Source organism: Pezoporus flaviventris, unplaced genomic scaffold, assembly GCF_033815535.1.
Source record: "Pezoporus flaviventris isolate CSIRO_AGI_PZ_B2104156 unplaced genomic scaffold, CSIRO_AGI_Pfla_v1 ptg000056l, whole genome shotgun sequence".
Lineage (NCBI taxonomy): Eukaryota > Metazoa > Chordata > Aves > Psittaciformes > Psittacidae > Pezoporus > Pezoporus flaviventris.
In genome coordinates this window covers 394,458-457,248 of record NW_026892604.1, presented here as the reverse complement: position 1 = coordinate 457,248, position 62,791 = coordinate 394,458, and the positions used below count along the sequence as shown (strand labels likewise).

General features: G+C 54.8%; 1 protein-coding gene across 1 annotated transcript; it reads left to right on the top strand.

Annotated features, from left to right (window-relative positions):
• Window positions 1-16,445: 16,445 nt before the first annotated feature.
• On the top strand, window positions 16,446-60,383 carry LOC133277468 (hydrocephalus-inducing protein-like). Its single transcript, XM_061469309.1, has 38 exons — window positions 16,446-16,458; window positions 17,265-17,466; window positions 18,236-18,407; window positions 21,656-21,755; window positions 22,858-22,976; window positions 23,345-23,568; window positions 25,007-25,074; window positions 26,457-26,692; window positions 27,276-27,376; window positions 28,534-28,669; window positions 29,130-29,294; window positions 31,866-32,018; window positions 34,793-35,031; window positions 36,564-36,804; window positions 37,887-38,030; window positions 39,673-39,816; window positions 40,599-40,912; window positions 42,945-42,984; window positions 46,302-46,511; window positions 47,398-47,535; window positions 48,369-48,546; window positions 49,020-49,150; window positions 49,864-49,997; window positions 50,880-51,016; window positions 51,837-51,964; window positions 52,052-52,243; window positions 52,642-52,791; window positions 53,529-53,756; window positions 53,919-54,029; window positions 54,195-54,353; window positions 54,920-55,200; window positions 55,551-55,770; window positions 56,521-56,733; window positions 57,460-57,623; window positions 57,923-58,073; window positions 58,322-58,552; window positions 59,164-59,388; window positions 59,855-60,383. Exons 1-38 carry the CDS (start codon window positions 16,446-16,448, stop codon window positions 60,311-60,313), a joined length of 6,651 nt encoding a protein of 2,216 aa, XP_061325293.1. The 3' UTR covers window positions 60,314-60,383.
• The last annotated feature ends 2,408 nt before the right edge of the window (window positions 60,384-62,791 follow it).

Here is a 62,791-nt window from a genome sequence, read left to right as displayed (position 1 = left end):
GAACGTGTTTAACTTTGGGGAGATCGTCTGATGACTCCCACCTTCGCTGAGGCTGCCAGGTTTTGGCAAATGTGGTTTGGGGTGAAAGCTGATGAAGTGTCTCAGTATAAGTCGGTTGTGATGTGCCCGAGAGTCGTGCAAACTTGAGGTCAGTTTAGTTTTGCAGCCCTGCTGTTGCAGGTTTCCAGTGAAGGACAGATATGTAGGCCCGGTGATTAGCTGTGAGCGACATGATTTTTCTGAAACCAGAAGTTTTTTTGGAGCCAGCGTAACATTTTGAAATCAGTTGCCTGAGGCTTGGATGAATTGGGTACTCCTCTGAGTGAAAATGCTGTGGGGATTTTGTTCTGAGTTGCATTAAAGCTGAGAGATGTGCTGCTTGTTTTCACTGATTTTGTGCCATGTTTAGAGTCGTTTGGCTGTGCTAAGGTTGAGGACGACCGTGACTGTGTGGTAACTGTAAAGGGAGATGAAAGTTTTACGTGATTCCGGGAAGCAGGGAATGTCCATGCTAGGAGAGATTTCACATTGCTGGACACATCCCTGCACAGTCCGTTTGTGCGGAGGCGTTAGGCCGGGGACACGCAAAGTCTCTTTCACCTGAATTTTGGCGTGGTTCTGTGCTTGATCCTGCCGATGACCCATGTGGTGTGCTTTGAGGAGTGAAAGGGAGAGGAAAGAAGCATTCTAAAGCATGTAGAAATGTGGCAGTATTCCTGTCGGCTGCAAGCGCTGCTGGGGAAGCAGATGCTGGTTGCCTTTTCTCTTCTAGACGAATGACTTTCACTGGCAAGACAACTGCTGTGCTGTGAAGCTGCCAGATGGACCTGTAGGTAGACTTGGGGCAGCGGGGATGTCATGGGGGGAATTTGGGAAGGCAGAGGGAGCCCATGGTGGCAGCAGGGACCGAGCAGGGCTTTGGAGGGATGTGGCGGGAGGTGCTTGTGTTGCTTCTCTCTTCAGGAGCAGCTGTTTCAGGCTTACCTGGATGATGACGGTAACGAGAGAGGGGTTTTGTTGGGCCTACGTCCCCAGGAGGGGTGCACTATGCCTGCCCTTTGTTTTCACTTTGTGCCTGGTGTTTCTAGGCCTTGAAATTGTGCTGTGGGCTCAAATGGACAGTGAAGTCAAGGAGGACGAGCGCAGGATCAGTTCTCAGGGAGACAGGAGGTGTGTAAGTTGTGGTGTCTCGTAGCTTTTGTGGGAGACAAAGAAGCCTGGTGGGCCAGGAAGAGCAGGACTAAGGATTGGCATTTCTAGAGGATTCTGTGCCTTCAGAGCTCTCTGTAGATGTCAGCCAGTTTGTCTGCTGCCGTGCAAGTGCTGCTCGCTGGGGAGGAGAAATCCTTCTCTGCCAAGTGGATGCTCCTCCCCAGCTGCATTTCAGCTCCCTTTGCCAGGGAGGCTGGAGAAAGGGCTGCCCTGATGCGGCTGATTTTCCTTGCCCTGTTCTGGTTTTCTTCATCAATAGAGGGCGCTGAAGACACCAGCTGGATGCTCGGTGCCCTTCCACGTCCCTCTTGAAGGTGTTTAGGTGGGTGACCGAGGCAGGAGGCAGCAGCTGTAACCTGACTGCAGATGTGATGGGCATCGAAGCCCACAGCAGATCTGGACTGTGAAACCTTGTGTCCCCCGTGGGACAAGACCTTGCTTGTAGGCAGTTGCTGGAGAAAAGCTGATGTGTCATAAAGGTAGACGTTAGTTTTCCTGCGCATTATCGTCTGTTCTGCCCGCCAAGCTGAGGTGCTTTTCTGTCTGCCTTCAGGACTGCTGCAGGCACCTGTTTTAAAGACATGTTGGTCCAGGCAGCGTGCTGAAAGGTAAGTTAAGGTTTGTCAGCCATGCTTGTTGCTCCCAGTGAGTTAGTCTGGTAAAAGATACCGTTTTCTGCTACGAAAGCTCATTGCGTATGTTGTTTGAGGTGTTAGAGAGGCTGATTACAGAGAGAGGGGGTAGATCAGGCTCTCCGTAGTACCCACAGCACTGTGTTGGGTGCGAGTTGTTTGCCAGCCCTTGTGACTCTGCTGCTCCCAAGCAGGTAGGGCTGGCCTTGCCTCACAGGTAGGAAAGTTGGTTCCCTGTGAGATCAACCCCCTTGCCTGGTGCCTGGCAGAGCTGTAATTAGACAAGCGCAAATTTGTCACCTGCTGTGTCACCCTTGGTCCATCCACCTCCCCTGCTCTTGGAGTCCCTGTGCTGCTTTGTAAGGGAGAGTTTTGCAGGGCTGCCCTGGGGACAGGAATGAAGCAAAGGCCCACCCCCACAGGAAGGGTGGTGGCTCTGTGAAGCTTCTCTTATGTTCTTGGGATTAGGACATCACCTGGGTGTGCTGAGGCTTCCTGGAATGCTGGAATACCCGAGCTACAGGCTGGGAGCTGGGAGCGTGAGATTCCTGCAGGCCCTGCTGGGGATCTCAGCTCCCATACAGGGACTTTGCTCCAGGGTTTGCTGGTGCTGGGAGGCAGAGGCATGCTGGAAAGAAAGGCTTTGGGCATCGTGGCTCTTTGGGCCAGCACAAGCACCCCTTGCTGTTTGCAGGGACGGGAGGCTTCCAGACAGTCCTCATGTGTCGTCTTTCCTGATGGCAGACAGGAAAGGACTGTCCTTTCCTGACAAAAGGAGCTCTTCTTGACCAAGATTTCGTCTGCTCCTGCTGTCTGTTGCCCACCTGAAATCCTCCTTGTCTCCCGATGGCCTTGTTGTCCTTCCAAGAGCAGCCAGTTGTGCTCCTGCTGCAGTGGGGAGAGGGATGGAGTCAGGATGGGCCAGTGGCTGGCAGCCTCCGGCTTCCTTTTCCGTTTCCATCCATCCCCTCTCTTCCCTTTTAATGAGAAGACTTCCCAGTGTGAGAGGAAGTCACCAATGGGGTACTGGGGTCCTTGCTTTCATCCTTGGCAGGGAGAGGCTGCTCAAATGAAACCTGCACCCCCTTGAGCTGCTCCTGTAACAGACCTTGTAATGGGAAACAAAACCCCTGCAGTGAGGCTGACGGCTCCAGATCGAGTGGGTCTGTCCTGCAGCTCTGAGCCTTGAAAGTCAGAGATGCTTGTGTCGATGGTCACAGTTGCCAAGGTGGCTGCTCCTGACCCACTGGGTGCCTGTCTTTTCATCTTTTTATCCTCTTTCTTTGGTTTGTTTGTTTGTGTGGTTTTGGGTGTGGCTGCTGTCTTGTCTTCTAAAATCAAAGCCCTGGCTCGGGTTGCAGCCCAGGAGAGCCTCTGCAGGGCTGTTCTTTGACAAAACTCCCAGTCTTTTTGGCAAAAGACTTTCAGGTACAAATGCAGTCAAAGAGCTGGCTAAGCAAAAGGCAATGCAGTGGTCCCTTCTTCAGCGAGCAGCGATTGCTTTGGGGTTTGGCTTGAGTTGAGAGGGTTGTGGCTGTTGCATGGTTGTAATGGGCCTGTGAAGGCACCTGCCTGGAGCAGGTAAAGCCACATTCAGCTTTGCTTTTATTTCTTGGTGCCTGCTTCAGTTTGGAAGCTCCTTGCACAGCAGGGCTGGTGCCTGCAGCCTGCCCAGCAGCTCTCAGCACAGCGTGTGTGCTGCAGGGAGCTGCCCTAGCTGCCTGGGAGCAGCAAGAGATAGGCCTGTCCCTGCAGTGCTTCACAAGTGAGAAATAAGGCAAGCTGCTCCTTTCACAGCTTCTGAAGAGCCTGTGGGGCTTGGTAGCTGCTGGGCTTGTGCCCAGTGCTCCTGTGGGCTCAGGTTGAAAGGCCCGTCATGGGCTGGGCTTGTCCCCTCCCTGTGTCTCCTGGTCTGATCTTTCTCTCCCTTGCTTCCAATCACAGAAGCACATGCTGGTGTTTGAAGGTGCCTCGCAGCAGAAGTGGTAGCCCTGCTGTGGATGAGCAGCTTGCTGTGAAGGCAGGAGCCAAGGAGAGCAGTCCTGCTGCAAATGGAGCTGCCAGGGGATGTCTGAAGCTGCAAATGCCAAGCAAGCTGTGATGGAGCAGGTAAAGGCCGTGCTTGCTGTTTTTTCTCTTGGTCAGGAGAAGGTGGAGGGAAGGAGCGCCTGTGGCACTTAGTGTGGCCCTTGGAGCTGACCATGGGAGGATCTTGCTGGGCTGTAGGTGCTGCTGCTCAGGCTCTGAAGGAAGCTCTGTATCTCGGGAGGAGGAGAGGAGGACCCTGTACTCCCTAGCCTGTAGTGTCCTGTGGTGCTGGGTGGCATGGAGAAGGCCCTGGCAGGAGGGGGAGAAGAGCTGGGTGTGAGGGAAGAGAGGCTGAGCCCTGCTCTGCCTGTGTGACTTTGACTAAGCCCTGGTCCTGCAGTGTGGGGGTACTGAAGGATGTTTCTGTCCTCAGTATCGTGGTGACTTAGATGGTTTTTAGCTGCCAGTGGAGACACGAGGCCAAGGCAGTTAGGGTGAAGGCAGTGTCAGCCCCAGGAGCGACTGTCGAACCATTCTGTAAGTGCAGAGTTCTCAGTGCCCCTGACATCTGTCCCCTTTCTTGTTTAAAGTGAGACGTGGTACCTTGCGGAATTGGGCCTGAACCTCCGTCCCGAATGCACCCATCTTTGTGTGCACTGTCTGCTGGCAGTCACAGCCTCGGCTGCTGCCCTGCTCGTGTCAGAGATTCCCCCCGAACTGGGAGTAACTTCTTGAATGTTCTGAAATTTACACAAAGGGTTGCAGCTGCTGGGTTAAATGGTTTCCTAGTGTGAAGGGAAAAGAAAACCTTGGGTTGGCTATTAGGGGAAATTCCTTCCCAGAAAGGGCTGTCAAGCCCTGAACAGGCTGCCCAAGGCTGTGGTGGAGTCACCATCCCTGGGGGCATTCAAATGACCCGTAGATGCGGTGCTCCAGGGTTTAGTGGTGGACTTGGCAGTGCTGGGTGCGAAGGAGCTGGTGTTCGGGGGAGCCTGAGCTGGGATGGGGGGCAGTGAGTGAGCGGCTGCATGGGTCTGACTTAGCGTCTGGCCTTAAAGCACAACACTGGGTTAGACTTGCTCGTAAGGGTCTTTTCCAAGCTAAATGACTCTTTGAGTCTCTGAAATGACATCCAGGTGCCAGGACAAAAGAGGTTAAAAGGGAGCTGCAAAGTCAGGATCCGGAGAGCAGACGCCGGGAGAGGCAGGTGGGAAGGGACAGTAGTAGTGTAAGGACTGAAGGCAGGAGGCGCAGTTGTGAATGGTGGCATGTGGAGCGGGGGAGCCTCCAGCAGAGCCTTGAAGGGAGCTTGGGCTGTCTCAGTGTCGGCTGGCAGTTGAAGGTTATCAAAGAAATAGCAGGAAGCTCTACTACTGGTCTCCTGTTCATTATCTCAGCTGTGGTAGAGCTTTTGTCACAGGTTTCCTTTCCTTAGAGAGCTTCTGTCTTGGTGCCTTCAGCACACAAGGGTGCCACACCTGAGGTGTCTTTGCCTGAGCTCTCCAGTTTCCACCTGGATTCGTGGCTGGACACGTTCATGCGGGACATGTTTTGGAGTGTTTCCAGAGGCTGGCTGCCTGGAGAGCCAGTTAGCACTCGGGGCTCCTATCCTCCCTGAGTGGGTTGTAAAGCCCCAGCTGGTGCGTGTTGGTTTCAAACTGAGGGCTCCACGTTCCCCGCCAAGCCGATGTGAGGATTTGCTTTGCGTGTGGCCGAGAGTCTCACGGATAGCTTTTGTTTCCGGCAAACGCTGTGCGGCAAACGTGTGAAGCTCCTGGCAGCTGAGATGCCCCGGGAAGTTGGGTGGCCTTGGCTGGTGCGTGTGCCCGTGTGCGCAGGCTTAATGGGTCCAAAGTCATCGATGGGTGCTCAGCAGGGCCAGCGAAGTCGGAATGAAATCGTTGCTTTGTAGTTAGTGTGGAGGCTTTTTTCTTTCCTCCTGAAGCAGAGAAATGATTGTCTCCTCTGCAGTGTATAAACCAAGTGATCTGACGCTGACGGAGCGTGAAGAAATGCTGCTGTGAGGTGCACTTGAATCCTGCTGCAGGCCTTCACTGCGGGGAGACCTTGAAGGCGTAGGGGGGCGCTGCAGGGATCTGCGAGGCTGTAACTTTAGCAAGGCCCTGCAGTGGCCGTGGAAGCAAGCCAGCAGAGGAGAGACAAGGTGGCCGAGAGTGATAGCGAGAGAGCTGGAGGCAGGAAGCACGGTCCCCACTCCAGGCTGGAGCTGGAGAAATGCCAGAGCCACAAGTGGTGGCGGCCTTGGTGTGGAAGCGGTGCGGGGGGGTGAGCACCTTCTTGACAGGGCGTGTGGAGCTCGCCTGTTGTGACGTAGAGGGGAGCTGCTGCTGTTAAATGCGAGCAGCAGCCGTGGCGCAGTCAGAGCAGGAGTTGCTCAGCCGCTGAGACAGGAGCAGGCTTGAGCTACTGTGAGGCTCTGAGCTCTGCTTCCTCGAGGCGCTGGTGAAAGCCTGCCCTAGGTGGCAAAGGCAGAGCATTGAGGAGAGGGGCTGGGCAGCCCAGGTCCACGCCCTGTCCTTTGCTGCCCAGGTTCCCCTGGCTGTTGGCAGCCCAGCAGCAGTTATCTTCTGTGCTGGTGGGCAACAGCCACCCCGAGGCGTCCCTGGGCAGCTCCTGTCCCTCCAGCTGCCCACAGCTGCCGAGCAGCGCGAGGGCATTCAGGAGCCAAGGCTGGGCCCTGCCCGGAGGAATCCTCCAGGAGAAGCGTGAATCACCCGTCCTCAGGTAGCGTCTGGCCCTGGGCAGCAGGGAGGAGGCGGCTCCGTTGGCAGCAGGGATGGGGCAGTTGTGTGATAGCCGGCAGGATTTAAATGTCCCTGGGCTAAGAGCAGGGCTGGGCAAGTAGAAGGGCTTGGAGGGGCTCTGCAATTGCCGTGCAGCTTGCAGTGATGGTAGAGACTTGGAGCTAGGCTGTAGGTCCTGCAGCAAAGGGAGCCTTGGCTGTCTGAGGTGGGGAGCAGGGAGCCACGGCAGGGGGCGGGGGGGGCTGGAGGGGTGCTGTGTCCTGGTTGCTGCTTTGTCCTGCCCCTGCACGGAGATGTGCCCCGTTGCTCCGTTGTGCTCCTTTCCTGCTCCTCTGGGAGGTTGGTCCCTGCGGGCTCTGCGGCTGTGGAAGAGCCTTGCTCCAGGGCTCGGGGGGAAGCTGCTGGGCTGGCTGGGATGTGGAGGTTGGAAGCCCTCTGGAAATAAGCGTTGTGGGGGTGACGACAGGTTTCCTTTCAAGTGAAGTGAAATCACAGTTTGGAGAATTGGAACGAATGAGCCCGTTACTCTCAAGACCCGGTAAGAAACCACTCAAATCCAGATCAATGTTGGATCATCCCCGTTAGGTTTCTCCCCTGAAAAGGAGTTATTTCCACCTCTAAATCCCAGCTCTTGCTGCAGCAGGGCCTCCTGTCCATAGGGCGGTGCAGAGCTCTGGTGTTTCTTGCAAGAACAAAAGGGAACGGTAGCCTTGTTTCCTGAAGCTGGGAAGGGCCCAGCACCACAAACACGTGCAGTGCTGTAGCTGCCTTGGGAGTAAAGGAATGAGGTGATTGCATTGCCTTGCAGAGCGTGGGGAACAGTCGAGGGGCAGGGAATGGCCATCTTTGCCTAGATGCTGTCTTGCTGTGTGTGCGCAGTAAGTGCACGCAAGAGAGGTGATGTGGAACACAGGGAAGCGGGAGGGAATATCATCCTGGATTTTACTTAGATTTGAGCTAATTGCTCATGTGCCTTTGATGGTTTCCTGCTTTTTTCCTGCTGTGACAGCCTGGAATGCCTGTAGGAAGCCTCGAGTTTGGGTGTTAAGAAGCGGAAATGAGGGCGTCCTTTGACACAGAGAAATGCTCTTGGGCAGTGGGGTGATTTGATGCCTGGAAGGAGGCGTTTTTTGCCAGATAACCTTTGTACCTTCAAGCAGGCAAAGTAGCCTTGAGAAACTCTAGTTCTTAATCAGGGTCTTGAGCTGTGTGCTGCGTTAGTTAGAAACAGGAGCAGGCTCCTTGCAGAAAGGGTGAGAAGTGCCAGCAGCCCCTGGAGTGTCTCTGTGGCTGGTGGGAGTGCCCCCAGAGCAAAAGGCTGTTTTGGCTCAGGGGCTGTTTGTTGTGGGGTTTTCCGTCTATGACTGGAGCCTAAATACGGTCTAATGATGAGTGAGGGTGGGGAGGCCCCGTGTTCTCTGCTTAGGAAGGATGCCAGAGGCTGGAGACACAGCTGAGTCCTTTGGGTGTGCGAGGAATGGCGAGGCCCTGGCACAGGTTGCCCAGAGAAGCTGTGGCTGCCCCATCCCTGGCAACGTTCAAGAGCAGGTTGGACACAGGGGCTTGGAGCAAGCTGGTCTAGTGGAAGGTGTCCCTGCCCGTGGCAGGGGGTTGGAACTGGGTGAGTTTTAAGGGCCCTTCCCTAAGGTTGCGGGGTTCCACGGGTCCAGGGTTTTAAGGTTCTGGGGTTGTGGATTGTCCAACTGTTGCTTCTTCCAGGTGACCTCTGCGACATGGCCAGTGGCAAGACCCCGCGGCCCCTGAGGTCCTCCAGAAGGGCGGATGGATTCCAGAGCAGAGTGGTAGCATCTCGTAATCCAAAGGTGGTCAGAGAGGCAGAAGAGTCTCTCAGCAGCAAGCAGAGGCTGGCCAGCCCTCGGGAGATGAGGCGGCGCCGGCCTCTCCAGCTTCGGGACGTGGGTGACGTCTCCCATCAAAAGGTAGCCTTTCCCTGCCCTTTTCCTTGCTGTTTGATGTGACATTTGAAGAGGGCACGTGCTTGGGGCAGGCTTGCCTCCAGCTCACCCGAGCAGCTTGGTGATTAGGTCCTGTTGTCATTTCCAACTGGTGGTGGTGGAGTTCTTTCTGCTGGGGGAAAAGCAAACCGTGTTTCTCCAGTGAGCCATTGAAGTCCTTATCTGCACGAAGCCAGTGGAAGCTCTCCTGCAGTTGGTGGGTTTTGCTGGAGTTGAGCTACCGTCGCTAAAGCATGCTAGTGGGGGAGGGCTGGGGCAGGAGACAAGGGCAGGAGCTGCTGTTCCTCATCCTGCTCTTCAAACAGCCACCTCTTGCTTTGGTGTAGTCAAGTGCCCCGTGCATGGGGTGACAGGACTCCCTCAATGGTGGCAGTAGTGGCCTTTGAAGGCTGAGGGCCTGTGGCAATTACTTAAGCCGTAACAAACCCAATTGCATTAATGCTTTGGTTTGTAAGAAGGCGTGGAACCCTTCCAGGGTGTTTGAGTTTTCAGTCTGCTGGCTACCCAGGGGAATCGCCCTGGGCAGAGGAGAGTGGATGCGCTTTACCTGGCTCAGTGCTCTCCTAGATGGATGTTTAAAGCTGCTTTTCTTGCAGGACTGCTCATTCTAACACACAGTCCAGGTGGGTGCATGACTGAGGTAGGCTGTTGAGCAGAAAGTTGCCAGCAAGAGACCTGTATCACATCAGTTAAGGGTTGCCCCAGACAGCGCACGAGGTGGGAACACGTAAGACGGGCGCCCAAATGACTGGCAGTGCTACAGCTACTGGCCTCAGCCTGACCGTGGAGAAGCAGGAGACCTGCCTGTGTCTCTCGAGTGGCAGCAGTGCAGCTGGGAGAGGGGAGAGCAAGCAGGGAGGAATTATCTGCAAGTAATGCCTCTGCTGGGTCAGCGTTTGGTCTTTGTGTGTATTTTTTCAGAGCTGCTTCTGCAGCAGTATTAAATAAACCAGCAGTAATAGAATACAGAGAAGCATCAACTTCAAGCTCACGGGGAAAGGGGATACGAATTACAGTCTAGCTCCAGTTGCCCAGTAATGCTGGGGAAAGAGCTGAACTTCATCCCCATCCAGCATTCACCTCATTTGTCTGTTTCCCGACTGCCCTGTTACTTTCTTGTTGGCCTTTCCTCCCTGGTACTGGTGTCTTGCAACTGGTTTCTGGGCTCTACATCAAAAAAAAGATACTTGGGATGCGTGGGACTCAGTCTTGCTGCGTCAGGGGGAAGTTCACCCGCAAATTGTTTCCTGTGGAGGCCCATGGAAACTCGTGGGTTTTGCTTGCTCCCCGAGTGCTCGTGGCTGTTCCAGGAAGTGTCTGGAGCTGAGTGAGCACCTTAGCAGAGGGCTCTGCTGGAGGTGAGCGCTGCTTTTCCTTTTGGAGAAGGCAACGTGGAGAAACAGCCTCCAAAAGAGCTTCTTAGCTTGAGGCTGCTCAAGCTGGTCCAGAAAGCTTTGCTCAGCTGAGAGCAGAGGTGGGTGAGCTGCCATCTCCTAGTGTGAGCTGGGCAGATGTACTCGCCAAGAGATTGTATTTACCGGAGATCAGTGTGGGATCTTCATTCGTCGATGTTTCTGCCAGCAGCTGAAGCTCTCTCTGCTCTGTCTTGCGTCTGCAGTTGTCAGCAGTTGACGTGGACCAGAGGTTGTTCCAGCCTTTCCCATCCGAGGTGGTGTTTGAGAACTACGTTCCCCAGCAGTTCTACATAGCGGCGCTAGCTCTGAGGAACACGGACAGGGTAAGTGCTGGGCTGTGGAGGTTGAGCACTGGGCTGGAGGAGGAGAGCAGTGGAATTCACACGGTGTGCAGCAGAGCAAGTTACCTGCTGCAGCACATCGCATGCAGAATCCAGTGTCTCACCAGCGTTATTCTGCAAATGGGGGAAATGTTCCCGTGCTGGGGGTTCTGCCGCTGGTTTTGGCCGTGCACTGGTGGTATCTAAGCCAAAGGAGTTTTTTGAGCCAGCGTGCTTGCCCTTGAAAGCCCTGCTCTGATGGGAATGTCGAGGGCTGTGCAGTTCTTGCCTGCTGTCATGCTTTACCTCGAGTGCGCAGCGTATCCCGCTGGCTCCTTGGTTAATGTTGGTTTCTGGCAGGGCATGTTTCCCTCTCTCAGCCTGTTCAGCCACGTGTGTGCAGCTCCCTGTCACAGCACAGGGGTTGAGTCTTCTCCACTTTGTGCTGGAGTAAGTTGTAACTGCTGGCATTAGCACTCCAGGCCGGGTGTTTCAGAAGAGCAGTGGAAAGAGGCTGGCTTAGCAGGAGCAGTTAAAGGGGAGGACTTGAGGTGCCACTTGAGGCTCCTGCTAAGCTTAGCTCAGTTCTGCTCAGGTGTTTCTAAGGCAGCGTGGCTGTGCGTTCTCTTTGGAGAATCCCAGCACGGGCAGGGTAATGTGCTCCAGAAGGTCTCCAACTTGAGCTGGAAAGATTGTGATCCTTTGGAGATGTCCTGAGAAACTTGAGCAGGGAAAAGTTGAGAAATGTCAGCAATTTTGTTCTGCTCTGCTGTAAAGGGGGAAATGGAGAGCTTTTGAATTTCAGTTGGGGAAACATTTGCTCCAGAGAGGCATGTGCCAAGAGCAAGCTGATGGGAAAAGACAGGAGGGAGGAAAGGGGCTGAGTTGAGTGTCCTGTCCCGGAGCACTTTCTTCCACACAGGGATTCTCTCGGTACGTAACAGGAAGTGTGCTGGAAGCAGAGAAAGGTCAGAAACAGGCGTAATTCAAGCTCCTGTTGCGTAAGAAAGAGCAAGATGTGTGCGTGAGAGGAGGGCACGGGGGAGGTGGAAGTGTGCAGGTGAATTAACCCCCTCCTCAAATCCCCCTGTTGGGAGAAACAAAGAGGGGGACAAAAGGAGTGACACTGTCAGGGCTTAATGTAGGGGGAGGAAGAGCAAGAGAAGTCAAAGTTATCTCCTGAGAGAACAGGTTTTACAGGGACGTGGTGGAGCATGGAAGACCCTTTGGCAAGAAAGGATGAAGGTATGGTCGCTCAGTTACCCCCAGAGAGTTGTGTATCGTTCCTGGTATAGCTTGGGAATACTGGGAAGTTGCAGCGTGGCTACCTATGCCCAAGGGACACCAGTGGTGTGTTTCACAGTGACTTTGGGCAATCTTTGCTGTAGGTGTAGCCTTTGCTTATTAAAATGGGCCTCAGTTTCTCTTTTCCTACTGCTCTGCTTCATTCCCACTGTGTCTTTTGGCTTCAGCTGCTCCCTCATCCATGCAGCACCGCAGAATGTTTGCCTTTGCCAAGTAGCAGCGAAGAGGCAAGCAGTGAATTTGCTCTATTCGTGCTTCCCAAGTGGAAAACAACATCTGCACTGATGTTGGTGCCATTCCCAATAAAACGTAATAGGCGGGTACAGCTGCAGCTTGGGATTTCTATGCCCTGTGAAGGGGAGGCAGTGTGTGAACTGTTGATTTTAGCCCAAATGTATTAGTTGTGAAGCTAGTACGACCTCAGGCATTGGACGGCCCTGGTGTAAAAGGAAGATCAGCTCTAAGGAAAAGCCTTGTCATCTTTAAATGCGCAAAGCTAGAGATGATAATGCCAAGAGAGCGTATCATGTTCTAATTTTGCTGGGTTTTGGTCATGTCCTGGAGAAAAGGACCATTGCGCTCTGTCTCAGGAGTTCCCCAGACTCCTCTGAGTCCTACTGATGTATCCTGCCTGGTGCTGAGGTTGTCTGCTCCCTAGAACTGCAGCTAGCAGCAAAGTGTAGGAGAGGCAAAGTGTAATGGAGCCCAGTAGGTGCTCTGTAATCACTCCAGTACGGAAGTGCTTCGCTCTCTGCTCAGTGCTCTTGCCTACTTGCTGTGGAATTGCTTTCCTGTCTTCAGGCTGCTCCTCCCCACCCTCAAGAGGTGCCCTGGGTGGCTCCTGCTGAAGATCTTTGCCACCTGGGCTCACGTGCCAAGGGATTTGGCGACCGGAACGTGTGGCTGCAGTGGGAAATGGGCTCCTGGAGCTGTCTGCCCCAGGGCATTGCTGGGAGCAAAGGGTGTTTAGAGCGTCCAGGGCTGCCTTGGCCATGGGTTATGAGGCTTGGGTCGGGGGTGCAGAATGAGCCTCCCTTTTTTCCAAGCCTCGTGTGTTCATCAGTGGAGCTGCCTGTCATTCAAAGTCTCCTTGTTATACTTTATGAGCTGGGATTGGGTGCTGGGGGGTTGCTGCCTGTGTGCTAGAGAATGCCTGTTTGCTGTCCCCGTGCCTGTGGTATCGCAGAGGACAGACACTTGCAGCAGGATGCCTGCAGGAAAGGCTGGCTCTGAGGAGGGATACCCAGAAATGTGGCTCTCCTGCACTGGCAGAGGCCTGGCTGCAGTCCCCAGGCAGCAAGAGCCTCCAGAGAGCTCAGGGTGGCTTTCGGTGATGAAGCCACCACAGTGTGAGGCAGTGCTGGCCACCTATCTCAAAGCAGAAAGTGCCTTTGAGGACCATCATTGGTAGGCACGGCCTGTGGGGGTTCATACAGGCACGTTAGTTCTCATCTCTGCACCAGCCTTTCCTTTTGTTATGGATCTCCCTTGCTGCTTTGCAGCCCCCTTTAAATTCTCTTTGCCATCTGCTTCCTCCTGGGGATGGTTGCTCTTGAGGTAAGCTTTTATTCTCAGGAAGGCCAGAGTGTTTGTGGTCTCCTTCTCTTGCTGGTCCACCCCCATGAGTAGCACCGCAGCTTGACCGCCGCACTCCACGCTGGTGTGTCAGAAGTGACTTCCTTCCCGCCCCCTCCCCCCCCCCCCCCGTATAACCCACGCTGGGTTGCCTTCAGATAATACATTCCGCCTCCAGAGGCATGATTGCACGGGTGTGTGCAGGCAGAAGCAGGCATGTTCTCTGGGCTTGTTGAATGACTTGAGGTACTGCATCTCCTTCCTGCTTCCTTCACAGCAGGGCATGTTGTTCCTACGGCCTCTGTCCTGCAGCTATGTAGCTAAGCAGAAGGGATTCAAGTCCACCCTTGTGCGTTACGCAGAGCTAAAAGTGTTTTGGAAAGGTGGTAAGGAAGGATGGCACGTGGCCCGTCCTGGTCCCTTCTCATGTTTCCACAAGCGACAAAATCATAGTTCTGTGTCTTTCCTGCAGGTTCCTCGTCTGCTGAACGTCATCCTGGGGAACTCTCCTTACTTCGAGTTGATCAGCCCGAGTGATGAGGACTATAAGGTAGCACCGGGCATGTCTTCAACCTACCGCATCCTTTTCAGACCTGATGAGAACAAGGTGAGACTGAAGGTCTCGAGAGATGGCGCCTTGAGGGGAAGGGGAACCTGCAGGGCTGGATTCCAAAGCAGGCATCTGGTGTGTGTTTTGAAGAACTGGTGCTGGGTTCAGTAGGGTTGCACTGGATCTAGACGTGGGGGAGACTCTTTCCTGGTGGTGAAGGTTGTGCTCCCGTAGGCTGGAGGCTCTTGCCAGTTTCAGGCTGTTTTCTCCTTCCGTGGTGGAATATCTAAGGTAATGTCTGTTGGCTTCAGGGCCGAGAGTCTGCTGTCTGTGCATGGCCTTTTACTCATCTTCTGTTTGCTGCTTAAATGTAGTTGAATACTCTGTGCAATCCTCAAGCAGCATGCCTATAGAAAACTAAAGAGGACCTGCCCCATGGTCCCTGGCTGCCCCTGCTTGTGCAATAATGTGTCATGAAAGGCCATGAAGGTAAAAAGTGCGAGTGCATTATGGAATGCTACTGCGAGAGTCCCAGAAAGCAGCAGCTCTTCTTCTGCCATGGGCATGGTGCTAAAGGCACTGTGCTGAGATTGTTTCTTTCCCTGCAGGATTATTTCGACGAGCTTATCATCATCACAGAGAGGGAGAAGTTCTTTGTGCCTATCCGAGCCATAGGTGCCCGAGCCAGCCTGGACTTCCCTGAGCAGCTGAACTTCTCCAACTGTCCAGTCAGGTTCAGCACCCAGAAAACTCTGCTGGTGCGCAACGTGGGGAATCGGGAGGCTTGCTACAGCATCACCACTCTGAGGTAAAGGAGCTCATGTCTTGTGCAGACGCTGTTGCGTGGTCATGGAGTTGTAAACAGTGAGAAAAAGGAGGCAGAGTATCTGAGGTGCTGGACATGGGCAGGATCCGTGGGGTTTGCCATTGCTTAGAGTGTTTTGAGAAAGCTCTGCAAGCAAGTTTTACAGTGCAGTGGTGTCTCCAAGGCAGCATCTTGCAGGTCTGATGCTGTTAGATTGGAAGAGCCAAGGTAGGAAGGCAGCTTGACTGCTGAAGAAGGTGCTGCGTGGCAGAGGAGAGCTCGAGGGGCTCAGGTCACGGAGGCCAAACGCAGCATCAAGAAATGGGCGAGCAATGAGCTGGTGAGAGGCACTGAAGAGTTCATCAGCAGCTGTGTCTACATTAGCAAGCAGAGATCATAGATGAAAGCAATTGCTGTGGAGGCCCTGGCAATACGAGTGTGTGGTGCGGGGACTTTGTTTTCCCGTGGGCTTGGTCTGATGCCTGGGACCAAATATGCCTAAGCAGAAGGAGCTCTGAAGTGGAGAGGAGCAGGCAGTGCCTTCAGAACTGGACTACAGCCCAAACCAGAAAGCTAGGGAGGGTGCAGGTGAAAGATACTCCAAGACCTGCTATTTGCAATGCACTTGCCAACTACTCGCTTGGGTGCTAGAGCGTGTGTCGAGAGCTCCTTGACAAGGGTTTTAGGAGTTCCCCAACTTCAGCAATGAACTATTTCAGTCCCGATTTGCAATAAAGAAATGGGAAGCATTACAGAAGTTTGAAGTGAACTCCACAAAAAAGTGGAATTCTGAGTAACTGGATTGCACGTGTGCAGAGGTGGAGAGCTGAGAACTGAGAACTGGGTGCAGAGTATGGGGGCCTGAGGTCATGTTATGCCCCGGGATCTTCTGAGGTCTGGTTCTCTTCAGCAGGGAGAGTCACCCGCTCTGTTTCTGATCCTGGATGTTCTGGTTTTGTTGTACCGACGGTGGTTTGCTTGCTCCTTGCTTGCACAAGTGAGCTGAAGTGAGGTGGACTGCAAAATTAACGGAGGGCCCAGATCTCCCGTACAGTCCTGATCTCTCTCTTTGCCTTGCAGCCCGTTCTCTGTGGATCCCTCCATTGGGACTCTTGGCGTTGGAGAAGCGATGCAAGTCACGGTGGAATTTCACCCGCCAAAGACCGGTGTTTATTCCAGTCCCATGATAGTTCATTATGACACAGGTAAGTGCGTGGTGCACCCTCTGTGTGTCCTTCCAAACAGAGCGGTGTCTGCACTGTCTGTCATCATCTGATGGCTTCATTGTCCGTTGAATCCCTTCTGCAAGGCTCCTTCACACTGGGTAGAGCAAAGCTTCCATGCTGGCTGCCAGATATTCCTGGGCTGGACTATTTCAGCCTGTAACAAGGCCGGCAGATCTTCCTAAGCACGGTGCACAGGGGGCGACGGTGAATATTCTGAGTGCTCCATTGCAGAAGGGTGCATAGCAAGGAGCCTGATTGAAAAGGAGATGGCTTTTAACGTGCAGGAGAGCTGTCTGAAGAGCCTGCAACCTGTCCCGTAGAGCTCTCCTGACTGGTCATTGCTTTTCATCCCGATCTGTTGTGTTACAGTTCCTGGCAAGGCCTTTGAGGTAGAGACCCTCTTCTTGTGATGTGCCGCGTGGGTGCAGTGGGTGCTGTGCTGAGAGCTGGGCCATGCTGAGGACTTGTGACCGTGAGGAGCAGTAACTGTGGCAGCGGTAGCCATTAGGGTGCTCTGAGCTTTGCTGTAGCCTGGGAATGATTCTGTAGAAACCCCCATGTTAGCAGCAGTTATTTAATGGTGGGGTTTATGAACAAGCTGCTGCTAGGGCTGGAGTCAGTAATGTGAGGGGGGTAATGATGTCTGAAGGTAGGTTGTGAAGACCACCTTGGAGAAACACTTTGAAATGGCTGTGCTGCTGTGCGTGTTGCTCTGGTGCTGGAAGTCTCCAGCTTTCCAGAGGACACTTACCCTAGTGAAGGGACTCACTTCTCCAGTGGTGAAGTGGTAACAGCAGCACGTTTGACAAGGAAGGACGTGCTGGCAGTGGTGAGGCACTCGGCTGTGAGAGTAGCAGGAGCAAAAGAAGGAGTTGGCAGGTGGATCTGAGGGCCCAGTAGCACCCTTTTAAGTGCAGAGCTCAGCACAGAAGCTGCTCTGTGCTTTCCATTGTTCCTTCTTCCCTTCTCCATTTCATTTCAAATGCTCCCGCTCGGATTCTGAGATGAGAGCTCTGCCCAATCTTTCAGGACCAGGAGATGAGGATGAGACGACACGGGGGCATCTCCTGCCTGCAGGAGAGCGTGGGCAAGGGTTGACTGAGGTGAGGGTCCTCAGCGTCACTGAGTGACTTGGATGTAGAATTCCCTGTGAGCTGAGTGGGATGGCGGCCCAAAGGCAGCTGGGCAGAAGTGAAAAGTCTCACTGTAAATGCTGTCACCTTGGGGATAAACCTCCACGAACACCCCCCCAGAATAAGGTGCCTAAGGTGGTGCTAGGACATCCTCATGCTGTACCGTGTGCAGCTGTCAGGATATGATGTATGTCCAGGTGCGGGGAACTGCTGATGCAGCTCAAAGCTGCAGCTCTTTCTTCCGTTGCCTGCAGATTGCTCTGTTCCTTGTACTTCCATCAGCGAGTGAGATGAGCTGAGTCTTGCCTTTGCTTTGTTCCAGGTGAAGATGTTCACAAAAGCCTTTGTGGAAGAGCTGTAAATGTCAACATCAGGCTTGACAAGAGCTCCTTGACGGTTGAGAAGACTTCCGTCACGCTGTCAAACCAAAGATGCGTGGTCATCCACAATCAGAGTGCCATCACGGCTCACTTCCAGTGGAAGCGTTCTGTTGATCAGGAAGAGGAGGAGCGGCAGAAGCTGAGGTTTGTTTGAGAGATTCACCTCAGAAAGATAGATGCCCCAGGGGAAAACTAACGCACAGCCTCAGAGGGCTGTTGGGGCTTTTGAACGGATTAGGGCCCATGAAGCCATGCACAGCGTGGAGCTTAACCCTTGCCATTCCAGTGCCACCCGTGCTACAGCTGAGGATGATGTTCTGGGGAGAGAAGGTTGATTGCAATCCCTGGATTGCCTCAGAGGGCAAATTCACATTTGGGAGCCGCAGACTATTGAGTTCAGAGCTCCGTGCACTACGGAGGGTCCGTGAGGCTGAGGAAGGTGTCGGCACTCGGTACCTGGGACTGCACTGAGCAGTAGCACTGAAGAGCTGCAGGTGGCACAACTATTGTGATAGTCAAGCGGTTTCTTCTTTGATAAGCTGGCAGGCTCCTTTTGCAGTCACACGCAGGGTAGAGTGCTTAGTTGGCCCAGAAGGTGGAGGCCGACCTGCTGTAGGCTGGGGAATTGCCTTTCAGTGTCCTGGTTTGTGGCCCCTCCTCCCAGTGCAGGAGGCTTTTTCTTGAGGGCTGCCAGCTTTAAGAAACCTCTTGTTAGCTTGTCAGTGAGGAGTAAAAGGCCCTGCTGTGCTGGGAACGAGGGGAATAATGGGATCCATGTGGGAGCCCCTGTCTCAGGGCAGCCCCATGCAGAGCTGCTGCTCTTCCTCCCCAGGTGCTTTGCTGCTCATGCACAGGCTCTGCAAATGTGCTGCTTCTTCAGTTATCTGTTTGGCTCGTCTCTCCCATGGCACAGGCTGCAGAGGCAGGAAGAGGACAAGCTGGTTGATGTTCCTAAGGAGCACGGGGTGGTGCGCCCTCTCGGAGAACAGCCTTCCCTTCCCATCTGCACCTCCCAGAACCAGGGGACAGAGGTGCAGGGAGACTCCGTGCCTTTCTGCAATGATATTTTCACCATTGTGCCCATGGTGAGTGATGGCTGAGAACCTCCCTTCCTGCTCCTCCTCCTTGTCATCTCTGAATGAGGTCCGTTGGCAGATCCCACGTCAGCTGCTTGATGTGCCAAGAGAGGAGACCTCAGGTTTCTGGTGAGGCTGGGGGCGCTTGTTGCAAAAAGCCTTTCTGAACAGCAGCAAGAGCCGCCCCCAGGCTGGGCTCTGCTGCAAGGGCTGTGAATTAAGGGCACTTTGTGAGTGTCTTCACAGTGGCCAGAGGTTATCAGTTATTCTCTGTAAGGACACGTTTCCACGTAGCGCATGGGGCTGAAGAAAGGACACTGGTGCACTGTTGGTTCACATACTGACCTGCAGAATGAAATGGTCCCCTGTGGAAAGGAGCCCCCATTGAGCCCAGGTTTAATCACGGGAACAGCAATCCCTTCCTAAAACCTGGATGTATACCACATCTGAGTCTCCCTTCCAGTGTCGTCTGTGAGCCTGGACACGAGGCTCTCAGATTTAAACAGGCTTTTTGAGTTCTACTGCAGATAGGTAGAGAAAAGTGCTCCCTTACCTGGTGATGCAAGCAAAACGCCCATGTCCTTCAATCAGCCAGAGCCGTCGTTCTGAATAGTTGCATGGTCTGGGATGAAGAATGCCTGCTGTCTGAGCAGTGCAACATCCCTTCTCATCTTGGAGTAAAGCCTGGAATAATCCCAACCTCTTCTTTCTTTTACAGTGGGTGAAACTAGTTTATTTGTTTTATTTTGTTTTCCGAGGAAGGGGCTGCTGTTCTCTTCTCGGTTGCTCCTGCAACCCATGTAAGGCTGAGAGCCACCAGTGTGTCAGAGCAGCAAGGATATCGGGGAGAGTGGGAGCTGCTGAGCTGAGCATTCAGAGCATCCTGTGGTGTGTCAGAGCTGGTTCTGGAGTGTGCCCCAGGGCTCCTGCTTCATTACGGTCACTATGTCTCCACAATGAGCTTCACCTGCTCTTGAGCTCCTGAGGTGCATTAAGGGGAGCTCTGGAATTCTGGCCGAGTCCTGTCCACATCAAGATGTGATGATGTAGCGACATGAAGCCCCAAGCTGGGAGTGGAAACCTTTCCTAAATGGCCGTGTTTCTGTGACACAGTTTGCTCTAGGGCTGAATCAAAGCAGGCTCCTACACGAGTCTCTCCCCTGCTGTCTTGTGCAGTGTTATGACATCCTTTTATGCAGCAGTTCTTTTTCCTGGGGAGTAGCAGGCACGTGAAGAACCTCTTCAACAGCCTATTGGAATTTCCCGAGAGAAATAACGTTCTGCTTTTATAGCCTGCCATAGAGCAGGAATGAAGGGAGAAGTGACGAAGGGTTTCCCATCATAGTTCTGTCTTTAAAGAATGGGGTTTGGCCATGGACTAGTAGGATAAATAGGATAATAATAATAGTAGGATAAAGTGATGATTTCTCCTGGCCTTCCGTCATTGGAGTCAAACGCTCTGGCTTACAGCTTCACTGCCAATGCAGGGAACATCTCTGTGGATGGACTGCCAGAAGTTTCCACCCCGATACGCTGAATCCCGCTGGATGGTGATTTCCTGTCAGGAGCTCAAGAGACCTGAGCCTGTTAACTGCTGGGCCGGTTCTCTTGGGAGCGAGGATACGAATGCAAGGCTCCAGTAGGGGTGCTGTATTAGCATTGTTCCTGAGAGCTGTGCTGATCCCTGGAAAAGGAGAGGCCTTAATGCTAGTCCATAAGCTTGTTCCTCAGGTGCCTTAGAGGAGTTTCATCTGCTGTGCCTTGGGACCCAGCAGCACCTTGGATGTATGGAGATGTGTCCCTTGTGAGGATCGTGATGCATGAGTGGATGGCTTCCTGGTGCTTGGCGGATGGCAAGACATCATCCCTGGCAAGGGGGTTTGTGTGCTTCACCCTCCTCTGATTAGCTTGTAAAGGAAGAAATGGCACGTGCCCAAAGCTCAAAGCTGCCTCCTGCACTAGTTAACGAGTGCGTACAGAATGATCCCAGCAATCGGTGTGGTCTTGGTATGGAGCAAATCATGCCCCTAGGGACTTGACCACTCTGAGAAACTCCTTTAGAGTCCTCACTGTTTGAGATGCACCTTTGCGGTGTTCTCCAGGTTCTTGCTGAAACTGTACTTTTTGGTGCAGTGGCAGCTCACCGTCGTGATGTTGAGTTTGAGTTATGTGGGGCTAGGATCAAATGCAGAGTCAGACAGATGCCTTGAGGCACTGAGCCAGCTCCAGTTGCCCTGGCAAGAGGAACGGGGAGGCAGGAAAGGGAGGAGGCCGGGAGAGCAAGGGCTTTGTGTCACGGGCAGTGTCTCCTGCCCCACACGGAGAGTTTCTCTAGGTTTTGAGAAGATTGCAAGTGACTTTCTTCTTTCAGACTTTTCCAGTTACTGGTCGGTTGGTGTTTGAAAGGGTTCTTCTCTACCTGTCCTTCGCCGTGTTCTCCTGACTCAGAGCAGGTTGTGCATTGGGGATTTTTTTACAGCTGGAGGCCAATAACTTCCCATGCTCTAGCTCTTTAATTTTTGTGGGGGCTGTCCTCTAAGCTGTAAGTGCTGTGTCAGTGGGAAGAACCGTAGCTAGTGAATATTTATGCTGCAGGAGTGCTGGAGGCTCCACTCAGTTCAAGGCCGTTCTGGGCAAATTCCTGAGAATACCCAACGGCAGAGCAGAATCAAAGCCTGGCTGTGCTGCTAGAAAAGCGACTCTGTTCTTTTTATCTGCTTCTGTAAACTAAATATTTAATTCTTGTAGGGCAGTATTACAGTTGCCAGAGGTGTAGCTACTTAGGTCAGCTGTCTTTGTAATGCTAAGGGCTGAAGGGCTGTAAGAGGTGCCTTTGCTTAAACCAGTTGCAGGAAGCGAGAGCCTATAGAAACCAGGGATGCCTCCTGAAATGTGTGACAAGGCTTCCTGGGACTGAGCACCAGTGCCAGGATCCTCTGGGAGAGCAGCGGAGAGAGAAGACCCTGAGGAAGCAGCAGACAGTTGCAGAAAGTGGTAGCGTGGCCCAGACTTAAATCCCTGAGCAAGAGCTCAATCTCTTCTGAGGGTAACAAAATGCCCCTTGCGGGTGCCAGTAAAGGCGAGGGACTTTGGAAGGTGTTTCTACAGCTGCTTGCAAGCTCTCCTATAAATTCTGTTGACAAGTGTCGCTTGCTCCTTGCTCTTTGCTGGTGCTCTAAAGAAAGGCTTACAGGGCTGTAGTGGAAACAAGAATGTGATGTTTGAAGATAAATGGTTTGCTGTCACTTCTGTTTCAGGAGGGAGATATCTTGCCAAATTCTTCACTTGAAATCAGCGTGATCTTTAAGCCCAAAGAAGCCGGAGTCTACCAAGAGACAGTCTACTGTGACATCTCAGGTACAGCTCCTTCCTCCTGCTCCTGTTGCCACAGAGGAGATACAAACACTCTTCCAGCCCACTCGGATCTCATGTAGTTCTGGAGGGCTCAAGAGAGCAGTGCTGGCACATGCCGCTGTCCCTGTGGTTCCTGGTGGTCTCCTGTCCGAGAGCAGGGCTCTGGCTTCCTGATGCCAGAAGAGACAAAGCAGTGAAGGAATAAGCTTTCCTGCCATGGGTTTGGCAGCATTTGCAACACAGCTTTAGTGAAGGAGCACCAGGCCCCTGTAGACCATTTACGTCCAAGATGAGTCTTTGTTGCGTGGCTCTCTCCTCCTCCTCGTGCTGCTCGCTTTGTGTGCAGAGTAGAATGGGATGGCAGTGAGACCTCATCCAAAGTTTGAGCCAGGATTCAGGCACCTTAGGCTGCTTCAGTGGCTGAGAGCAGCTTTCAGCCTGAAGATCTTGTGCTCTGTCATCTGTAGCAAATTTAAGGGAAAGGACCCACCTTGGAGTTTGGCTGTAAGCGTCGAGGTCTCGCTTGCCTTTGCACCGAGGGATGTGTACGTTAGCAGTACGGGTATGGCTTATGTGATCTGCTCAATGAGGAGGCTGGTTTTCCACGACTGGAGAGAGACCCTTCATCGGGGACTGGAGAGATAAGACAAGGGGGGTGGTGGGTTCGAGCTTAAACAGGGGAGATTTAGTTTTGATATACAGAAGGAATTCTTTCCTGTGAGAGTGGTGAGGCGCTGGAACAGGCTGGCCAAGGAAGTTGCTCCATCCGTGGCAATGTTCAAGTTCAGGCTGGTCGGGACTTGGAGCAACCTGGTCTAGTGGAAGGTGTCCCTGTCCATGGCAAGGAATTGGAAGTGGATGATCTTGAGGTCCTTTCTAACGCAAAGCAGTCTGTGTTTCTCTGAGACACCAGCCCAGGCCGTTGGTTAGAAAGGAGAACCCAGCCCCAAGCCGTATCTCCTGAGGGATGAGATGGGTCCCCTATCTTCTCCTGGAGGACGTAGAGCTGGTTCCATGCAGCCCAGGGACCGGCAGCAGCACTGAGACAAGCTGGGAACTGCCGGGTAGCAGAGGGAATTGCACTCACAGAGATTTCCCTCCACAGGCTGTGAGAGCAGGCTGCCCCTGTGCATCAGCGGGGAAGGCGTCGGGCCCCAGGTGGAACTCAGCTGTGAGCAGCTGAGCATCGGGGAGGTGTCTGTGGGCTCAAGCCACAGCTACAGGGTGAGCAGGACGGGTCGCAGGGCATGGGGTGGATGCGGATGGCTCCTGGGCAGCAGTGAGCCTCATGGAGCTGTGGGATGGGTCTGAATGAACTTGGTGGTGCTGAGCAGGTCCTTGGCACTGCAGGGCAAGTGGACTGCTCTGTGTCAGGGGAATAAGCCCAGAGTGGCTCTATTTGTGTGAAGTTATCCCTGCTTTGCATGAACCCCCCCCCCGAGGCAGAACTTGGCCTCTTGTATTTGGCAGCAGTGCTCAGCATCTTCTGCCTTTTACAGACGTTAATTGCAAAATTAGGAAAGAAGTGAGCCTTCTGTAAGCAAGGAGGATTCCTCATGTATTTCCGTGTTGCTTTCTTGCTGCTGCTGCAGGTGATCCTGCTCAACAGAGGAGTTCTTGAGGCTCCCTTCGGCGTGGTCTATGCGGAGAGAGCTCTGGGCTCCTGCTTCACCTTTGCCCCCCGGGAGGGCGTGCTTTTGCCTTTCGAGCATCAGGTCATCTGGATCTCCTTCAATGCTACTGTCCTGGGGCAGTTCACAGAAGAATTCCAGTTCAGGGTGAAGGGATCCCCTGAGCCTCTGACGCTGACTGTGAGGTGAGGCGGGTTCTAAGAGCTTGGTGGTCACCTTTGTAGCTCTCTCTGGGTAATCATGTCCCACCTCCCTCATTTGCTGACGGAGCAGAGAAAGAAAAGGCCTGTCTGAGGTCTTGATCTTGGCTGTCATCCTGGCATCCCCACACTAAGAGCCCACGCTAACCTCGACTCCAGTTTGACCCTGACTCCTTGCAACAGCGGCAGCAGCAAATGCAGTGTAATTGTCAGCAAGAGGGAGCCATGGAATAGTTTGGGTTGAAGGCACCATTTGCTGTGGTCCTTGATTTTGAACTGAGAGGCAGAGCTGGCATTGGTTGGCATGAGCCATGAAATATATGAATGGGTGTTGTGCAGCTTCACGTGGTGATTCAGGTGGATGTTGGTGAGTTCTGGAATTTGGAGCCTCAAAGTCTGATGAATTTAAGGGCAGGTGAGGTGGTGTGGTGGGTTCAGGTTTCATTATCCCTGCAACTACTTGAAAGGATGATGGAGCCAGGAGGTGGCTGGTCTCTTCTCCCAGGTAAGAAGGGAAAGGACAAGAGGAAACGGCCTCAATCTGCGCAGGGCAGTTTTAGACTGGATGTTAGGAAGAGTTTCTCCCCGAAAGGGTGGTCAGGCATTGGAAGAGGCTGCCCCGGGCAGTGGTGGAGTCACCATCCCTGGAAGTGTTCCCAAACCGTGTAGATGAGGCCCTTAGTGACATGGTGACACCACCCTTTAGTGGTGGCCTTGGCAGTGCTGGGGTGACAGTTGGACTTGATGATCCTAAAAATCTTTTGCACCGTAGATGATTTGACGCTTCTGTGTTGGGTGGTTTAAGACGTGTTGCTCTTGGATGTGTCAGCTGGTGCCCTGGTGATAAGCTGATGCTTTCGTCCCAGCTTCAACTGTCCACTGTGTTGAATTGTTGCTGCTGTTGTCAAGGGATGTTTGGGGCTCCCCTGGCTTCATGTCTCAAAGTCCTGCCCCCGTAACGATTGCGTGGATCAAGATCTTCTTAGAAAGGTGCTCGTGTACTCCATGGGAAGAGCAGTTCCAGCTAAGAAATGCCAAAGCAGGAAACCTGTGGCTGGCAAGGGTAGTTACCTTGACCCTCTTTGAGTGGGGACACCCCTGCGTCCAACACGTTCCAGATGGGGAAAGTGAGGCACGCAGCCGTCACTTGTTTGGTGTCCTTCCTCAGGCCATCACCAACTTGGGGGCATACCCTGCACGACACTGTGCCCCAAGCCCCACCAGCAGCTATGGGCTGCTGACCACTTTGCTTTGGCTGCCTCCTGTCCACCTGGATGCTGTGCTGAGCATGAGGGTGAGGGGTTGATTTGAAAGGCGCTGAGGTTCTCAGGCCGGCTTTTACCCACCGCAACGGCAAGGAAAGCTGAAGGCTTTGCAGTTCTCTTTAACCAAGGCAATGTCTCGTCTGCCTTTGTCCTCACAGCGGCTGTGTCATCGGGCCGGCATTTCATTTCAATGTGTCGTCCCTCAGCTTCGGTGAAGTCTCCTTTGGTGAGTGTGCCCTGGGCTTGGGCTGCAGGGTGGGAGGTCTGAGCCTTACCCAAATGGAGCACTTGGCCAGGACAGCATTGTCACTTGTGTTCCTCCGTAGCCACCTTCAGCGTGTCAAAAGCAGGACTGCCAGCTGCTAGGCAGTATTTTGCCGTGGTGAGCTCAAACATTACCAGATAGAACGGCACGGAGCCAATTGAATGGTTCAAATAGAACCTAAGGAGTAGAAAGTCAGTGTTCTCTGGTGTCCCTCACAGTCAGTCCAGCCCCAGTCTCCCAGTCCCTGGCAACAGAATGACTGTGAAAGTCTTTCTCCCGGGAGCTGAAGGCCCGTTGTAGGTGCCCTGGGTGAATTTTGCTGTTGTGAGGCAAGGGCACCATTTCCCCACCTGACCGTTAGCGTGAGAAATCAATTAGTGCTGCGAGGCCAACTCGTTGTCAGCTCCCGGGTAACATGGCCAAGCAGTAGCTCTGCATGGGGCAGCCATGTCTTCAGACGTGGGCTCCTCCTTCCCCACCAAAAGGCCAGCTCTGCTGGCAGAGCTGGTGGCTGTGCACGCAGAGCATGTCCGCTGAGATGCAGATTCTGGTTCTCCATCTCAGTCTCACAAAGGACTTGTCTCTGAGATGGTCTAAAGTTTAAATGTGAACTCAACCCCCCAGATGAGCTGTGGTTGTGTCAGTGGCTTCCATTATGGAAAGCAAGTAGCAAAGCTGAAGCCATGTCAGCCTTTGTGGGGTAATGAAAGCCAGCGTGCAGCGTGGCTGTGTGACCCCACTCCTTTGGGAGGGTGAGACACAGGTCCTGCTTGTTCTTGAGCAAGCATCAGGTTTGCCTCCAGTGAAGTGGGCTGTGAGCTGTCACGGGCTCAGTCTTGGTTGTCCCAAACCAGGAGATGCATCGGGGTTCCTGTCTGGAGAAGGTGCTTTAGAGTGCTCTGCATCATGCTGTGGCTCCCAAGTTCATCCTTCCTTTCCTTTCCTTTCCTGGGTCATCCCTTTGATGCCAACATACTGCTTTTATCTCTTGAAAACTGTGGGAGTGTTTGTGGAGTTCACAGGGACTTTTCCGGATTGACTTTTCAGAGTAAATGTTCTGGATGCACCGTCATGGTTGAGAAGGAGTTGGTGCTGGTTTGGGGGAGGTGAGAGCTCCTCACAGTTAGAGAGAGACACTTGCGGTGTTCAGCGTCACACAGAGTGGGCATTTCTGTGTGACAAGCGTAGAAGGGAACTTAATTGAGGACGACTTCCCCACAGAGCTTCTCAATCGGCTGTAATTGCCGTTGAAAGGAGGCAAACTCCAAGCGCAGTTTCATCACAGCAGGATGTCCACCCCAGGAATCAGGGGGTAATAAACTGCTGTTGTGTTCTTTTCCCAGGCTTTCCTCGCACCCTGTGCTGCCGCCTCACTAACACTTCCCCGGTGCCCTTCAACTTCAACCTTCGCATTCCTGGGGACGGCTCAGGAGCACCCAGCGTGACCAGTTTTGCTCAGGTGTCAGACAGCACTGGTCCGTCGTGGAGAAAGCCAGCGCGAGGTGCCAAGAAGCCAGCTGAATTTACTATCAGGCCCTTGACAGGGACCGTCTGCTCCAAGGGACACTTGGATATCCAGGTACGGGAAGAGTCCAGCCCTGCGTGCTTCAGAGGTGGAGCTGGAGCTTCAGTGATGTTGAGGGGGCTTTAGCACTGCTGGCTCTGAGCATCATGCGAGTAAGAGATGTGCGCTAGTGTTGGGCTCTACATCTGCCCTGGCAACCGCAAAGCGTATTCAGTAATTCAGATATTGTCCAAAGACTTCTGTTACTGCCAGAGACTGTGCTCTACACGTGAACCAGCAGAAGAGTTAAAGGCAAACATCAGAGAACCCTAGGCTGTTTTGGGTCGGAAGGGACCTTACAGCTCATCCAGTTGCAACCCCCTGCCATGGGCAGGGACACCTTCCACCAGATGAGGTTGCTCCAAGCCACGTCCAAGCTAGACTTGAACAGCGCCAGGGATGGGGCAGCCGCAGCTTCTCTCGGCAACCTGTGCCAGGGCCTCAGCACCCTCACAGGGAAGAACTTCTTCCTGATACCTCATTTTCCTAATATCTACTAAATCCTCCCTTTCCTTGCCGTGGAACGAGATCTGGAGGGCTCTGCGTATGGACGATGGGTTTGGGGAGTGATGAAGTATTTGATGCTCTTGTCTCCCAGGTCACCCTGTGCTCCAACACCGTGAAGAGATACAAGCTGGCCCTGGTGGTCGATGTGGATGGTGTTGGCAGAGAGGTGTTATCACTGCCCATCAGAGCCAGGTACCAGCGCTTCCTTGCAGCCCGTCTTCTTTCGCTGTGCATCTGCCACGAGCAAGTGGTGGTGCCTTGCACAGAGCTGGCTGGCTCCAGCTCCAAACGAGGAGCATTGCTCAATGAGCTAGCTGTGCCCAGCTAGACAGGAGAAGAGCAGCGCATGGAAAGCAGTCCATGATGAGCAGCACTTGTGCTCAGCCACAGGCACGGCCCAGAGCCTTTTCCTACAGGAAACTGTGATTCTATTCCCTATTGGCCTGCTCTGGGGGCTTGAGGTGTAATGTTTCCAAAGGGCCGCCTCTCCTCCTTCCTGCAAGCGTTGGACTTGTGCTGGGTTGTGACCAGAATGCAACGCTGGTTTGGGCTACAGCGAGCAGCTGCTGCAAGGTGTTGTCTGTCTCAGTTAAGGAGGGGGCGTGCAGATGGGTGAGGGGCTTAGGGCAGGAGTGGTGAGGGAAAAGTAAAGGTGAGATCTTCTGAAAGACAAAGTAGTCCTTGGTGTGGAAGGTGAGCTCAGGTTTTTGTGCTTCCCTCTGGCTCTGTTGAGCATTGATGTTCTCAGAGTTAAGCTAAAAGTTGTTCTTGCTTCAGGCAGATTCAGGCCTGTTGTGCTGCGGTGGGCGTCAGTTCAATGGCAAGAGGGATGCAGCTCAGCGGTGCTGTTCCCTCTCCCAGGCAGAGTTGCGCAGTCAGTGCCTGGGCTGCAGTTGAGTAGAACAAGTGCAAATGGGAGCAGCTGGTGTGTGGACCCGTGGGGAAAGGACCAAGGCAGCCACAGGGCGTGGGAGAGGGTTACGGCTGACGGCACAGGGCGCTGCTCCTCAGTGGGAAAGCTCCCTCAGAGCTCACACCTTGCTGGGGCCACTGAGAGGGTCCTTGCAAGCCTCCTGGGGCAAAGGAGGGGCAAAGCTGACCTGGGACAGGGCAACGTGCTCTGCCTGGGCACTGAGCAGCTTTTGTGATGCTGAGACTCGGGGTCTGCCCCTCTTTTGCAAGAGGTTGTTGGGTGAAAAGAAATTAAAGGCTGTTTGTCACTGTAGGGGTATCAGATGTCTACTTGACGGTGACAAATGTATCTGCTCCATTTGGTGCTCATTGAGAAGTAAACAAGCAAGCAACACTGTCTCAGAACCTAATTCCCTTTTGCTCATCTCTCTGCCTAGATGTGGCATTCCCCTGCTGCGAGTGCTCCACCCAGCTGTGACATTTGGACGATGCTCTCTCAAAGTCCCTTATCAGCAGATGCTGACCCTTGTGAACGACAGCAACCTGCCAGGCTGCTACTGGGCTCTTCCTCAGGTTTGCCATCGCATCCGCCTCTTGGCTCCAATGTCACCTAGGGGTTTGTTGTTAGGGAAACAACAGGCTTGGTTAAGATGTTGCTGGTTTGTATTCAAGCCTAAAGGTTTGCTGGGAACAGGAAGCTACCTGAATATCAGCTTGAGGAAGCAGCTTAAACTCTCCAGGAAGCAGATTATATTCTAGTCTTCAGGATGCTTTCAATGCAGGAGAGCTTGCAGGGTTGTGAAAAGCTGCTGCAAGGAGGCTGTCGGCACGGGACGGGGGGTTGTGGAGGCAGCAGCTTTGAACCCCCTCAGGATGCTGAACCCATACATGTCTTGCATCTTGAGTTGTGCCTTTCTGCTTCCTCCTAGGGATTTTTAGGCCCGTGTGCGAGTTGCCGTTGTGGTAGATGTTGAAGAGTTGAAAGTTTCCTCAAAGGTCGCTCTGAAGTCGTGCTTGATTCTGTCCCTTACAGGAGAACAAGGATGCTGCTGCTGTGTGGTACTCCAGCCCTGAGCCCCGTGGGATTATCCAGCCTCACAGCTCGGTGGAGATCCCGTTCACACTGGAAGTCCAGGTGACAGGAGAGCAGGACACCGTTGCTCATGTTGCGGTGTTTGGGAGTAAAGAATCCCCACTGGTGAGTGCTGGGGCAGACCTGCAGCTTTGTGCCTCTCATCTTGGTGGCGTGTAAAGCGTGTAGGGGATCTTCCAGAGAAAATGATCTACGGCTGTTGTCTACAAGGAAAGAAGGGATTCGTGGCATAAGCAACACTAATGCCTGGAGGAGAGGGAGGCTGGTATCCCCTTAGGTGGTGTGTCTGACACTTGCGTGTGTCTGTGTGGAAGTGTCTGACACAGCATTTAATTACGGGGATGTGAGACAGGATAACGAGCTTAACCTGAAACCCCGAGCTTTGCTGAAAGTCAGGTCCGTCATGTGTGAGCAACAGCCATCCATCAGATGTCCTTGCCAAAAGCCCCACCAAGGACACCAGAGTCTCCACAGGGCTTGCATCTGGAGCACAGTCTTTCTTTGTCCACCAAGCTTGGAAGCGGATGAGGCAAAGCCTTCGTGGGCTGAAGCCTGCTAAAAGATGTAGTTCGCAACAGCAGCAATGACAACAAAATGTAGACAAGGGGGTGGTGTCTGTAGTCTCCTGGCTTCATCTGGCTGAAACTGAGAATGAATCTAGTTAATGAAACTTTAAAATGGTACTAACTTTTGAAGCAGCTGTATTAAAAAGTCTTGTCAAACCTTGGGGCATGAAAGAGGATGTCAGAGGGTTGCTGGGAACCTGATGCTTTCTGCAACGACAAATAAGGCTGACATTTTGAAAGTACTTGCAGGCATTCAGACTTTTCTGAAAGTGAACAGAAATGCTGCTCCTAAATCCCCTGGGTGCCACCAAGTATCTCCACTCCACCCTGTTGTGGATATGTGTGTAAAGAGTGAAGAGGAAGGCCAGGCAGTGCTGGAGGTCTGAAGTTTGACCACAGCTGCTCTTAGGAGCAACTTCTCTTTATATAGAAGGAATATTTCCCTTGAAGAGGAAGGTTTCTCCCCACTAGAATAACCAGTTGTTTAACTGTGAGCTGCTTTTTAAGTACTGGTTTCTTGCACAGCTTTTGCCCTTGGGCTAACAGTTTTTAGTTTCAAAGTTCGCCCTAACTTAATCTTTTGGACGTGGAGGTGAACGTGTCAATCTTTTGCCCAAAGGGTGAGCATTTCAGTCGGAGGATCGTGGCTGTCCCTAAAGACACGACACATGGGACTGAGTGACCCTGTGCCCGGTCAGTCCATCCTCAAGGCGCTGCGCTCGTGCTGGGCTGCTGCTCGCAGCCAGCAAATGCCGGTCAAAACCTGGCTGGCTGTTGCCTGCGCAAATGGGAGTTTCTGGGTGTCATTTTCTCTGGCTCTGCCTTATGGCTTGAGTGCAGCTTCAGGAGTTCCCTGGTAGCTGACTGCTGCAGAGCTTTCAGGGCCAGCAGAACCACCGCTGTCCTGTTACACATCCTGTGCATCATCTGATGCAAACCTGAGCTCAGGGGAGTGGCTGGTTTTTATTCCAGAACGCAAGATATTGCAGCGTCTCAGAGTGGTTTGTGTTGGAAGGGACCTCAAAGCTCCTCCAGTTCAAACTCCCTGCCACAGGCAGGGACACCTTCCACTAAACCTGGTAGCTCCAAGCCACATCCAGACTGGCTTTGAACAGTACCAGGGATGGGGCAGCCTGTGCCAGCCATAGCTCCTCTGGGCAATCTGTGCCGGAGCCTCACCACCCCTCACAGGGAAGAACTTCTTCCCGGGATCCCATCTTGATCACACACAACCCCACCCCCCCCCGTCAATTTAGAGCCATTCTTCCTTGTTCTGTCCCCACAGGCCCTTATCCAAAGCCCCTCTCCAGGTTTCTTGTTGGCCCCTTTAGGCACTGGAAGCTGCTTTAAGGTCTCCCTAGAGCCTTGCTTTCTTGAGGCTCTACAAGCCTGGTTAAGGCTTGGGGTGTTTGGAGCTGGGGAGATCCAGCCAGACTGAATGAATTCTCATTGGTTTTAGTGACGTGAGAAGGGGGCTTATCAAAAGGATCCCCATTCCTCCTCCACTAGTTTGTGCCCCTTCTGCAGGAAGAAACTTTTGGGTCTCAGGCTGTCACCAGAAAAAATACTGCTGGAATGATGCAATTAATAATGAATGTCTCAATGCAAGAAAGAACTAATCCCAGGAATGCACACAAGCAGAAATGAGAGGCAGCTAGCTTGCATGATCTCTACTGTGCAGAGGAGCTTTGCTTCCAGGCTGTGCTGGTTTTGACAGGAGAAGCTTTCGGAAGGTTGAAGAAGTTGCTGTGCAGTGTGGCCGTGCAGCCGCAGCAGTCAGGGAGGGTGGTTTATGGCGTGATGGAGCAGTAGAAGGAGCAGGCGTAGGCACAGGGTAGAGGAAGGAGAGCTGACAGCGTGGAGGAGGTGTGAAAAGCATGCATGGGAGATGGGGGTTCTGTATCCCCTCATGATGGGATCTTGTGGCTTTCCGATCCGCAGGGATCACTCCAGGTGCCACCTTTGCTCCAGCCTTCCTGTTTCAGCCTCCCAACCCTGAGAGCTTCAAAGAGTCAGAATTCCCCCAGCCTACGAGCACCCTTAGAGCTGTCCAGTCATTGTAGACTTTCCCTGTTGTTTTGTTCTTTTTCCTGCCTGCCTCCTGGAGCAGAAAATCCATTTACTGAGCACTGGCGAAGGACCAGTTGTCCACGTGCACCCAAGTGAGATAAATTTTGGCTGCATCCAAGTTCTACAAGATGCTTCCCGAAGCCTCCACCTCTGCAATCAGTCTGTCATCCCTGCATCCTTCTCGGCAAAGATGGTAAGTGTCGCTGGGGCTGTTTTCCAGTGCAAGTGACTGGCCCATAGCAGCCTGTGACTGAATTCTTTATTTCTGTGCAACATTTCCACATCCCTGAGACGTGTCTTGAGAGAGAAAGCAAGATGTTCCATCCCAGTGGAGCAAGAGAAGCCTGGCTCTGGGGGCAGTTGTAGCTGGGGCACCCGTCAGTAAAGCAGAGTTTGCAGAGATGTTTGAGCAGAAAGGAGCTCATTTCTGCAAGTTCTCCCTTTATTCTGTGGAAGGCGTTTAGCTGTGGGAGTCTTTGTTTTTGGAACTGAGAGGTCTGTCCTCAAGGTGCTTACGGTGAAGTGGGTTTCACACCTCCCTGGGGGTGAAACCAGCTGGGTTGTTGGCCAGAAGTAGACTCGTAAGGTCTGTGTACCTGCAGAGCCTGTGGGCTCTGTAGCGTTGTAGAGCGTGTGGCTGCAGAAGAAGGCTGTTTAATTCCTGGAAGCCGCGTGGTGGAACAGGCTGCGGAGCAGAAGAAGGTTGTGGGATCCTCTGATGGGCTGATGCGGGCGGGAAGGGCTAGTGTGCTGGGGCTGGGGGGTGCTTCCCAGCGGAGGGGAGTCTGTGAGGGGCTTCAGAGGAGGTTTGTTCTGGTGCAGGCTGGGTTGTTGAAGCTGTGGAGCTGCTTCACCCAGGCCTGTCGCTGGGGACTTGGTTGTGTCCGCGCATGGAGCAAGCAGCAGTGTGTGAGAGCAGAGGCTCAGCCCCCTGGGCAAGGAGGAGGGGGCTGAATTTCCCTCCTGCTGCTTTTGCAGCTGTTTGGGGGTTCAAGAGACCCTCAAAGTGGGAGATTCCCAGGCAGGTTTCTTTGTCCGCACCATAAAAATCTGCTTTCCATCTCTGCAAAGAGCAAGCACCCCAGTGCCCTCAGCAGCTGCCTCCTTGAGTGCCCTTTCTGACTTGCTGGTAACCAAAGCACTTGTTACTCTGCTCGTCAGGGGAAAGCAAACATGTCCTGTTGTGCTGTGCCTGTTGGCAGCTGAATTACAGAGGCTTAGAAGTCTTCAAGACGGCTGTGCTTCTAGAAGCAAGCTGAGAGCTTTTCCCAGAGGAAAAGCAGGGGCAGTTTGGTTATGAAACGTTGTGCGTGGCAACAGCTGGCCAAGCCGTAGCCGTGTCCTGGAGAACCGCGATGGTCAGAGTGGTGTCCCTGACCTCCCCAGCCTGGCAGGGAGGGCAGATGCGATCCTGGAGGGGTGAGCTGTGGACAGGGAACACAAACGGAGACAAGCTCTGCCCCTTGATTCTGTGAAACATCCCCTTGCTGGTGCTCGGGGCAGAGGCTAAACCGCAGTGGTCCCCACGCTTGTGCTGAGGAGATGCTGATGCTGAGGAGCCAGGAGGAGGCCGGTTGGTGGTGGGAGCAGGTAGCCAGCCTCAGGCTCTGATCTCCTCCTCGTGCAGGGCTCGGGGTGCTTTTGGGCTGTTTCCTGGCGCTGGCTGTTTGTGTGGATAAGGAGCAGCTTTGAAATGAAGAACAGAGGGTCCCCCGCCACCAGGAATGCTGAACCACCCAGGACAAGGCTCTGCACCCAGCCGGTGCAGGACGGGGTTTATTTCCCCTTCATGAGCAGCCCTACGAGGCCAGTGGGTCAGCCTGACAAAGTGGGAATGCTGTTGTTAGAGCTATGGCTCTTGCTAGAGCCACGGCTTGATCAAGCGCAGCTGCATTTGTAATGCGGTGTTCTGCTTCCTCTGTCACTTGTGCAAGGCCAGAGTGACCAGATCACTTCAGTGAATCAGCTGTAAGTAGCTTCAAGAGAACTGACTGGTGTCTCCTCAGTCGTCCCTTAGGGCAGCTCTCCATCCCTTCCTCCCTCTCTCCTTCCCTCCCTCCCTCTATCCATCAGCTGCGCACTGGTGTCCATTGTAAGCAGACTGTGGAAGCTTTTGTTCACGATGGACGTCTGTGCTGGGATAAGATTCTGACTGTTGTGGTGAAGTTCTGAAGTGATGGATCCCAACCCTTACTGGTTCCTCAGGAACTCTGATGTCCAATAGTATAAGAAGCTCCTACAGGGTCAGAAATAGCCACTGCCTTTGTGCATCGAATGCATGCAGCTGTGGCATCGTTTTCCGGCACACTCAAGGATAAGCAAGTAGCAGAGATGTTATCAGAGGTTGGGTATTTGTCTGGAAAGTGGGGGGATTTTGTAGCGTGGTTCCAAGAGATTTCTTGTCTGTGGGACACAGGCTGGATTGGGGGCAGGCAAGCTGACCTAGAAAGCCAAGAGAAAGTGTCTCGGCAGAGCCTTGTGGCCCTGGCAGGTCTCCTGTTCAGCACTGCGCTGTGCTGCCCCTTGGAGCCAGAGCAGATGCTGACTGAAAGAATGAGGGCAGGCTGCAAATCCTCCTCCCCTGACACGGGCTGTTGGCCTGGCTGGGACAGCAGGGCTGTGCCGGGTCACCCCAGGGAGTTGAAGGTCTGGCTCCGTCGAGACGCCCATCCTCACTCCTCAGGAATAGTTTCTGGGGTACAATTTTCTGGCGGGCTTGTTGCCAAGCTTTGATAAATGAGCTTTGTGAGGGAGCAGACTCGCAGATTCACCTTTGGAGCAGTGCTCTCAGGGCTCCTTTCCAAGCGAGCTGCCCTGTGTCAGCATGAACCCGAGAAGTCGTACGTGAATGTCAGTGGAATCTTCCCAGCCACTGGCTTGGTGTGACCGTGTTGTCTGGGCAGCCCTTGGCTGGTGGCAGCCAGGTCCGTGGTTTGCATCCTAAATGAGTGTTTGGTTGTCTTGCAGGCTGGCGAAAACGCGTGGTGGAGTATTGGACCCAGTCAAGGAGTGATCCCTGCCAAGGCCGAGGTGTCTGTGGTTGTCACTGCGAATTTGGATGACACGGAGCAATTCAAGGACGAGGTGGTGCTGTTCATTGAGAACAGTCATGCCTGCGTCATCCCCGTCCAGGCTGTTGGCGTTGGCACCACGATTGTCGTTGACAAACCCTTTGGCCCGGAGCTCAAGCTGGGCCCCTGCTTCAGGTAGGGAATCTCTCGGCTCCCACTTCCCCATGGGCTCAGCAAGGAGGAGTTCTGCTGCAGTCCCTCAAGCTTCTTCAGTGCTCAAGGTCCTGGCTCTGCTTCCCTGAAGCCACAGGGGTTCCTTTAGAAACATTTGATGGCCATCTGAAAGTCGTTAGGTACTCTGAAAAGCCACCCAGCTGCAGACCAGTTGCTAAATTGTTGCTGCTAAATTATATCTTTAGTCCTAATCCATTTATTTCCTCACTTTATGGAAGAAAGATTTGGAGGAAAAGAGCAGGTCCTGGAAGCCTCCAGCTGGGAAATGCTGCCTTGCAAGTGTAACCAGGTTTCTCTTTGCAGTGATATTGCTTGCTTTCCCATTCGCTCTGGAGTATCATCTCAGAGCAGCAGCAAGCCTGGGCAGTAGCTTGTTAGCAGCTCCTCGACTGAATGAATGGTGCTGGTTTATTTCTACCTCTGCCGGGGAGCCCTGGAGGAGCAGCAGAATTTCTTTGCCCTGTGTCACTCCCCAGTTGGCTCCTCTACCGCACTCCGTGCCCGGTTGCTCTTTATTAGGCGTGGTGGCTCTTTCCTGGTTTCTCCTGCCTGCTTTGCGAGGCACGGGCAAGCGAGGGTGGGTGCAGGACCAGCCCTGGAAGGGGAAGGAAGTGTGGAAGTCTGCTGAGGTGGAGTGGGATGAACAAAGAGTCTGACTTGAAATCGCTGAGCTGGCAGGAGAGGATTCACTGGTCCCAACGTGTGTGTCTGAAAGCAGGCATGTTCTTAAAGACGGGAGGAAAAAAGTGCTGTTTGCCTTGTGTTGGAGACCTCCTCAGGCAAGAAGAACCGTCTTCTTGGGGTGCCTCTTCCTTTCTCTGGCTGCAGAGGGGGTCCGTGGTGCTCCGATACCTGAATTCTTGGGGCAGAAAGAGCAGGTTAATCCTACCTTAAGCACTTGGGACAGATTTGGAGAGGTAAAATAGGCAGCCACGAGCCGTCCACGTAAGCAGGGCCATTGCAGGGAGGTTGGTGCTTGTCCGGAGTTTGCTGCGCTCAGTGTGGTTGCACAGGGTGGCTGCACAAGGGAGGGGACAGCGTCCATGTGATTCACGTCTTCTGCCGCCCTTCATGCCTTTGCCTGCGGGCTGAGTTTGGAGCTGTTGCCATTGCTGTCGGCTGCCCCCAGAGGGTGGTACGCTGGGGGCAATGAGGGTTGGATGCTCCCTAAGAGACGCCTCAGAGGCATGAACAACAGGTGCCAAGGGGAAGGTGGAACGGCAGCGAGGCTGTTCCTGCCCCCACTTGCATCTGGGGCAGGCTGTGTACGAAGCTCTTCCTTGCTGGCTGCAAGCAGAGCAGCTGGTGGATGGTGACAAACCTAGGGGCAGCCAAGGTCTGCCTTTTGGTGAAGCTTTACGCTCGGTCAGCCTTCTTGGAGGTGGTTTTGTTGCCGAGTGTGCAATCAGGTCGTGCCCTCAGGGTGCTGACGCTGGGTGACCCCTGGCAAATAGCAGCTCCCCTGCCATTTTGTGTTTCTGCTTCTCCTCTAGCCTGGATCCCTGCTGTTACCGCTTCAAGATGACAAACAAAGGACAACGCACCCATCTGCTCTATTGGACCACAGAAGGTGGCACCACACTTGAGCAGCGCAAGCATCTCCCTCCCGTCAGGAACACCAAGGGCAAGGTTTCCTCCTGCGGCCCCGTGTTTAAGCTTCAGCCGCTGAGGACGGAGCTGATGCCTGGCCAGACAGCGGAGATGGTGCTGGAAGGCTCCTGCAGCACCCCCCAGGTGAGTTCCGTCCGCATCAGGGCATTTCTGCAGCCCCTTGACATTTGCTCCTAGAGTTTGAGAGGTGTTTTAAAGGATTGCCTCAGTGGTAGCTTGAGGAAGACTTGATTTCTCAGCTGGTTGACTCCGACGGGACTGTCCCTGTGCAGTCCTGAGCCCGTAAGGCTTTGCTGAAGGGGGAAGAAGGTACCGGAAAGGGAATGAAGTGGTCAGGCCACTGGTGAGGGTGTCCTACCTGGAAAGCCAAATGGGCATCTGTGAGCTCAGCCGTGGCTACCTGGCTCCTGCAGTCCAAGCCAAGACCCTGGGACTGGGTTTTCCACCTTCCCTGGGTCTTGAGAACTTCACACTCTTGAGGTTGGTTAGAAGCCCAAGACCCTGCGTTGCACGTGCAGCACAGGTGATTCTGAAGTGTGTAGGCTCTGAGGAGGAGTTGGGTTGTGGTGGTGTGTCAGAGGGAAGGGAGAGGAATAAAGGGAGGAATGTGGGGAAGTGAAACCATGAGGAATGAGGAAAAGTCTTGGATGTAAGGGCATCCAGCTTAAGGAAAGGGTTTTCATGCCAAGTGGAAGACGTCTGTTTCCTGGGGAGGTTTGGTTTAAAGCCAGCTCTCGGAGGACACAGTACATCCTAGGAAGGCAGGCTGGCTGTTTGGGGTTTTCCCACGGATCCTTTCCACTAAACTTCCAAGGGAGGATTTGCTGGCATTGATCCTTCTATCACCTGTTTCCCTTCATACCGTCTGGTTTGGTTTTTTGAATGAGTTCCTAGAGCTCTCAGTAAGCATTTTGCTTGTCAGTGGGACAAATCAAACCAATAATCATTTGTGGCAGGGATTCTTGTGACAGCTGTAGGCAGCACAAGACTCCCGAGGGCCTTTTGTGGCGGTTGGGTTGTAACATCAGGGACATGTGAGTGCAGAAGGAAGAGGATGCAGCATCTAAAGAAGAGAGAGCTCCTGAGGAGACCAATGGCTGTAACTTCCTGCAGTAATGGGGTCTGTGGGTGGGTGGCTCACAGCTGCAGTATGTTTTCTGGACACCCTGGTAACACCCCCTGGGTGCCGTGTGACTCGCATGCAGGTGGTGAAGGAGAAGCTGCTGTGTCACGCCATCGTGGGCAAGGAGGGAGTGAAGAATCTGATCATGCAGGTGGACGTCACGTGCGAGTTCATTGCTCCCGCCCTGCAAATATCCAGCAGAGAAATCCCTTTCCGGGTGGAGAAGGTGAGTCTCTGGATTGCATGCTGGCACTGACTGGTGTGGCTGGGGTGTGCCTGTGTCCAAAGGAGGAAGCTCAACAGCTTCTCCAAGTCCACAGAGCTTTGGCTGTTGATTTAAGCCAGGCCAAGCTTTTGTCATGAATGGCGAGCTCGTTCTTTCACCCCTCTGGGGCTGGGGACAGTCTCCACGGCTCTATTCTGCCCTTCTTGATGTGGAGAGGGAATTGAGCTGCTGAGCCAAGGGCACGGGCCGAGGTGTGGGAGCCGTGAGAGCAGCGTGGGCTTTGGAAGAGCCACCTCGTGTGCTGGGGCTGCAGGTGGAGAGCAGATCCCTGCTCACTCTCCCTGAGCTGGTGGTGAAAGGAGTGAGGATGCTGCTAGAGATGAGGCTGTTCTCTAACTTCACCCAGGTAAAACTGAGATTGCAGCTGCTCTGCCGAGGGGGAGCATGGCCCCTTCTCGAGAGACACCAGTGTCTGTACTCAGGGTTTTGAGGATCTTCCAAGGCGTGGTGATGTCTGAGCAGCGATCGTGTAGGGAAGCTGAGAAAACCTGCCATTCCTGTCAACTCCTCAAGCTGATGAGGAAAAACTGGCGTCTCTTGTGCCTCTTTGCCTTCCCTGCTGTCGCTGTGGATGCTGCCTCTTTGCCTTTCCCAAGCCTCACCTTCTTCAAAGGACCCACGGGTGCCCTTCAGCTGCAGTGACGAGAGCACCAGTGCAAAGTGTGTGCCCTTTAGTGTCTGGATCCCGACTCCTGCATCATCTTTCCCCCTCGTGCCAGGTGTCTGAAAAAGAGCAGATAGCTCTTGATTTAGTTTCTGTGGTTTCAGGTCCCTCCTCCGGTTCCCAGGCTTCCGGAGAAGCCCAGATCCTGCGAGCAGGCAGTTCACATCTAATCAGAAGCTTTTCAGCTCCCCCTGCTGTCTGCCTGGGGTCTGCTTGATGCCACATGCTCCCATGTATTGAGTGCTACGACACTGCAGGAGTTGGATGTCAATACATCCAGAATTAGTTTCCCAACCACTGTCTAGGTTAGCTAAACCCTGCCGGAAGCCCGGAGCAATGCACGGACAGGAGGAAAAGGCTTCGGCTGGGCTTAGCTTTGAGACTGCAACATCTTGTCACTGGAGCAGGGGCAGCAGGTTGCGGCCAGACTGTTGAGGTTTGGAGCTGTCTGCGTGTGCCCGTAATTGTTCAAAGCTGACCTCGGGCTGCTGCAGGCTCTCCGCTGCAGGCCTTGTCTCCTGTGAGCAGCGTCACTGCTTTACGGGCCTGGCAGAGCTGATAAGGTGGTAAGAAAGTACTGTATGTGAGTGGAAATGGCCTTGTGCCTGTGTGTCCTCTCTGCCCAGGAGAGGACACGCAAGTGGAGCCAGACTGGGTTCACTTTCTGGTTTGGATCTTGCTGAAGCAGCTGCCTCCTCTGGGGGCCTGCTCCTTCATCTGTAGGCGAGCCTGTTTGCCTGTCCCCTGGGGGATGCTGTGGGTTCTAAACATGAAAGCGTCTGATACAGTTGGAGGACAAACTTTCCAGAGGGGTAGAAACCAATCAAAAGAGTAAATAGAGATGGATGCGCTTTTGGGGTTGGGGAGGAAGTCCATGGCCGCTTCAAGGTCCTTTTTTCTTGTTTCCTGTTTCTGTAGCACCCCAGTGATGTCCTGACTCTTCAGTACAAGCCTCTCTCTTTAAAGAACATCTGCTGCCTGCCCCTCACTGTGGTCCTTGCCTTAGAGCAGCCCTTCTCCATCTGCGGTGCGGACCAGCAGCCTCTCCCTGCAGATGCTCAGGTGAGCAGCCCTGGACCTTCTTGCTGCTGAGCTTTGAAGAGGGATGAACGTGGTGGTGTGTCTCTGTTGGGAGGTCTTCCAGCAGGGAAGTGTGTTCTGTAGAGTCTGCAGTAAACTGGGCCGAGCTAAATCAGATGTAAAATGAGCTGCTGAAGGAAACAGAATGCCATCTGAATCGGGAGGAGACCTCCTGGCTTGAAGAGAGGAGGAGGAGGGAGCAGGTCTGGGCAAGCTGTAGGAAAGGTGCCTCCTGGAAAGCATGCCAGCTCTCTAGCAGCCATCCTCAGATAACGTGGGGAGCAGCTTGCTGTCTTTGAGGGCAGCCCTGCTTTTGGGAAGGCTGAGGTAGGCTTCTCCAGCTGCTGTCTGGCTCCTGCCCTGGTGTTTGCGGAAGGTGCTGGGCATGGGCTCTGTGAGGCACGTGTTGTCATAGGTCCAGCCACCGTTTCTGTGCCTGCCAGTGATCAGCGCCTGCATGGGTGAGGCTGCAAAGCCACTGTGCTTGTGCTGCAGGATGAAGGAGTTCCTCCAGAGTCAGGGCGGAGGCCTGGATGCCAGAGTGCTGCTTTGGTTGTGTTTAGCACGTGGCTTCTGGGGATCCAGAATTGAGGAGACCAGTGTGGATTTCCTCTTGTATTGGTGCAGAGCACAGAAGCGTGAGCCTCAGCTAGCTTCAGACAGAAGTGTGGTGCTTGGTCAGACGCTGTGAAGAAAACGGAGGATGAAGCGAGAAGCTCATGTTGGGGTCACACGTGGAACATTTTCTCTTCATCTCCTTGCAGCCCACGAAGCTGAGGAGAGGGGAGGAACTTCAACTCTGCATCGCATTTAACCCTGCTTACGAGGAGGACTTGCTTATCCGGGCAGCAGAGAAGGCTCTGAAGATCAGGTTCCTGGAGCATCCTCATGAAGAGCAGGTCACTGTTCGGGGAGAAGTCTACTTCCCGAATCTCCAGCTCCAGACCACGGCCCTGGACTTTGGCTGCATCTTGAATGACACCAAGGATGTGCGTTACATGGAGATGAGCAACTGCAGCCCGCTGGTTGTCCAGTACCACTGGTCATTCCTGAAGGACAGCCAGGTGAACCCAGTGAGGTATGTGCACCTTTCCCTCTCCTGGAAGCTCTTCTTCCTGATGTCCTGTTTGTGGTTTGCAAAGGCCGAGGCCGTTTGTCTGATCTGCCAAATTGTTTTCAACCTTGCCTTGAGGAAATCCCACCTCTCAGCTGTGCTCAGCCAAGGTGCTCAGGGAATAGGTGATCTGCGCCAGTTTGATGCTGGGAAGGCTGATGTAGAAAGCTGCTTTCTCAGAGCTTCTGGGCCTGAGGCAAACAGCCCCTCGAAGCGAGTGTTCATCTGTTGAACTGCACGTCACATTCACAGAAGAGCTATTTAGAGTTTTAGAGAGGAATGGCAGGTTCTGCTGTGGCTTTAGGTCCAGCTGTAGATGCTGGAGGGAGCCCTTGTATGGACATCCCTGGGGAGGAGGACCATCCAGTGGTGGTCTGTGGTTTCCAAGCCCAAGAGCAATCTTGTAGTGGTGCTGAAGCCCATCTAGAAGCACATTCCTAGTGGTCCTCCTGCTGTGGCTTCTCTGCATGGTACAAAAGTCTGGTGTAGGCAGTTTGAAGGACAGTAGCAAACGGTTTTCTGTAATGCCCTAGGAAAGCCAGCAAAGTTCACCGTGGCGCACTGCAGTGCTGCTATTCCAAACAAGAGAGCTGATCAAGAAGCAGTTGTGTGAAGGGAATTGGGATCTGACTCGCAGGAGGTGACCTCGTGGGAACTGGCGATGAGCTGTGGCTACTAGGAGGGCTTGGGGGAGATGAGCAGGGCACTGGGGTGGCCCATTCTCAGCTGAGTCTTCCCAAGTAACACCAAGTCTTTAGTGGGGCCCTGCTTGATGCACGACACCTTCAAGAGCAGACCCTAAAATGCAGAGGCAAGTCTGAAAAAGCAGCTGGAGGGAGGTGAGCAGGGCTGTCAGCTCTGCTGGGAGCCCCCTGCCCTCTCCCGTAACTTAGATCAGTGGTGGGTGCTGAGTGGTTGCGTTGTTGGCAGCAGAGGGTGCTGAGCACCTCGGCAGGACACGGCCTCTGTCCTGCCCCTGCCGAGGGGTGTCCACCTCTCCAGAGGGTTTGCACAGCCCCTTGGCTGCTCCTTAGTGCTGTGGACGTGACGAGAGCTCCTCTGCTGCTCTGCATGGTCCTTAAGCAGTGTTGTGACCCCTCTGGGGCGCTCAGCAGACACCGTGGGATGCTCTGTGCCAGAGCTGGAAACGAAGATGGTCTCCAAGGTGCTCATTAGGAGCCTGCAGACGGGCAGCGTGTCAGATGTTATTTCTGGTCCACACTAAGCACTGTTGGTATTCTAAATTATCAGCTCTAACTCAGTCTGACATGGAGGGAATCAAACATCAGGTCTCATGAAGGTGAGATCAAAGATTGGGACTTTCCCTACCTCGAACCTTGCTGGAGCTGGTCATCAGAGACTCCCAGGATCAGTCACGCACATTTATTTTGGTCCGGAGAGAAAAATGCTGTTTCTCTGCCTCAACAAGACTTTGTGTGCTTACATTTTTATCCTTCTAATTGTCCAACCCCTTCTTTCCTCCCTACTCTTTGGTCATTGCTGCTACCTGGGGCAGAGTGATCACCTGAGCAAGACAATCCGACGGTTGCTGTGTGGTTGGACATAGGCAGCGTACACCAACCTGTGCCCCTTCTCTGACTTCTGAGCCATGAATCTCTCATGGTTACTCTTGTTCTAGACCCACGTGGTTAGAGACACCCTAACCCTCACCCCTTGGACCTCTGAGAGCTCAAAGCTGAGCTAAGCCTTTGCACCAAGCTGTTTCCTCCCGTGCCAGAATGGATCTTCAGAATCACGCAGCAGGAGAGAGCAGATGTGGAGTCAAGCAGTGGCCAGCTGCCTGCACCACTGCTCTAGCAGTGTCAACGCGAAGCGTCGACCTGCTCCATCCCGGTTTTGGAGCTCATTACTGAGCTCACACCACTGATGCCCACCCAGGGGCCCCATCCTGCCGAGGAGCTGCTGTGCAGACTTCCCTCCCTCCCTCCCTCCCTCCACTGCAAGGTCCCTGAGCAAAGTTCTGTTCTTTTTGCAGGTTCCTGGAGACAGAGCCCCTCGCCTTGGGTGTGGAGGAGGTAAGTGGCAGTGTGTCTCACTTCCACGTTTCCTGTGTAGCAAGCACTTACGTACTGCCACTGTCACTGCGGTCCTGGGTGCTGCTCCCAGAGTGGCCTCATGTCCTAACAAGCTGTCCTGGGTTCAGCAGTAGCAGTCATTTTTCTCCTTCTTGGTAGCTGGTGCAGTGCGGTGTTTTGGCTTTTGGCCTGGGAACAGAGCTGATAGCGATGTTTTGGTTTGGCCAAGGACTTTGTGAGCCTCGTGCTCTGCCAGGGAGGAGGGGAGGCCGGGGGAAGGCAGAGACAGGACACCTGACCCAAACTGACCAAAGAGGTATTCCATACCACAGCACGTCATGCCCAGGATGTAAGTGGGAGTTAGCCGGAAGGGCTGGGAGACTGCAGGGTTGGAAGAGGTATCGGTCGCAGCTTGGTCGGGCTGGGGGGGTGGCAAGTTATCGGTTGGCTGGTGGTGAGGTGTTGTATTCTCTTCCCTTGTTATTTTCCTTTATCATTATTATCATTGGTGGTAGCAGTAGTGATTTGTGTTATACCTTAGTTCCTAAACTGTTCTTATCTCAACCCGTGGGAGTTGCATTCTTTTTGCCTCTCCTCTCCGTCCCTCCGGGGGCAGGGGGAGGGAGAGAAGGGGGGGAGTGAGTGAACGAGTTACCTGACTGGGTTTAAACCACGACAATTGTTTTTGGCGCCCAACGTGGGGCACGAGGGGTTGAGATAACGACAGATCTGATCGGATTAATAGTCATCTGTCACAATGCTGATTTATTGGCTCTCAGAGTTGTTCTTGTTGATCTCACAGCTTCAGAATGCAGTACATTACTTAGAGCCGGTATTTGCTGTGTTAGTGTTTATCAAGTGTGTTGCTTGGGCTAAGGTTCTTGTCTCACTGTGCTTTATGGCAATGACTTGTAATACGGGCGGGCTCCAGCAGCAGGGCGGGACGGACGTGGCCGTGGACTTGTACCTGCCCGTCCCGCTGCTCTTCACCGGCCTGGCCCTCGCCCTCGCCTCCATCTTCGTGAGGCCGCGGGGAGCCGAGGGGGAGCGGCCCCGGGAGCCGGCGGCTGCTGAAGCGGCCCGGGAGAGCGGCTCCTGGGACCAAACGGCGGCGGGAGCGGGGCCGGAGGCCGCGAGGGGACGGCTGCGGGTGGAGGAGGTTGGGGCGGTCGAGGAGCGGAAGGAGGCGGCTGCTGAGCAGCGGGAAAAGGCGGCGGCGGCGGAGCCGAGCCCCGCGGAGGAGCCCAGCCCCGCGGAGGCGCCCGCGGCCGAGCCCAGGCCCGCGGCGGAGCCCAGCCCCGCGGCCGAGCCCAGGCCCGCGGAGGAGCCCAGCCCTGCGACGGCCGAGAGCATTCCCCGGCAGCCGCCCGCAGAGCCCCAGGAGGGTGCAGGAGACCACGCAGCATTTCCCAGCAAGGCAGAGGAGGAAGAGCTGGACTCAGGAAAAGAGAAGCTGGCGGTGGGAGAGCCGGCAAGCCCAGCAGCTGCACCAGCCCCAGTGACAAGTGCAGCAGCATCGTTTGAGAGTTCTGAAGGTTTTGAATGGCCTTTGGGTATCCTTGGGACCTGCCTGCTGATTGTGATGGGGATTAGTATGTTGGCACACACACAGACTGTCTTCTACCCACCACCATTTTGTCTGATCTCAAAAGTTAAGCAGTGTGAGGTTTGGGTCTTGTCTGGGGTTAGACGACGATGCAGGGGGACCAAGAGATTTTCCCCAAGGCTGGACAGTCATGAGTGGCAGGGTGTGTGGGACAGTATGGGCAAGTATCTAGTCCACTGGGCCCCTCCAGTGCTTTGGAAGCATCGGAGATGGAAGGCAGCCGTATGGAGTCCCCAGCAACAAGCTGCAGAAACTGCTGAAGGGGACAGTGAATTATTTTGAGCCTGGTGGGCCCATGGCACTTCAGGCCATCAGGGCAGAGATGCAACATAGAGATGGACTCATGATCGAGGGGTGGACTTAGCAATGGACACTATTGCCCAGGTTATTCACAAGTGTGAACACTGCACACAGTCTCTCCTGCTCTGAAAGACTGTTAAAAGAGATGGAGCCTGGCATCATGGACCAGATGGACGCAGCAGCTTTATAGCTACTGGTCCATGCACTTAGATAAGAGTGATGGTATATTGAAAATGTGGGATCTGAGCATGACGTGGATGGTATGGGATAAGGGGTGGATAATGTCCTGGGTTCAGCAGTAGCAGTCATTTTTCTCCTTCTTGGTAGCTGGTGCAGTGCGGTGTTTTGGCTTTCGGCCTGGGAACAGAGCTGATAGCGATGTTTTGGTTTGGCCAAGGACTTTGTGAGCCTCGTGCTCTGCCAGGGAGGAGGGGAGGCCGGGGGGAGGCAGAGACAGGACACCTGACCCAAACTGACCAAAGAGGTATTCCATACCACAGCACATCATGCCCAGGATGTAAGTGGGAGTTAGCCGGAAGGGCTGGGAGACTGCAGGGTTGGAGGAGGTATCGGTCGCAGCTTGGTCGGGCTGGGGGGGTGGCAAGTTATCGGTTGGCTGGTGGTGAGGTGTTGTATTCTCTTCCCTTGTTATTTTCCTTTATCATTATTATCATTGGTGGTAGCAGTAGTGATTTGTGTTATACCTTAGTTCCTAAACTGTTCTTATCTCAACCCGTGGGAGTTGCATTCTTTTTGCCTCTCCTCTCCGTCCCTCCGGGGGCAGGGGGAGGGAAAGAAGTGGGGGAGTGAGTGAACGAGTTACCTGACTGGGTTTAAACCACAACACAAGCGCATGGCTGGTCACTGGAGAGGCCACATGGGAGGTGCTGTAGGGCTGGTCAAGAGCACTCCTTGTGCGGCACCTATGGAGTCCATTCTCCATCTTGGTCCTGATCAGGTGGTGGGTAGGAAATTCCTGCAGCAGCATTTGCTGCAGCATCTGGAGAGAGCAGGATGTGAATCAGAGCCAGGGAAAAGCACCAGGAGTGCGAGGAGCTGGGCTGGATCCTGCCCCCGGGCTCTCAGCTCCCAGTCTCGTGTTCTTGTGAGGGCAGGAAAAGGTGTTTTTGAAGGCAAATTCTGCAGCAGAGAGCATTTCTTGCTGCCAGGAGACACCAGAAATGAATGTAGCGTAGCACTCCTGCATTAATTAGGAGTGTGGGAGAAGGTTTTCCCCATGGTCTCTTACCCCGTTGGTAAGTGGAATGGCTGCAGGGTGAGATGAGGCTGATGTTGCCGGTGTTTGAGGAAGAGGCCCCTGCAGCCCCGTCTGTCCTTTGGGCCAAGCCGAGGCTGCTCTTCTGCATCAATTGCCGTGCTCCACGTGTGGATCTCTCCTCCCTGCCTGCAGGTTTTCGATATCCTGCCGCTGCACGGTGAGCTGCAGCCGGGCCAGAGCCAGCGTGTCACCTTCTCCTTCTTCGGCCACGCCAACACCGTCACCCAGGTCACGGCGCTGTGCAGGGTGGAGGGAGGCCCGAGCTACGAGGTGGCTCTGCGTGGGGAGGCCTCGCGCATCAGCTACCTCCTGGACACCACCGAGATCGACTGCGGGCTGCAGGTACCGCACGCTGCTCTTGTCAGAGCTCCTTGTGTCCACCCATGACCGGTGGGTTGGTGCCCACCCGGGGCGAGGGCTCTCCCCCCTTCCCAGCTGCTTTGCTGGCTCTGTGGCTTGGAAGTCCAACATTTGGGTGATACCTCCAAGCTGGTGTTTAATGGCCATCTCCAGCCCAGCCCAGCCCAGCCCAAAGCTGGGAATCCCTCCTCTTGGAGGTAAGTAACGCTGCCTCCTGGGGCAGGCAGGATCCCAGTGGTGATCTCCAGAGGGACGTGTCCCTCAGACATCCATCCGCTGATCTGCTCCTAAAGCCAGAGGTCCAAGGAGGTGCTCTCTCTTTTAATGCTCCTGATTCATGAAGCCAGGAGGCAGCTGACTTGGGCTTCCAGTCGCTGTAGCTGCAGAGAATGTCCCAGAATAGCCCCCACTGTACGTCTTTCCAGTTACGACCCCCACAGCTGTTTCCAGCTGTTGGCCCTGTGCGCGTTGCCCTGTCTCCCTCCCTTTCGGCTTGTGTTGTGCCCGCAAATACTTGCGTGCAGGTGCCTTTTCTCCTGAAGTGCTTCAATGCCTCCTCCTGTGTTTCAGCTCGCTGTTGGGTGACACCTTCAAGTGCAGAGGGCTTGTGTCCCCTACTTGGTTTGTTTCTGATCTTTCCACGGTTGTTATCGCACCTCTGCCACAAATAGCTGTTCCCGTGCAGGGCTCAGAGGTACCCTGTGGCCGCGGGTTGCCCAGGTTAACGCAGAGAGCCCAGTGCCCATCTCTCCTGTGCGCTGCCTGCTTCTGGGCTGTGCTCCTTTGCTTTCAACGCAATGGAAGAGGAATGACATTCTCAGCAGCAGACGTGTGCCTGTAACTTCCTGCTCTTCTGTCCTCTCCTCAGGTGTTTAACAAAGTCACGGAAGCAGCGGTGACCCTGCAGAACAGCGGGAAGCTGGGATTTGCCTTTGTGGTGCTGAGCCCCGGCACAGGCACTGCAGCCAGCCCTCTGCCTGGCGTGCCCCTGGTCGTGCCTAGCACGGTGAGTAGCACAAGGGCTTCAGCCGGCCTGTGTCAGGCTGCCCAGGAGAGAGTTCTGGGGGAAAACAGGGGGAATGAAGACACAAGCCCCGTCCAAAACCAGCCAGGAGAGACAGGGCTGTGAGCGATTGCTGCAGATGCAGAGGAGGTCCATCGAGCCCAATCCTAATGGAGCCGCTGAGTGGCCTTGGCCGCCGCTGGCTCTGCTGTCCTACAGCAACCACCAGTGGGAGGCACGAGTGCTCCGGGAGCTCTTTGGAGCTGAGTGCTGAGCTCCTGGGTTGTGCCATCACTGGAGCATCACTCCATTCCAGCTTGTCGTCCTGCCTGGGTGTCTCAGAGCTGGAGCAGTGTTCCTGCCTTGGTGCCCTTTTACAACGGGAAGAGGAAGCCAAAGGGCCAAGTGGCTTCCACCTTCCTCAGCGCCTGTGCGTCTGAGGGATGAGACGCTGATGTCCTGTCCTGCAAGCTGCTGCCAGGAGCTGCTGGCCCTGCTGGAAGCACAGGCCCTTCGCTGCTCTTCCAGAGCAGCTGGTGCAAAGCTTTGGTTTGTTGTGCCTGGCTCTGGCTAGCAGAGGGTAAACCCTGTCAGCAGAAGAGCTGTGCTCATGCTGAGCAGAGGGCAGCCTTGCGAGGCCTCTGAAAGACATACTGCATCTTGGTGTAGGAGACTGGGGCGTTTGGATCCAAGAAAGCTGGAGGTAGTGATGTCTGATATCAGTTTCCTTATGTATGAGAACCTGTCTTGCCTTCTCAGCGTGTCTGTCATGTGAGCCATCCCCCCACTGAATCCTCTTTGGTACACTCCCTCCCTCCCTCTTCTGTGCCCTGCAGGGTTACGCTGAACCTGGCAAGCAGCAAGTGCTCAAAGTCTATTACCTGCCAGGAGTGCCTGGAGTCTTCTGCAGGGCTTTCCAGATCCAAGTGGGTCACCTGGAGCCAGAGAAAATCACGCTGAAAGGAGAAGGGACCTTTCCCAGGATCCACTTGGACCTGCCCAGGAACATCAAAGGTGAGCACTGCCTGTGTGCTCGCCAGGAAGGTGCCCTGGCTTTCCCTCGTGCCATATGCCCATAGGGCAGCTCACAGGCACTTCCAGCAGGCCTGGAGGTTTCAGGGCTGTCAGGCAAACTCAGCCCTCTGGTTGCTTCCTTAGTCTCTGGCAGACAAGCCCATGTGGGCTTTGCCGCAGGAACCATCCTGCACAGCTTGCCAGAGGTCTGGGAAGATGATGGCTGGGCAGAAAAGCTTGGGAAAGCTGTAAGAGAGGCCGGCAGGGATTTTGACAGGGTTGGGTTTGCATCCCGTTTGGTGGCTGAGATGCACCTGTGTGGCGAGAAAGACGGGTGGGGGTGAGAAGCAGCAGGATCTCCTTTCCCTGCATTGCTGGAGCAGTTTGTGTCCGGGTGTCGGGGGAACGGGGCTTCTCGTCTTGCGTGGGATTTGTGCTGCCCCACTGCTATTGGTGGTGTTCTGCGCTTTCAGGCAATGCCAAATATGAGAAGATCCTCCAAAAGGCCAAAGAAAAGGTGGACAAAGGCAGACAGAGAGAGGAGGCCATTGCTCTGGGGGAGGCTGTGGCAGGCGAGCCCCGCATGGACGACTCGGGCACCGTGGTGAGTAGAGCTGCTGCCCTGTCCCGCACGTGCCACCCTGCTGCGTGTCACTGGAGCCCCTGCGCCCCACGGCACCTGCCCAGGGCCCTGCTGGCACTGGGGGCCTCCCTGCACAGCCCTGGCAACGGACTGTGTCAGCTCAGCGTGCCCCGTGGGCTGCCCGCCTCTGGGAGTTGTCCCCAGCTCCTGACTACCCCAGGGAGATGCTAAAGGCTGTGCTCAAGCAGTTGGGTTTATGGGGCTCTGAAGGACACACAGGTCGGTGCAGGGGGGTTTGTTGCTCACCGGCCAAGCCCTGCCAGGTTTACTGAGCGTAAAGCGGCAGCCTGAATGCCCCCTGAGGCTGTGCTGTGTTCTGTCATCTCCAAGAGGCTCCAGCTCTCTCATGGTTCCCTTTGCAGGAGAGCTTTTGTGCAAGCTGCTTTGGCACTGACTGGAGGCAGGGCCATACTTGGAGCTTTGGAAGGTTTCTGGCTTGCCTGTCCGTCTGTCCAGATCAGCTTTGATAAGTGGGCAGGCAGAGGTGCTTGAGTTCATTTCTTTGGAGATACGATCCTGCCTGAGAGAGCAGGGAGTGTCACAGACACTGAGCAGTGAGACAGAATGACTCCGTCACCCCTCTCAACAAGAGCAGGGTGGGATCCTGCACGTGAGACAAGCTTGTGCCTTGGGAAGGACCTCTGCTAACCAGCCCCTGTGTTTACTTTCCTCAGTGGGATGCTGAGCTGCAGATGCAGATGGAGGAGATGCTTATTGAGGAGCATGCCTTGGAGCAGCAGAAAGCTCTCACGTCCCGTCCTGCGGAGGACACTGCCTTTCACCAGCGTGTACATCGGAGGCTTCTCAAGTTAGTAGGGACTCCTGTGGCCTGTCTCCAGGGGCCCCGAGGGTAACAGCCAGCAGTGCAGCCCTGCTCCTGAGAGCTCTTGTGTCTCAGAGCTGGAAATAGCTGAAGACTTGAGAAAGGGCCTGATGCTGGGAGCTACGATGTGCTCCCTGTGGGCAGCTCGGTGTTCTCACTTGCACAGTGCTACCCTGAGCTCTGGAGGTGCTCCACTCCCCACAGTTGCTGGGTTCTGTTCTCAGAGCTGAGGGGGTGCAGAGCAGCAAGCCCTTCCAGACAGCACAGGCACCGCCCCAGCTGACCAGCTCTGAAAGGGGCATCTCAAAGCTGGCGTCGTTGCGCCAAGAGGGGTCTGTGCTAAGCAGGAAGAGCAGGGAATGGTCCAGATCCCTTATGTGCTTTTCCAAGTGGGATTGCCTGCAAAAAGACCCTCTCAGCAGTCTTGTAAGCGTTGGTTACTGCATGCGATAGTGTCAGGTGCTGCTTTGGGGACAGATGTGGTTGCAGAGCAGTGGAGGTATCCTCTGCAAGGAAATCCTATGACAAGGTCCTGAAGCAGTTTCAGGCTTGGGCCAAACACCCGTTTAGTGGTTTCACTGAGACCAGTGGAGATGCAGTGCACTTCTCTGCAATGGCTTTTCACAGCATAGGAACTGTGTCCAGTACCCACTTGAAACTCAGCCGAAGATCCCACTGGTGGCTGATAAATCCTAGGCCCTGCACTCCCCATGATTTAGCCAAGTCTTATTACTGGGTGCTCAGGCCTTGGGTTTCCTGAGCTTGGGTTGAGCTTTCACAGCAGTGAATACGCAATTATCCACTCCGTTTGCTTCTCCACCCCACGCCATGCTGGGCTTTACTGAGTGTTCTTACTCCTCCTTTCAGAGCTGAGCTGCCCGAATACGTCCTGGACCTTGGCTATGTTGTTCCCGGTGACATCCACACACGCATCGTGAAGGTCACCAACACCGGGCACTTCCCTGCATCTTTCCATGTTGATGGATATGTCCTAGATAACACAGGTAACCAGTGGTGGAGAGGCTTCACAGGGGCTTGAAGGAGCTGTCTCTGACACATCAGCTGAAGCCATTGGACATGGGGAGATTTGAGTACTTCCTTGGATAGCTTTTTCCTCCTTAGTGCCCCCCTGCTGGGTGCCCTGTTAAGAGCCTGAGTTGTGGCGATCAGTGCCCAGAGACCTGGTCCGCGTGTGGCTGCCCTAAAAACTCATTGCAGGGGCCAGAAGGGCTGATGCCCTCGACCGCCTCTCGGCCTCTTCTGAGTTTCTTTGTGCACTCTGAGGGTTTATGTTGCAAGGAGAAGGCCCCTCTGTGGTTCGGAAGTGCTTTGCTTAGAGTTCATAGTGCTCAGCCTTTCCTGAAGGGATCCCCCATCTTCTGTGGGATCTTCTGCTGTATCGAAACAGGCTTCCCAAAGAGGCCTTGAGGTAAGGCTGCAGCTCCGTCACGTGGTGACTGCTGTCTCTGAGGGGTGGTCAGGCATCTCTCCTAAGCCGCTGTCCAGGGAACAGCAGAGCATTCGGTATCTTAGTTGGAAATTCTCCTTTGGAGAGGTCTGTGCATCCTTCCCTGAGATGCCCGCTGAAGAAATTGCTGGAGCTCCTCAACCAATGTGGTTCATTTCTACCACGCAAGCCCTGGGTTCTGGCTGTGAAAATCCTTTTGCTTTGGGCAGTGACAAGGGGAGAAGAGCAGCTTCTCTGGAGGTGCAAAGGAGTCTTTCACGGAGCTGCCAGCCAGGACAGCCCTGTGGCCTTACCGTGCTTCTGATGTTGCTTCCTGTTGCTTGTGTATCTCAGCTGCTTTATTTTCCTGTGTTCAGGCTTCAGCGTGTGCCTGGACCGTGTGAAGCGCCTGCCCTCCTGTGAGAGCAAGACATTTGAAGTGTGCTTCGACCCACAAAGTGCCAGCCGGCCTCTGGGAAAGGTGGATGTGCTCCTGCCCATCAAGGTACTCCAGCTTCTGGGGCAGGCAGCAGGTTGGGCACAGCAGCGAGTGTCAGCCGGGCTCTCAACTGGATGCTCTGTCCTTCTCTAGGTCAGAGGAGGCCCCACATCGCAGGTCCGCCTCCGTGCCATCGTGGCTGAGCCGTCCCTCAGCCTCTCCAGGGACAGGCTGGAGTTCTCCGCTGTCCAGTGTGGGCAGTGCCAGGAAGAAACCATCCAGCTCCACAACACGTTCCAGGTCCCCTGTCAATGGTCCATCAGCGTGAATGAGCCTGTTAAGGAGGTAAAGCGCAGACAAGGTGTAACACGCAGCTTCTCGGGTGGGTTGTCTTTGCCTCTCTTGCCTTTCCTGCCCCTCTGGCTGCCTGAGCACTTGGGCTGCAGCTGGCTTGAGGGAGCTTTTGAGGGTACAGAGCAAGGCTGGTTCACCTGGGCCTGTTGACTAGCTGATGCTTCACTTGCCTGCCATCTTCACCCATTCCTCTTCCTCCTCTGAGGACACTGCCTCCCCATCTACCTGCCCTGCCAACACGTTTGCCCTCCAGTTCTAGGCAGTGGTGGCCACGTCTGGGTGGGATGAGGGTGCTCCCTGCACCGTGCCAGCATGTCGAAGCACTGCAGGAGCCGAGGCTCTGTCCTCCCAGACCAAGGAGACCTCACGCGAGTGGTTTCTGTGCACAGGTGAACAAACATCTGCCGGCGAGCGAGCATCAGAAGCTGCTCGAGGAGATGAAGTCTGCGCCCTGTGGCTTCGAGGTGCTGCCGTCAGCTGGAACGCTCGCTCCAGGACAGCAGTGCCATGTCCAAGTCCGTTTTTCACCCACGGAAGAGGTGAGATTGGAGGGTGTCACCCCCAGGAGGTGTGGCAGGGCAGTGTGGTAAGGGGAGGCCAGCAGAGGGAGCGGGGGATGAGCTCTGCCTCCACATGGAGCTTTCTGCCAGCCCTGTGCCCACCGTGCCTCAGTTTCCCCTGCACATTCCCACGCAGTTCGGGAGTCACCTTAAATGATGGAGCATTGCCAAAGGCAGTTTGCATGTGGACACCGTGACTTGGAAACTGGCAGCGTGTGACAGGATGGACGCAAGTGCTTCCATGGCAGGGGACAGTCCCAGGGATCTTTGAATTGCTCGTGGAGATTTCACCGTCTCGTGTCTGGCTTTGACCAGAGCCGAGCACTGAGCAGAGAAGACGATCCTTATTTGTGTCCAGTGAGAGCGCAGCTGCCTCTTTCACACAACTGATGTTTGCCTGGTGCTGCAGTGCCAAGACTGTGTCTGAGAAAGCAGACCTTTCTGATGAGTGTTGCGCTCCCCCATGACTAGGTGAAAACCTCTGACAGCGCATTTTAGATCCACCTGGTAGCCAACTCTCCAGTTACAGTCCACAGCAGGACTCACCGCAGTTACTCAGAGCCATGCAGATGCTGTAGCCCCTGCTCTAAGTAAATACCTCTTTTGGGTTCAGCTTAGAGGTGCTGACAAGACCCCTGAGCCTGGGGCGACTGTTGACTTGGAGGCGCTGTCACCTGGGGCTTCACGGAGGAGCTTTCTGTGCTGCTTCTTTGCAGAAGTGCTACCGGGGCGAGCTGCACATCCAGATTTGCCAGAGCAGCCAACGCCTCCAGGTGCCGGTCTTGGGACGTGGTCTGGAGCCACGGCTGGAGTTCAGCCCCGCGGAGCTCGAGCTGGGACCGCTGCTGCCACAGAGCCATGGGGAAGAGGGGACAGTGGTGGTGAAGACCCCCTGTGAGGTTTACTCGCTGGAGTTTGACCAGCAGCGCCTTGCTGAGGAGCAGGTGAGAGGGAAGGTCTGTGCACACTCCTGTAGATTCCCAGCGCTCCAGCATTCCCAGGCTTGTGCCAGGGAGACGGGGGGATGGCTTGGCTGGGGAGTCTGTTCACGTAGTGAGGGTCAAGAAACTCATCCTGTCTATGGTTTCTCTTCCCTCTCTGCGCAGCTCCTACGGACACCGCAAGGTGACAACAGCCACAACAGCTTGTTGCTGCCTCCCTGTGCCCCGGCCGGGAAGCTGACCGGTGAGGCCCAAGGAAGGGGCATAAAAGTGAAGGTGAGATGAAATCTAAACGCTAAAACTCCAGGTGGCAAGCAGCATGTTTTACTCATTTCCTCATCTCTTCCCCAGCCTACCATGGTTTGGGTTTCTGCCAGGAGAGTGGCAGAAAACCTTTTCTCCTTCTTTCCTTTTGCTTGATATCGGTCCCTGCCGCCTCAGGTTGACGTTGTGGATCCACCGGGAAAGGTGGTGAAGCTAGGAAACGTCTGCATTGGGCAGACGGTGAAGAAGATCGTCACCATAGCCAACAAGAGTGCAGCCCCTCTGGCCTTTCAGCTCAGAGTCACATCCACCGCGCCAGAGTTGCAGGAAGCTGGGGTAAGGCCCTTTCCTTCTCCGCAGAGCACTTTGGTGTGCCTGCAGGGGGCGATGAGGCGCTGTGGGTGGGAGCTAGTAGCCAATGAGAACTGTGGGCTGCCCTGGCTGCCTGTGCCTGCCCTGTCCTCCCTGCTGGCACTGCTCTGCCAGCAGATGCTTGCAGTGTGAATGCTTCAGCTGAGCTGGGTGCCAGGAGACCCGGAGAGACAGAAGGGAGAAGGCGGCACAATTCCTCTAAGCTGTTTTAGACACATACATCAGGATGCAGCCATGTATTTTAGGTGTGGAAAGGTGAGGGAGGTGAATCTTGCAAGAGGGAGATTTACAGCTCTGTTTGAACTTCCCTGAAAGCTTTAGAAGACAGAGCTGAGCTCAGCGTGACCAGGTGGACACGTGGCAGAAACACCTTTGGTATTAGCTAGGAATGCCTAGGAGGGAATGAGTGGGAGTGGGGCAGTGTTGGTGGGGACAGAAGAGGAATTGGAAGCCTCTTCCGTGAGTCTGATGAGGGAGGCTCCACAGCTCGCTTGCCAGATGAAATAGTCTGCCTTCATTTCTTGGGGTAGGTTCTGTGCTTGAAGCCCAGCAAGGAGCTAAAGCTGAAGCCCAGAGGAGACAGAGGCAAAGTGGAGGTGACCTTCTCCCCGAAGCGCCCCATCCAGCCGTTCAGCGGGGAAGTGCTGCTGGAGTGCGGCGGGCTGGCGCGCTCCCTCTTTGTGGTGCGGGGCTCCTGCCAGGGCAGCCTCGTGAGCTTGGACCAGGAGCAGCTCAGCTTTGGAGCCGTGGTGCAGCAGAGCTACACGTGGCGGCGCGTGGTCATGCGGAACGCGGGCGTCACAGGAGTCAGGTAAAGCAGAAGCCCGCCCCCTCTGAGGGCTGAGAGCTTGGATGAGGGTTGTGTGGGGCCGTAGTGTGCCCAGATAGTTCCCCTGTGCTTCTCCATCCCGGTGGAGAGTTGTGCAGCCATGGCCGTGCAGTCAGGCCCTAGAAGTTAGCAAAAGGGTACAAGCCCCCTTGCCTGTGGGTGCAGTGGGTCCTGCCCAGCCTGAAGCCTTATTGCCAGGTGGCTCAGCATCAGGCCTGAGATGTGGTGGGAAAACCCACAAGAGACTTAGAGCCTCACACTCAGACTTACCCTGCCTTCAGAGCTCCCCGTGGCTAATCCTTCTTTCCTGTGCTTGTGCTTTCCTGGGCAAGGTTTACGTGGGACGTGGAGAGCTTCAAGCCGGACTTTTCCATCAGCCCCACGAAGGGTTACATCAGCCCAGGGAGGGATGTCCCCTTCGTTGTGACCTTCCGCCCCTCGAAGCTGAGCCAGGCTGTCCAGTACGAGGGGCTGCGGTGCTTCATCCAGGGCAGTGAGGCGCTGCGGCTTACGCTGTCAGGATCCTGCGTGGAGGCCCCTGGCCCCAAAGAGGTAACGCAGCAGGGACAGGATGGGCCCCTGGAGCCCAGCATTTGCACCACATCTCTCGCAGGGCAGGAACTGAAGGACACTTGTGAGCACAGACTTGCTCGTGCCAGAGTATCCCAGAGAGAAAGTGCTGGGCAGGATTGCCAGAATTCCTGAGCCCTCTCATTGCCTTTCTCCCCTGTTCAAGGTGCTGCTCCTGCAGTGAGCAGCTGGGCTGTCGTGGCTCTGCACTGCAGCATCCGTGCCATGGGAACACCCTGCCGGGCTCTTCTGAGACCCTCCCCACAGAGCCACCCCGCTGGATGCCGGCACTGCACCCGCAGCCACACTTCTCCCCCCTGCCGGGCCAGGGCTAGGGCATTCAGCAGTAGGAAGGGGCAAGGCATCTGCATCCAGCCCCTGGGAGCGGGCAACTTGGCAGCTGTTGGCTCTTGCTCCCAAAGAGAGCGTGGAGGTCCTCTTCATCCTGCCCATGAAGGAAGGGGCTGTGTGGCTGCAGATCTTGTCCTTGCACTGGAGTTTCCTTTCAGGACTCCCCGTTTCCTTTCAGCCAGCATGCGAAAGGCTTGTTCTGCTCCCTTCTTCAACAACAAGCAGCTGGATTTACTCCAAAAGCTATGGCCAAAGTGTAATTTTTGCACGTGACAAGGGAAAGCTGCTCCCTGTGCTCCAGGTGCTGGTGTAGAGCCAGCGTGAGAAGAGTGGGAAGGGTTGTGGGTGCGAGCCAGCAGCCTCTGTGCTCCTCTGTTCCAGACCCTGACTTTCAGCTGCAGTGTGCGTGAGAGGCAGAGCCAGACCATCCTCCTTTCCAACCCAAGCAACGAGGCCTGGACCCTGCAGCCCATCATTGAGGGGAAGTACTGGAAAGGGCCTGAATTTATCCATCTGGAGGCCAGGCAAAAAGAAAAGGCCTACCAGGTCACCTACAGACCCCTAAGCATGAGCTCTGAGAACAAGAAGCATCAGGTACGTGAGCTGTGCCAGCGTGCTGAGCCTGGTGGCACGACCCTCGTAGCTCCCCCTGCTTTGGGCAGGAGGCTGGAGGAGATGACCTTCAGAGGTCCTGTCCAAGCTGAAGGTGTCCTGTGCTCTCTGTTGGAAGCTGGGTTTTGTGGTGGCTGGAGGCCAGGCCCGGGCAAAGGGCAGACGGGAACTGGGGAGTGACCCCACAGGTGTTGGAGCAGCTAAGCTAACAAGGCAGGCTTTCTGAAGGGCAAGAAATGAAGTTTGTTCTGCGCAGCTCCTGGTTGCTGCTTGTGGCAGCCCAGGGGGCTCAGAGACCCCCATGCTCAGTGCACAGGCTGCACAGGCTCTCCAAGCCCTGGGCACGACCACTTCTGCCAGCACCACCTGGCTGGTGTCCTGCAGCTTGCAGGGAGCAAGAAGGGCAAAGGTGCCCTGCAGTTTCTCAGTGCCCCCCTGGCCGTGAGCAGGCAGGTGGGAAACGAGAGAGATCTCTTGACAGTCATGCAGGAGCTTTGGGAGGAGCCCTTCCTGCAGGTCTCAGGCTGGGCACATGGGGGTGACTAGCCCCTCTGCAATGTTTTCTGTGCCACGCCAGCGACAAGCTCCTAAATGAAAGGGGTCAGTTGAGAAGGGCTCTGGGGTGCTGGAGCTGCTCCAGTGAGAGCCTCAGGCATGGAACTGTCCCGGGGTGCTGCAGAGCCGACTTGTCCTATTCGTTGTCTGTAGGGCTCCATCTTCTTCCCCCTGCCGGACGGGACAGGCTTACGCTACCACCTGGAAGGAACTGCTGAAGCCCCCCGGTGTTCAGGGGCCATTTCCCGGCAGGTTCCATGCAGGAGTTCCCACACGGAGCTCATCCCTGTGTCCAACTGGCTGCACAGCCCACAGAGGTGAGTCCAGCCCAGGAAGTCTGGTCCCATCAGCAATCCCTGCAGCAGCACAAGGAAGGAAGCTTCCAGTGCCTGGAAGCGCCTTCCTGGAAGCTTTTCCCTCTCCTTGGCCATGTCTGGCCATCCCCACGTTCTGCCTGTGCAGAGCCATCCTGGAGGGCTTTCCTCCAAGGGGGATGAGAGCTGGCGCCCTGTGCCTGAGGCACTGAGGATGAGAGGGGCTGTATTGTACCCCCACAGGATGGGTATCCTAGGCGAGTCCTTTCTGTTGACCTTCACTGCATCCTTCTCACCCACAGGCTCCTGGTGGTTATTGACATGCTGAAACCAGAGAACGTGGAAAGCAGTTCTGTGCTGCAGGGGTGTTCCTACATTGACGTGCCAAGCTCTGCAAAGAAGGACTACCAGCTCACCTTCTTCTCCTACAAAGAAGGAGTCTTCAGGGCAAAGGTGAGTGAGGACACTGGTCTGCAGGGCCCTTCAAGGAGCTGTTGGCTCACCGAGAAGCTACACGCCTCTTTTCATACCTCCGTGTGCACGGGTCCTATGAAATAGCACACGTGCTTTCTCTGGTCTGGCACTCTTCCTCGGTGGGTGCTCATAGCCATTCCTGGAAGCAGGGCGCTGAGCTCACTGGGCTCTTTTGGGTCTATTTTCATGTGTGCAGTGAGCAGCACTTGCCTTTCTGTCTGATTCAGGTGACCTTCCTCAACGAGACAACCGGAGAGTACTTGTTCCACGTGGTGACTTTCAAGGTGACGGCTTCGGGACCCATCGGCACTGTGAAAATGAGCACCGCTGTTCGGCAGAGGGTGTCCTCCACCGTCAAGGTGGACAACCCTCTGCCTGTCCCGGTGACGTTTGACGTCACCTGCGAAGTGCCCGACGTCAGCGCTCCACAGCACTTTACTGTTCCTGCACAGTCGAAGGTAGGAGCAAAGCTCCTCCGGCTCACTCTGCTCTCCCTGCTCCTGGCTAGAGGGGGTGCTCTTGAAGGGTGATGCCTGAAAGGAGCCCTCTGGGGCTTCTTTCCGTGGTGGCAGCTCCCTGCCGATGATCTAGAGAGGGAGCAGGGTGCGAGAATATCCCCAGTGGGAATCCTCCTGCGCTGGTGGAGTCTGCCCTGCTGCCCCCTGTAACACGCTGCCACTGGGCCTCACGTGGCAGGTCCTTGTGCCACGTGCCCCTCGTTCAGTGTGGTGCTTCTAGCTGTGAGTGGCTGCAGGACAAGCCTCAGCCCACGGCCGGGTTGTCTGCAGCCTGGATTGACAGGAGGCGGTGTGTGCCCTGGGGCTTTCTAGGGTGGGAAGCTTCTAGCATGATGCTGGAGGGCTCTGAGCTGTTGGGATCTGTCCCTAAGTGAACCGTCTCCCAGAAGGAGCAAGGCTGTGCCCGAGAGAGAGGGAATCAGAGCAGGGAAGGCGGCACAGCCTTCCAGCACTGCCTGAGCACAGCAGGGACCAGCTGCCCCCTTCTCAGGCTGGCGTGTTCCCTGCCTCTGCCTGACGCAGTGGCTTTTTCCTTCCTTCCTTCCTCCCAGGCGGATCTTGTCTTGGAGTATCAGCCCCTGAAAACGGGTGAGAGCACCGGGCACCTGGTGCTCCAGAGCAGCGACTTGGGCTCTCTGTCTTACAACCTGCAGCTGAAAGCCATCTCGCAGAGGCCAGAGAAGCCCGTGTATTTCCGCGCCACGCTGGGCTCCCGTCAGACCATCACCACCAAAATACGGAATTTTGCCCAGCAGAAGACCGAGTACCTGCTGCAGGTGAGCCCGGGCTGCCGGGGCTCTGGCTGGCAGGCAGCTCCTCTGGCCAGCACCAGCCCTCTCCACCAAGGGGTCCAAGTGCCTCTGGCTTGGCCTGGCAGAGCCAAGGTGGCCACGTGAGCCCAGGGGTCTTGCCACTCGTGTGGGCTTGTTGCCAGCTGCACTGTCCTCCCGTGTGGGCGCGTGTCTGCTGCCCTGGTCGGAGCTGCTTTTGCAGGCCCTGTGGTGCCTGGGCTTGCTTCCCCCTTGCAGCCCAGGTCTGGCAGTCAGGGGTCTTGGGGCTTGGGTGCAGGGTTGTCCCTGATGGGCACGTTTGCACAGTTGTCATGCCCATTCAGGGCAGGCACTCACCAGGGGTGTGGTGTGGGTGGGAGAGGCCAGGGCCAGGGGACCATCGTGTTCTTCCCGAGGTGCTGGCTCTGCTGTTGTGACCCGCCCTCCATGGTCTCTTGTCTCCCCTGCGCAGACCGACTGTGCCGACTTCCAGACGGCAAAATCCATCAGTGCGGCACCTGCTGGCGCTGGGGGCTCGGACCTGAGCGTGGAAGTGACCTTTGAGCCCTGCCAGCTGGGCGAAGCCAAGGCCACGCTGCAGCTCAGCTCCGCATTGGGCGGGCAGTACCGCATCCCACTCATCGGCCTTGCACTGCCCCCTGAAGCCCAGGGCCCCTTCCTCATCCCAGCCGGCGGCTCCACCTCCATCTCCTTCAGGAACGTCTTCCCGAAGGCCACGGCGTTCCAGTATGCAGTAAAGCACCCGGCCTTCACCGTCAGGGCCCCCGAGATGCTGCGCGCCAAGAGCAGCACCACCATCACCGTCTCCTTCAGGGGCGGCCGGGCTCCTGTCACCAGCAGGCTGGTGGTCTCTTGCCCTGGGGGCTCCTGGATCTACCACCTCCGGGGCCTGCCCTCCACCCTCAAGTGACCAGCTGCCCGCGGCCCTTCCCGCCACGTTCGTGCTCTCTGGAGCAAATAAATTTCATTTAAATCCCTCCCACACGACGTCCTTGTCTCTAAACGGGAGAGACATGAATTTGCTGGATGGACAGCCGGTGGACAAGGAATTGGCTGGATGGCTGCGCACAGAGAGTCGCGGTCAATGGCTGAATGTCCAGCTGGAGACCTGTGACGAATGGAGTCCCTCAGGGGTCGGTGTTGGGGCAGACCCTGTTCAACGTCTTTGTCGGCGACACAGACAGTGGGATCGAGCACCCTCAGCAAGTTTGCTGACGCCACCGAGCGGTGTAGTGCAGTCGATGCGCTGGAGGGAAGGGATGGCATCCAGAGGGACCCGGACATGCTGGAGAGGTGTCCAGCCTCATCAAGTTCAACAAGGCCGAGTGCAGGCTCCTGCCCCTGGGTCAGGGCAATCCCAGGCACAGCTGCAGGCTGCGCAGAGAAGTGATTCAGAGCAGCCTGAGGAGAAGGACCTGGGGGTGGGAACATGAGCCGGCTTCAGCGTGCGCTTGAGCCCCGAAACCGCCTGTGTCCTGGGCTGTATCACCAACAGCATGAGCAGCAGGTCAAGGGAGGTGATCCTGCTCCTCTCCTCTGCTCTCATGAGAACCCCGCGCGGAGCACTGTGTACACTTCCGGTGTCCTGAACAGAAGGACATAGAGCTGTTGGAGCAAATCCAGAGGAGGGCCGCCATGCTGCTAAGGGGGATGGAGCAGCTCCTGTACAAAGACAGGCTGAGAAAGTCGAGGCTCTTCAGCCTGGAGAAGGGAAGGCTGCGTGGAGAGCTCATAGCAGCCTTCCAGTACGTGAAGGGGGCCTACAAGGATGCTGCGGAGGGACTCTTGGTCAGGGACGGTAGCGACAGGACGAGGGGTGATGGGCTTAAAGTGAACTGGAGGAAGTTCAGGTCAGCTAGAAGGAAGAAATTCTTCACTGTGCGGGTGGTGAGGCCCTGGCACAGGTTGCCCAAAGCAGTGGTGAATGCTCCATCCCTGGCAGTGTTCAAGGCCAGGCTGGACGGAGCCTTGGGTGACACGGTTTAGTGCCAGGTGTCCCTGCCTGTGGCAAGGGGGTTGGAACTAAATGATCTTAAGGTCCTTTCCAACCCTAACTATTCTCTGATTCTCCGATTCTCTGACTGTGCACATCAAGATCCCGTGGACTGAGTTGGTGGGGAACTGGAATCCAGCTGTTTGGAAGTATCCCCCCAAAAATGTGTGCGCACCCTTCCGCGCAAAGGCAGGTCTCTAAACTGAAGGAAATGCATGTCCGGTGGGTCCTGATGCCCCATATAGGCTGGAGCTTTTTTCTTGGCAGACACAGGGAGGTGATGGGAGAAAGGATGCTTTGATAGCAGCTGCTCCTTCTGTTAACAATAAAGGATGCGGTTTGGCGCGTCTGTTATGATTATTGTTATTATTATGCCTACTGCTTAATGGCAGGAGTTTCAAAGTTAGGAATGGCACTTGTCCTTTTAATGGTGAGAATGCTGCTTTGTCCTGTCTCTCTTTTGAGCCCAGGTTTCGGAGAGAAGTGACACTTAATTTCTGTTGTGACTTTTGGCATATGTAAGGAAGCACAGGAGGAACGTGTTTAACTTTGGGGAGATCGTCTGATGACTCCCACCTTCGCTGAGGCTGCCAGGTTTTGGCAAATGTGGTTTGGGGTGAAAGCTGATGAAGTGTCTCAGTATAAGTCGGTTGTGATGTGCCCGAGAGTCGTGCAAACTTGAGGTCAGTTTAGTTTTGCAGCCCTGCTGTTGCAGGTTTCCAGTGAAGGACAGATATGTAGGCCCGGTGATTAGCTGTGAGCGACATGATTTTTCTGAAACCAGAAGTTTTTTTGGAGCCAGCGTAACATTTTGAAATCAGTTGCCTGAGGCTTGGATGAATTGGGTACTCCTCTGAGTGAAAATGCTGTGGGGATTTTGTTCTGAGTTGCATTAAAGCTGAGAGATGTGCTGCTTGTTTTCACTGATTTTGTGCCATGTTTAGAGTCGTTTGGCTGTGCTAAGGTTGAGGACGACCGTGACTGTGTGGTAACTGTAAAGGGAGATGAAAGTTTTACGTGATTCCGGGAAGCAGGGAATGTCCATGCTAGGAGAGATTTCACATTGCTGGACACATCCCTGCACAGTCCGTTTGTGCGGAGGCGTTAGGCCGGGGACACGCAAAGTCTCTTTCACCTGAATTTTGGCGTGGTTCTGTGCTTGATCCTGCCGATGACCCATGTGGTGTGCTTTGAGGAGTGAAAGGGAGAGGAAAGAAGCATTCTAAAGCATGTAGAAATGTGGCAGTATTCCTGTCGGCTGCAAGCGCTGCTGGGGAAGCAGATGCTGGTTGCCTTTTCTCTTCTAGACGAATGACTTTCACTGGCAAGACAACTGCTGTGCTGTGAAGCTGCCAGATGGACCTGTAGGTAGACTTGGGGCAGCGGGGATGTCAT

What these genes read in the sequence shown, in the direction of transcription:
- LOC133277468 (XM_061469309.1), top strand. An exon ending in AGGGACACTTGGATATCCAG is followed by an intron (nt 26,693 to 27,275) that starts GTACGGGAAGAG and finishes CTTGTCTCCCAG; the next exon opens with GTCACCCTGTGCTCCAACAC. An exon ending in GGAGTAAAGAATCCCCACTG is followed by an intron (nt 29,295 to 31,865) that starts GTGAGTGCTGGG and finishes CTCCTGGAGCAG; the next exon opens with AAAATCCATTTACTGAGCAC.